General features: G+C 33.2%; 1 protein-coding gene and 1 pseudogene across 3 annotated transcripts; both read left to right on the forward strand.

Annotated features, from left to right (window-relative positions):
- Positions 1-9,630: 9,630 nt before the first annotated feature.
- On the forward strand, positions 9,631-32,779 carry LOC147382913 (uncharacterized). 3 transcript variants are annotated; one of them, XM_086427896.1, is made up of 26 exons: positions 9,631-9,941; positions 10,553-10,761; positions 15,163-15,380; positions 21,198-21,303; positions 21,446-21,547; positions 21,713-21,772; positions 21,888-21,966; positions 22,992-23,139; positions 24,363-24,486; positions 24,735-24,915; positions 25,603-25,631; positions 25,874-26,022; positions 26,128-26,230; positions 27,430-27,522; positions 27,633-27,688; positions 27,793-27,916; positions 28,133-28,195; positions 28,321-28,380; positions 28,476-28,637; positions 28,787-28,860; positions 28,945-29,038; positions 30,475-30,611; positions 30,717-30,797; positions 30,950-31,055; positions 32,225-32,340; positions 32,446-32,779. In XM_086427896.1, the coding sequence occupies exons 2-25, from the start codon at positions 10,588-10,590 to the stop codon at positions 32,294-32,296; spliced, it is 2,595 nt and encodes an 864-aa protein (XP_086284022.1). In that variant the 5' UTR covers positions 9,631-9,941; positions 10,553-10,587; the 3' UTR covers positions 32,297-32,340; positions 32,446-32,779. The 3 variants fall into 3 exon arrangements, with proteins under 3 accessions (XP_086284022.1, XP_086284023.1, XP_086284021.1); XM_086427897.1 differs by having other exon boundaries at positions 10,565-10,761; XM_086427895.1 differs by having other exon boundaries at positions 9,632-9,941; positions 10,568-10,761.
- On the forward strand, positions 32,313-58,186 carry LOC147382914 (uncharacterized; annotated as a pseudogene).
- The last annotated feature ends 2,762 nt before the right edge of the window (positions 58,187-60,948 follow it).

Genomic DNA, 60,948 nt, shown 5'->3' on the forward strand with positions numbered 1-60,948 from the left:
TTCAACAGAAGCTTGTTCGTTACAGAAGCATATAAGCTAAAATTTGATGTTCGTTTGACAGCTTTTATTATTGGATTCTGATAAAATGATCAAAATACCCTTAATGTTGATAATGTACCTAGAATGAACAAAAAATGACTAATATATATATATATATATATATATATATATATTAAAAAATTATAAAAATAATTATTTTTAATTTAAATAAATATATAAATTTTATAATTTTATTGAAATTTCGACAGCATCTCTTCTTAAAAATGAACATATGAAAAATGACATTAACACATTGCCATCATTATCATTGTCATTGTTATTATTGTCTCATCATCATCATAAGTATTATTTTATATAAAATGTTGAAGATGACTAATTTTCGAAAGAAAATTCAAATTTTTTATAAAAAAAAAAAATCTAGGATTTCTATGGTAAATTTTAGTTATTTTCCTTTATCTCAATCATCATTTGATGAACAGTAAACCTCTTATGCTTGTCTTTGAATCCTTAGGCTAAAAACAATAAGCCTAATTTTATTTTATTTTTATCTTAAAACTTGAGATGATATGTTTTTAAGAAAAAATCAAGACTTTTTTAGCTAAGATTAAAGATAAGGGTATTTTCATCATTTTATATCAATATTTCATGAAAGACCAAAGAAAGATTATGTCATCAGTTTAAACTTTGAATTTCAAAACACACGGGACTATCTATAATGAGAACTTTTATTGGCACCCCAACATTTACTTACAACACCCCATCTATATTTTATAGTCGATGGTGGCAATGTGAAAATATTAATTCCTATTTTAAATGTCGTGTGTTAATTTTTTTTGTTGGGAAGTGGTGATAAATAATTTGAAGTAATTGGATTGTAATAAGTAAAAGTTGGGATCCCAATAGAATTTCTTCATAACTTTAATATATAAAAAAAAAAATCAAATTGCTTGGGGTGAAGTCATAATTAATAGTGTAGTAATAACATATTCTTTATTTATTCTCATATCTTTATCACACACACACACACACTCTCTCTCTCTCTCTCTCTCCATTATGTGTGGCGGACCCATCTAGCACAAATTTTTATTTTTTTTCTCAGATCATCACTCTCTCTTTCTTTTCATTGTATGTGGCGGACCCATCTAGCACAATTTTTTTTTTTTAGAGAAGAAGGGTACAAATCATTTGGTGGAATGTTGTTTAAAGAAGAAGGGTATTTAGGTCATTTTAGGTGGAAGAATATTATTTAAAGAAAAAGGGTATTTAGGTCATTTTAGGTGGAGCCGTTTTCCGTTTTTGCTTCGCCCAAAAGCACATTTGCGGAGCACCTTTAAGGCAACTTCAATTTCGGACTTAAATTTGAAGCCCCATCAGCTCTAGAAGCCCAAACGAACGTAATCCAACAAGTTTTATTAACTTAAAGGCAGTAAAAGCTAAAAAAGCTCGGCTTCAAAGCCCAAACGAACATGGCCGAAGATTCTAGGTTGGAGTGATTGTTTGCTCACAAACCAACATTGTTTTGGCATGAGACGTTGATGATGTAAGTAACAAGAAGGGAATTTCTCTCTCCAACCCACATGGATTATCATATTAGCAATTGAACACCACAACCTTCTAGATTTCATGAAAAACTTCAAAGTAAAAAAAACAAATTTTTTCGAACTTGTCAATGGTGTTGAAAATGGACAGCTATCGAGCATCCAAATTTAAATTTAAAATAAAATGATGAAAAATATATTTTTTTTAATTTTTCTTTTTTGAAATTCATAGAATTTTATCCACCACAACACTTTTGTATTGCATCATATTTTTGAATGTGACAAGATGATCTTATTAGAAAATTTCGATTTTTTAGCATGGGTAGAAGAGAAAAATTCTCTTATTATTGCTTATGTCAACAACGCCACATGTCAAAACGGTGTTGGTCTATGAGCAAACAATCACTCCTCTAGGTTCCATTGTTTTTTAAGGTAAGGAGACTATTTCCTGCTCCTGCCTTAGGTCAGTTAAGAAGTTAGGGTTAGGGTATTAGGAAGGCGGCGAAAAAGGCGAAGTGGGCCGGCCTAATTGGTTGGACACTGAGAGGGCTTGATTTCAGTCCGATCTCCATTGATTATGATTTTTGACTTTTGAATTCAACAACTTCAAAGTTAGGTGAAAGGTGACAATTCGTCCATAGAATAATGGATTACAAAAACCTCACATCCAACAAAAGCAGAATGAAGACTAGCAATAAAGAATTAGCAAATGAAGAAAGTTAGCAACACATACACAATGTATGTATGTATTTATGACACAAAGTTAGCTCTTTGGGGACTCGGGTAGCTTAGAATCAAAAGAGAAAATCATAAATGAGAAATTTAAGGGCATGGTTGACAATTGACATTAGCAATATCCCAAATTATTTTACATAAATGAATAATGCTGAAGTGACCTCAAGATTGTACCTCATATCGCACATCATGACGTGAAAGTGCAAGTGTAGGAACCACGGATGCTTTTCATCAAGATATAAGTCGAAAAGCATCTATGGTTCCTATACACTTTCACAATCAGGATTTGCTATGTGAGGCACAATCTTGAGATCACTCCAGATATACACTTGTTTGGAGAAAACCACGCTAGTAAAGTGTTGTTAATGTAAAGGGACAAATAACACCAAGGCAATCAATGTAAAGATGGAAACAACATCAAAACTATTCACGACCAATTATCAAACGTTAACGTATCACAAATTCAAGATGTAAGCTCGAAAAAGAAAGTCGAGTGTGAAAATCGAGCAAATTAGAGCAATCGACCAATGTAGAAATGTAAAACTTAGATGAACTAGGGCACTTGTTGAAAAGCCCAGAGAATTGGCAACATTGATACCCCTACCAAGAATTTCAACAAATCAACCATTAAGGGGGAAAAGAAAGGTCCTTGGGTGTTATCATTGTACCTGCAAAGGAATAGCTTTCTCATAGAGTGAAAGGCCCTAGGTAATCATCTTAGGATCAATGTGAATATGTGATGATAATTATTTCAAATAGTTCGACCATAATATCACGGGAAAATAACGTAAAAAAGATAGGTCCTTGTATTATGTCTGTACCCCAGAGTATAGAGGGTTATTTATGTAAATCTATTTAGTATTTTATAAACAATTAGTCTAGCCTGACTAACGTAGTAAGATTTCGAATCTTATTAAGGGTCGTGAGCTCACATCTTGGCATCCAAGAACATTATCCGATGCCTTAGGCTCGTAGAGGAAGAAATTCTAAGAACTTTGAAGAAAACGAAATCAAAAAAAAAATTTATTTTTTACTTTTGAATTTTAATTTTAAGTTTTGGGAATTTGGTAATTTTTCATTTTCAACATCTTGGATAAAATTCAAAAAATATATATATATTTTTTTTATTTTTTATTTTTAATCTGAGTTAGTCCATGAAATCTAAAACGTTGTGGTGTTGGATTGCCAATGTGGTAATTCATATGGGCCCAACGATCCTGGGTATGATTTCAAATCTTACTGAGCAAAGTGCTTTTTTTTTTTAAATTTATAAATAGGCCCAACCCGAATCTCGTTGTAGCCTTGTAGGGACGGGTCACAGGTCGGTCTTGGGCTCAACCTTTAATATTGTAAAAGTGGCCGGGCCGATTTGAAACCCAACTCATTACTGTTTAGGCCCGATAAACATCCTGAACAAAGGTAGTGCTTGTTTTTTTAGAGAGTTGCTATTGCCACATCAACTTTACTAACGCCACACCAACTGTGTGATTGTATAGGAATTGGTGCGGCAATAGTAGCTTTCTTTTTTTTTTAATAAACGTGGCAAAATTCAAACCACGTTTACGTATTGGTTATTCTCCAGCCACGATGAACGTAGAGTATTCTTCTTCACGAATCCCTGAAAATCCTACTGATCAAACATGGTTTGAGTAAAAGAGTCCATAGCACATTGTCACGTCCAATTAAAAAGTCAAAATGTTGATCTCGACCATCACATCTAAAGCCTTCAATTTGAGAAATTTTTTGCTCACGATATTTTGAAAAAACATAGTAAGATTTTAAGTCTTACTCAAGGTCGATTTGCTCAAAAGGATAGTTGTGGACGATATTTCTTGCTAGAAATCAAGGGGTGACACGTGGTACCTAGGAATTCAAATTTAATATGGATATACGAGGTTAAGCTCGGCAAAGAGTACAAAATATTTACGAGATATGTCCTAAAATTCCCTTCAAAGTTGAAAAAGGGTAAAATTGATAGTGGGATCTAATTAAATCATAAGGTCTCATCTCTATATATATAAATGGACAAATGAGTTAAATAGAATGATTTTCTCTCCCCTCCAAACTTCACTTATTTTTTGTACTAAATTTCTGACTTGGACGTCGGAGTGATGTTGTTGCAAGCGCACCCAAGAAAACGATAAGAGAGGGTCGCAAGGTTGCATCACAGATCTCAAGGTAGAGCGAAAATCTGCATCTACAATTATCACATTGACAATCCGATAGTCCTTTTAGATTTCATGAAAAATCTTAGATCTGAAATATAAATTTTCAAAAATCAATTTTTTTTCAACTTCATCTAAGGTTTTAAAAAAAGATGCACCAAATAAATAAATAAAAGTAAACTCAACGTTAAAGTTTGTTGAATTTTAACTTTTTTCATAGTCTTAAAAGAGTTGCATCAAATTACCATATTTTTCACGATGTGACGACTGTCAAATTTTCACCTAACTTCTGAATTTAAAATTAAAATTCAATGATAAAAAATAACTTATTTTTTAGAAGAAAAAAATTCAAAATTCTCATAATTTTGTCCTCTATATAATTCTCAAGCATCTCATCATGTTTTCAAATGCCACAAGTTGAGCCCAAGGACCCTTGATAAGGTTAGTTGGACGCCACTATTTTTCATCCTTTTGGCTTCCATGCATGTAGGAAAAGTCAATGGTTCAGGGGTTGTGGAAACATTAAATTTTCTAGATTCAAGTTCTTACTGATTTTGATTATGATTTTCAGATTAATTAAATTAAAATCAAATAATAAAAAAAACAAAATTGATTCTCAATTAGTTCGATTCTATAGGTCCAATTCTAATCAATTCCAATAAATAAATAAAAATTAAAATCGAGATTTTTAATTCTAGCTAAATGGATGCCTATTGACACCCTAATTACATGATAGAGCCTTTCAATTGGATCTAATTCTCAATCAATTTGATTTTTTAGGTCTAATTCTAATAAAAAAAATTAAAATAGAGATTTTTGGTTTCGTTTCTAAATAAATGGATACCCATCAATGGGTGATAATCTTCACCACTAAAAAATTACTAGTTAATCATTTTAAATATTTATTTGATCATAATTAGAGGGATATGCTTGTCTCAACCCACGGGTTGAGGCTTTCGATGAACATATCGAACATGACTGTTTGGATGCTAGGGATTCCAAGAAAAATTATCCCTATATTCTCAATCGTCAAAGGCTCACAACTGATGAAAAGAGGGTGGTGGGTGGTATAGGAAATGAATAATTTTTTGAAGATGACTCTAAAATTAGATGCAAACGCATAAGCAAAATAAATAGTTTAGTTACGCCTAATTCTAAAGTTGTTCTAATCAACTAGGGTATTTTAAGAGAGTTGTAATCTTCATTGTGGAAGAATAAAAATTAACTGTCATTTGGACCGTTCATTTACACCAATCAACACACATCTCAAGGTGGACATGTGACAATGTTTATGTGAGATTCTATCTAATTGAGAAATAATCACTAATTCGGGAGGACTCTCTCTTTTTGGATAATTATTAAAGTTTGTATAGGATAAATGTGACAATTATAATCTAATTATGATTAGAATTTCTTTTGAGAGATAATGAATTTTCTATTTAAAAGTGTCAAAACCATTGAAAAAGATGAAATGAGAGAAAGGGAAGGAGAAAGATGAGAGAAATCATGTAATAGTGAGATTTATAGTAGAATGACTCTCTAGGCCCATGGATGTAAGCATGTTTGTCAAACCACGTAAAAAAATCTTTTGATATTCCCTATTTTCTTTATTTATTTATTTTGTGGGTTTAATGGTACGATCTCAATGCAAATCATAATCTCGAGGTGTATCACAAAAAATATCTTTACATTCATTTTTTTGAGAAAGAAATAACTAGTGCCTACCACAGGATCTATGTGTAGTCATAGGCAAGGTTCAAAATATTGTACCATATAGACATGTATCGACCGATACATATTAATATTTTTAAATTTTGATAAGACAATGACAAAGAATTGAAACATTCATTATTTCGATCCCTAACTCTCAATTTTGTTGAGAAACCCATGAGAGAAAGAGAGAGACCTGGATGGGTCAAATGTTGGAGCTTCATTGAAGTTAGAAAATCGAGTTTCGTTTACTCTTCTATGCTTTTTTTCCCCTTCAAAAAGGAGAACTTTCATCCCATGTTTTTAAAATGAGGACATGCCCTTCACCTTGATCTCTTCTTGAAGACTAGGTAATCAGATAAAACCCCTTCATGTTTTAATAAATATTTGAGAAACTCCTGATTTTTCAAATTGATAATATGACCCTTGACCTAGGTCTCCTCTGAAAGATTTATTTTTCAATGTATCGAATATATCATTAAATCGAAATATATTGACAATGTATCGATATCATATCTAATTTTAAAATATCGAAACATCATAAGGATACAAGATTTTAAATGGAAAAAGAACTTTGAAGCGGGCAGCCCGCTTCAAAAATTTGAAGGAACCCTCTTCATTGGACTACACATGGCATTTATAGGAGACATTTCAAATTTTAGTGAAATTGTAAGTGTGAGTTAAATTCAAAACACCACGTATCTTGTATGGAGAGGGGTTTCTTCAAAGTCGAACTCATTTTAAACTTGGTCACAGGTTGACTTTTAGTTGTAGAAGCACTTACTCCATTCCCAAAGCTTGGAGCCAGCCCCTCACCTTCATCAACAGTAGCTTAGGAAAATGGGTAATAATTCTTAGATGATCAAAATTGATCTCTAGGAAATTTTCCTCAAATCTTAACGGTCATTTTAATGGAGAACCTCAACCGTGGGTTGAGAGTATGTTTCTTGTTGAACCACGTGGCCTTGACCAACTTGCAGCTAAAAGCCTAAAACCCAAAATTTGTTGACTCAAGTTTATAAATAAAATAACAAATGCCGGGCCCACCCTTATTTTTTTGACCCCTCAACAATTTAAAAACTAGTATCAACCCCAAATAAAATACTCCATTTATCTGTATCAACACCAAAATAATTGCTCATAGGATGGTTTTAATTTTTGAACCATTTAAACAAAGATTCACTTTATGGATTAAAGATTTCGATATTTTTCTTCTACCCAAGAAAAAATAAATCTAATTTGTTGGATAGATATGATGATCTTGATTTTAGTATATAATACATTTTCTAGGTTGGTTACACAATTGGTTGATGAGATAAAATATCTATTTCATATTAGAGACTATTTAGTGTGTGTTTGATTGCAAATTTCATCTTTAATAGAAATCAAATTCCTTAGGAAAATGATTGTGGAAAATTGGATTTCATCGTTTATTTAACATGAAAAAAATTGATTTCACCGATTATTTGTCGATTGGATGAAATGTGAAGAAGAAGATATTCTATCTATAGAATTGAGTGCAATAAAAGAAGCATTGTCTTATGTGTTAATAAGAAGTCGTTCAAGAGTCATTATAGGTTCTGAATCTCTTTACTCCATTAACACCATAAAAGTCCAAATCTTTCCGAGTTGGAAGTACGAAGAGGTGCAACATTTAAGTTATGTGTTTATCGTGTACACTTTTGAGTTTCTTTGGAGGGAAGTAAATAGAGTTGCAGATTGTCGATAATACAAAAATAGATTTATTGTAATTGAGGATATTTCTCATGAGCTGTCGAGAATTTTGATAGATGATGTAACTATAATTATTCTCGAGAGTAATTAATAAAAAGTGAGGGGCCCTCTAACCCCACCTTACTGGTATAAATAAAAAAGAAAGAGAGATAGAGACAGAAAGATTAGGGTTGATTTCATGGATTGAATTTCATTTTTTATTTATTTATGAGAAAGAACGGGAAATAAAATATTACCATGAATGGATTTTTAGACAAGGGTGAAAAATATTTTCAATGAAAAAAATGAGTAATCTAATAATGAAGAATATAATTTATCATAAAAATGTATTTTCGCCCATTTTTTATTTGTTATTAAAACATACCATGAATGATTAATTGTTGTTTGCAATTACAAATGTCACATGGCATGTTATTTGGACCCACTAATCCCATTCATCAATGATCGTACTTACGTAAATTCAATCCATCTAATTAAAATATATATTTTTATAATGGGTCCATTCGCCACCCTACGCTTTACCAAACGTGTTTTGTCTTATATGGGTTAGAAGTTTTGGAATAGGCTGATTTTTGGTGAGGATGATCTCTATGGTGAGGAGATCATCCTCACCAAAAATCAGCCCATTCCAAAACTTCTAACTCCATAAAAAATGGTTTACAAAAAAAGGACGGTCCACGATTTTTCAACTTGTAAACATGGGGCTAGAAATTTCGGAATGGGTTGATTTTTAGTGAGGAGGATCTTCTAATCATAGAGATCATCCTCACCAAAAATCAGCCCATTCAAAAACTTCTAACCCATGTAGGACAAAACACGTTTGATAAAGCGTAGGGTAAAGTGTAGGGAGTTGAACATTTCCCTTTTATAATAGAGTGAGAGTGAGAGAGTAGTTTCCCTACCCCTTATAAGATGAGATATGGTACACTCTCTAATCTTACGCGTGCAATAGAGTAAGTCATGACATTTTCAAGATTTCCAAGGCCAAAGGAAACTTTCCACCACATGATTGGACAAGGGCGGAGTCAGGATTTTGCTCATGTGGGGGCATTCAAGAGTAGAAAATTTTTTGTAGGCACAATTAAGAGTGGAAATTTTTTTTGTAGGGACAATAGTGACATATTTCTTTATCTGTCACTAAAATCTGTTTCAATAGCACATTAATTCATAGAATTTGAAAATTCTTGTGGGGGCTTGTGCCCCCACAACTCCCACTCTAAATCCACCTCTATAATGGGAGGGAGCAAACTCGTGCGAGGGGTTTCTTTCTAAATAGTGGTAACCTGAGGGACCATTTATGTATACAAATGGATTATCAAACCCAAAAGTTAAGGATTATTTATAAGAAATCCCTCCCTTTCCATCTATTAAGTAATTTACCTTTTTTTTTTTTTTTTTTTTTTTTAAAGTAGGGTCATAGATAATGACAGCAGTGTCTTCATTTATTTGAACCTAAGAATCCATCTATGATTCCATGAGAACCACCCCACCCGATGATCTTATCTTATTCACTTGTCTTAGCTTCTGCTAATACACTAACTTTCACTTATAACACATCAATTTATATTTCAAAAGGTGTGTTATAAATAAGTATCGGTGTTTAATAGAACTTTTCTTTACTTTTTTAACATCTTTAAGAGAATATGATGCATCATGTTATGATGTACGAGATACATTGTATTTTTATTTTATTTTGTTGGTAAGCCTATTAGCTTATATGCGAACATCTCCATTTCATAAGGATTGATGTGTTTAAATAGAAATTTGATGTTCCAATAAAATATCTCTTTCCTTTCTCGTTTACACTTTTCGAGATATTTCACTCATATTTCGTACAGTTCCTTTGGTCCAAATTGGAGAGCGCGCAACCGTACGTATTCGGTTTCTTCTCACATTTTCTCTCTCTCTCGTGTTGTACAGATCTCCATTATTTCTTCGTCCAATCGGTAGTTTGGAACACTTATCCTGAGAATTCACCGAGAGATAAGAGATTTCAGCCAATGCGAGTTGTTTGAAGGATTCGGTGTAAAGATCTGCTTAATTTAATTTGAAATTTCAGGTAATTTGAAGTGTGTTTCTGCTCAATCGAATCTCAATTAGAGTTCTTTTTATTTTCCCTTTTCTACAAATTTAGTTTTTATTCCTTTTCTGGTGACATTTAAGTCTTCAAGAGTTAAATCGAAGTAATTGTAAGGATTTCTCCAAAAAAAATTCGATAATAGACCACAGTGGAAGTTTAATCGACGAAATCTTTCATATTTTCCGTGAATTTAAGTCAAAAACCAAAAACACATTTTGAACCTTCTATTGATGAAGTTTTTCTTACATTCTCTGTTTTCTCTCACAACTAATTTTTTTTTTTTTTTGAAATTTGAGCTTAGATTCAGTGAAGTTCTTAGTAAATTACATCGAAGGATTTCGGTTTTGAGATCTGCTTTAACTTGAAATTAGAGATCTTTAGCATTTTTCTTTTTTAGAAAATTGGTCACAGTAGAGAATTCTATCGAAGAAATCTTTCCTATTTTCTGTGAATTTATGTCAATAATCGAAGAACACATTTTGAACTTTTTGTGGATGAAGTTTTTCTTATGTTAGTCTCCATTTATCTCTCAAAACTGTAAAATTATAATAATAATAAAAAAAAAATGATAAATTTGAGTTTTGATATAGTGAAGTTGTTAGTAGAATATTAGATAGCTTCGAAGATGCGAATAGCAGTGATTGGAGCAGGGATTAGTGGATTGGTGTCGGCTTACGTTCTTGCGAAAACTGGGGTTGATGTGGTGTTATATGAGAAGGAAGATTACTTGGGCGGCCATGCCAAGACTGTGACCGTTGATGGTGTTGATTTAGATCTTGGTTTCATGGTCTTCAATCGAGTAAGTCTTATTTCTTTCTCTCCCATTATTGCTATTTCATTTTAATATAATATGAATCCATTGGTGTTGCTGCATTTGTATGTGATGATATCTCCACCGTCCAATGGTTATCACTAATATTGCTGAACAAAATATCTTTCAATCACAGCCATTTATTGCACACTTAGTGATTGTACGGAAATTACTTTTGGAAAAATATAAATTCCTTGAGAAAATAGGGATTGGAAAATGTACGCTCGAAAAAATAGGGTGTTGGTTTTAGCATACCCCACGTGGTATACTCAATCGATTATGCAGACGTGACAAGTTCAAAAACAGTAGATTTGTGTTCCTCGGGATACACGCTGAGATTAAAAAAAAAAAAAAAACAGGGAAAGAATTTATGTTTTATGGAATTAAAAAAAAAATCCCCTTAACCAAAATATTTTAATTCTCAAAACGGTAATTATTTTCGGTTTTCCCTAAGTTCAATTTGACCCATTATCTAGGCAGATTTGAACGTTGAGTCAATTTTACAAATCTTCTTGTCAACTCGGAAATGTATCTACTCAGATTAGAAAGTTGATTCAATTAAATTTCAATTGTATATAATACTTTTATGGAGAATAAAAATTAAATAATTTGCTTCTTTAAATTATCAAAAGTTATCTTAATATATATATTTTTTGACTCGTTCAAGTTGAAATACAAGTTATTGAGTAGACTCAATGGATACTTTTTTTGCTAGTAAAACTTTTTCTTTTTTGCCAAGAGTAAAGTTGAAAATCACTTTGGACAAGAAATTGAATTTTGGATAAATATGTAATTAAAAATTTAAAGATTATATTGTCAAAGAGATTTCATTTTCTCACCCATTTTTCATGGGCAATCAAACAAACCCTAAAATGTTCATAATGAATTTATATTTTAGGGGTGTTGTTAACATGTATCCTAATGGCATTCATTAAGATGTATTAAATATACCTTCCAAAAAAAATTCCTACCTAAAATACCCTTAAAAAGTTCCTACCAAGAGTATTGTTAGATGCTTATTTCCAAGGTGTATTTTTTTTTTAAGACTCTTTAAAAGCAAATTAAAATAGAGAGTGATGTTTCAGTCACCACACGTACAGAGCCTCCAAGGCTAGTATATATATATATATATATATATATATATATATATATATATAACTTGCGAAGGGTCACTTGGTGCACATAGATTACCACATTGGCAATCCAACTGAACATCCTTCTAAATTTCATGGCAGAACTCATATTTAAAAAAAAAAAGAAAAGAATTGAAGTTGATCCAAGGTGTTGAAAATGGACAACTATCAAACTTCCAAAACTTAAAATTCAATGATAAAAAATATACTAAATTTTTTTTTAAGTTATTAGAATTTTATTTTCTTCAAGCCTGTAGCACCAGATCATGTTTTTGAATGCCAAGATGTGAGTTCACAAACTTTAGTAAGATTTAAGTAGGTTTTAGCATAGAATCGTGATAATTTGACTTACCTACATGGCATACTCAATCGACACCCCTGACTTGACAAACTTGGAAATTGTAGATATGTTTTTCTCACGATACAAAACTGCATCTTTTTATGAGGAACTATAGATCTGTATCCCGAAGAGAGCAGGTCTATAGTTTTTGAACTTGTCACGTCACGTCAGGGGTATCGATTGAGTATGTCATGTGGGTAAGTCAGATTATCACGATTCTTTAACTAATATCTATTTGTAAAATAAAATAATATTAAGAAAGAGAATTGTTTAGTGTATTTGACTTGGGAATAAGATTTACACAAACTGAAATAACTTTTGTTACTTTTTTTTATATTTTATTTTAACCAAAGATGTTATTTACTTTCGGTGGGAGGATGTTGTTCCTTACCCACTCATAAATGACTCACCAACTACATTGCAGGTTTTATTTTCTAAAACTTGGATGTCTGACAAGAAACTAGTTTTTAATGGTCCCACAAAAGAAACGTCTCTAAATAAAAAAATTAGAACCTATATGGTTTATCATCCATAGTGCTTATGTTGAGCACAATATAATTTCTCAAGATTAGTTGGTAGGTTTGAATCACAGTGATCACTTCATGAGTTAAGTACTATATCTTAATTAGTTGTTAACCTGTCAAACTAATTTCCTAGTATTCTTATTTAATATTTAATTAAATAAGCTGAAATATTTGGTACTTAGCAATTAGTATAGTGAAACAGGTCGGTTTAGAACTTACGCAGGTTTGGGTCTGGTGGTGGATTTTGTGGTGTTTGGTTGCTAGATTTTTTCTGATATGCCTTTTGCTGATAATGTCGAGGGAGTGGGACCTGTTCGTCTTTTTATTTCCCTTTGTTCCGTAGGCAAGAGTGGTCTGGTCTGGTGGACATAAGGAATCATTTTATTAAGTGGGCCGATAGCCCGATATCTCCTGAGTCCTCAACCCATGCCACCACAGCGAATTATGGTACAATTACACAGTTGACTCATCCGATTTATCTTGTTTTGGAAGAGTCAAATCATTTAAATTGATTTAAAATTTTAAAAAAATATATCATTTAGTTGCAGATAGAAATGATTATCCTCTATTAATAAAAAGATGTGCAGTTGTGTATCCCAAGGAAGAAAAAACTACGATTCCATGTCTGTGCCACGTCAGTCAACCGATTATTGACCAGTGAGACTTTCTGATTAGAAAATCAGCACGCACGCACACACACATAAAATTCCTAAAACAAAAAAAGAAAAAAAAATTAAAAGAAAAAAGAAAAGAGTGTTGCACTCTTATTTGTTGGTCAAAGTTCCCAACAATGGTGGCCACACTTCTTGTTATTCTTCACCATTATCATTATCTCCAAAAAGCAAAAAGTTTCAACTCATTATCGTGATCTTCTTATTATTCATCATTGCCATCTTCCTCCACTTATTTCTCTTCTTCGATTGATTGTATTTAGAGTCATGTTGGAGTGACTGAAAGTTGGAACCTTATATCGCACTTCTTGAAGTGAAAGTGGATAGGAATCATAGATACTTTTTCACTCATATCTCGATGAAAAGCATTTATGATTTTCTTACACTGTCACGTTAAAAAGTGTGATATGAGAGTCTAGTCTGAAGTCACTTCAGCATTATTCTTGTATTTATAGGTATGATTATGATATCAAAAGAAAATGACGGCTAGCTGTGCATATTGTCGTCAATGACAAGGCAATAAGAACAACATAGGATGAGACAGATTGAAAAAGATCATAAATATTCTTTCTATGGGGAGAACTAGTAGGATAGGATGAGAAGTTAAAAAAAGAAAATCAATATCTTTTTATCGTGTGTTGATAGGAAAACCCTTACCTAAAACTATAGTTGAGATTTTCCATCAAACATATACGGTCGAGTTGCTAGGATTCTCACTAAAATGTAACCCTATAAATATTTGAACTACTTTATCATTAGAAGATTAGTACTAATCTCTTGCTACTAACACCACAAATTTCATAGCAAGAGATTAGTACGTCAAAGGTTTCTATGTCGTAATGTAGTCAAAATTTTCTTGAGATTTTATTATTACAGTTACACAAATAAAAAAGAAGCACGTCACACACTATACCACACATTCAAAAGATAAAGGAGAAAACAATATATAACATTATTTTCTCAAAGGCAAAATTATAATTATTTTAATTTAAATATATGTAAATTAATCCATGTTAATCGAGTTTAATGGATTATCTCATTCGAGACGAGTTGACTTGTTCGAGACAACTTGATCTCGTCCATGGATGAGACGAGACGTCAAACCAAGATTGAAAACCATGGTTGCTGGTGTTAAAGACTAAAACATGGTTATGATCATGCAGTCTAGCATAATCAATCTCCTTGTCCGAATGCATCAGAATGGGGAAGTATGAGTTGGTTTCAAATCTCATCCAAGATTGAGATGAGTCGCCTGAGTCATCTCAGTATCATTTATGAACAAGATGGATTTATGCTGCATCTGGAGTTTTACACCATCCCACAAGATGATTTGGACAATATTTTGAAAATCGTGGCCAAGTTAATAAAATTTATCTAATTAACGAGGTTTTTTAATATTTTTACTAAAACAATTAATTTTTATAATTTAAATATCTATTATTTAAATAATAATAAAAATATCTTGGGACTATTGATCTTATAATCTACCTTATTCTTTTAATTAAATTTTTTTTTTTTTTACAACTATTCATATGTGAAGATATTTTAATAAATAATTGTAAAACAAGTTAAATGGTCTATTTTGAATGAGAAGAGATAACTCGGTCTCGTTCATCAAAGAGACGAGATGTCAAACTGAGATTTGAACCATGAGCATGTGTGCGTGAGTTAAGACAACAAAATGGTGATTCTGAAAATGGTGGGTTTTGATAATTGGACAGGTAACGTATCCCAATATGATGGAATTCTTTGAGAGTCTTGGAGTTGATATAGAGACGTCCGATATGTCATTCTCTGTGAGCTTAGACGAAGGCCAGGGCTGCGAATGGGGAAGCCGAAATGGGTTGTCGAGCTTGTTTGCACAAAAGAAGAACCTTTTGAATCCTTACTTCTATCAAATGATCCGAGAGATATTCAAGTTTAAGGATGATGTTATCAGGTAAGTCACCTCTTTTCGCCTCTCATTTTCATGAATTTATTGTCTTTGTGCAAATTATCAACAAAATATTTGAAAATAGTAGAGATAGAACTGAAATAACGGCCATTCTGTGCTTTAGAAATACTTGTCCGGTCCTGGTGAATATTTGAGATACACCGTGTTTTCAACATTGATGCCAGCACTTTGACTTTGGTCTTAGACTAACAAAATGACTTAAATGCCCTTATTTTCAAGCTCTTGCACAAACCATTGATCTTTCCTCCCCCGTCCCCCCCCCCCCCCCCCCAAAAAAAAAAAAAAAATATATCATCTTCAAACTCTTCAACCCCTAGAGTAAACCATTTTTTATTATCTATTTGACGTAGTCTGAGATCCATTGTCTTCAACCTATGGCTTAAAACGGTTAGGCACCTATTTATTACTTAATAAAGAGTATAATAATAATATTGGTCAACCCCGAAGAGATTGGCTCAATGGAAATTTCAGACCGATAAGTAGTTAATGCCTGTAAATCGTCAGTTCGATACCTAGTATGAGCATTAATTCCTCAGGGGCCACCTGTGAGGGTGCACCTTTACTTATCTGGTGCGTGTGATGTCCAGGTGTTGCATGTGCCCCAGGGACTAGTCCTTGGACAAGACCATGGTCTATGGATTGGGCAAAGCCCAGATATGGGCCTGGTCCCCTGTCTACAGGAATTCCAGCTTATCAAAATAATAATAGTATTCGTCATGATACATAATTTGTAAAGTGAGTTGGTCGAGAATTAGATTAGACATTTTGATTGAGGATGTGATTGATGTGGATTTGAATTTAGATTAGATAGTCTAGGAATTTATCTATGACTATGCATTGTATTTATAATTGAAAATCAATGAAGAATTAATACAATTTGTGTGAAAGTGCTCGGAGGCTTGCTCCCACCTTGAACACATGAGGTCCAATCTACTGAAAATCAGAACATTCTTTTTTCTTCTTCCTATTTTAATCTTTTTTGATATTTGATCATCAAGTTATGAATTAGGTTCATAACATTGGTTATTAGAGCAATGATCAGTGGATCCATTGTCTTTTCTTTTTATTTAAAAAAAAATTGCAACCACCGTAATGTGTTCTATTTCTACTCTACACTAAATGAACATATATCATTTATTCTTTTTCACCACGTATCAGCTCTCATCACTGTTGTTGCTTCCAACATTGACATTGATCATTTTATTGCTACAAGCAATAAGCCTCCAGTTTGACCATATTCTAGATTTATTGCCATGTACTTTTGAAGATATTCCTATTGCAAGTGATGATCAATTTCGCGAGCTTTGACCTCAGATGTCAAAGTAGACATTGTCAAGGTAACGGAAGATGAAAAAAAACCAAGTTAATATTGTTGTCATTGACAACAATTGAGATAGCTCAATTGAGAGTATCTTATGGAGATTGTTGATGATGTTAGCAACTCTTGAAAGGCGTGTGGGAACTGAATTAATATTCCCTATTGAATTTGAGGTATATGTTATCAAGTCAGATATTTGACTACGGTTTTTGTGACAGCATCATTCTTAATTACAAGGGGCAAGTAGCTTGCAAAACACATGCTAAAATGGATGCATTTACCTCCAATGTATTTGGAATTTGAGTGGTTCGACTTTGACGACAGGGTCATTATCAAAGAGATTGAATGTTAAGATAACTAAATATTATTCGTAAGGATTATAATAATGTTATAGGTCACACCCCATATTAGTAGGGTTAATTGCTCAATTGAAATCCACTATCCCCTAGCATGATGAGTTGCTCAATTTAAAGTGTAAATCAGATTTGGAAAAGGCATAAGATCAGCTAAGTTGGGTGTTTTTGAATTACTTGATGAGTAGATTGGTTTTAGAGAGAGATGGTCGAATTGGGTGACGAAATGTGTCTCTTTTGTATCATTTTTCATTCTAATCAATGGGAAATATGCTAGATCTTTAAAGATTTCTAGGGGTTAGGGAAAGGTGATCCACTATCTCTATTCCTATTCGTCATTGTTGCAAAAATCCAGGTTGCCCAATGTCTAAGGCTGTTTCCATCGGTTCCTTGTCAGGTTTCGAGGCAAAGTTGATCTGCGGATGTCACATATTTAATTTCTCAATGATGCATTGTTGTTTCTGGATAATAAATATACTATTCTTTAGGGGTCTGCTATGCTGTTTTGAGGGAGTCTCAGGGCTGCCAATCAACATACATAAGAGTAAAATCTTTGGGTTGGGTCAATTTCCAATCTTTTGGTTCTTGTAGGGTGTATGGGCTGCTAACCGGTTTGTTTCCCATCCTTATACTTGAAATAGAGATTTTTTATATTTACAAATGAAGAGCTAAGCTGTTAAATCAATCACAAGATGATACGTGTCCAATAAAAATCAGGATATTTGGGACTTGTTCATCGAAAGAATTAATAAAAAAATATAGGGTTCTTGGAAGTCCAAATAAGCTTCCAAAGGAGGGAAGATGAGATGACATTGATCGAAAGTACGCTTGAAAGTGCTCTAATATACCTCCTAGCTCTATTTGCATTACTCAACCGTGCAAAAGCACTTCTAGCTACGTTTGTCAGCAAGTTTATGTGGAATGATAAGAGAACTGAAAATTTCATCTAATAAAGTGGAAATTGATTTGTGTGGCCAAAAAAGAATGGAGGCTTAGGCATTAGGAGGTTTATATCAATGGATTTTTCTCAACTAGTTAAGTTATAGAGGTTGGAACGGAAAATTGGAAATTTGTGAATAAAATCAAAATGGGGTGAAAATGCTTTTGGGTGGTAAAGCCTTGAGGTTAAATCTCCTTATGGATTTAGTGTGTGGAAAGGTATATTAAATTTTTTCAGAATTCACTTTAGTTGCGTGTTCGAAATTGGATGGCCTTTTGATTTACTCTGTTGCATGTCGAGAAATTTCCATGGGGTTGGGGCGTACAACCATAGGGATTAGTCTACATCCCAAAACGATGTTGGGATACCCTACGTTATCAAAAAAATTCTTGGAATTTCATAGCCTACCTTTGAGATTGGTAGAGGGATTATGGTTAGATTTTAGGAGAATCTCTGGTGTGGGAACTCACCCCTACATCTACAATTTCCGTCATTGTTTTTTTTATCATCAAAAAAGAATTTGCTTATCAAAGGCTTCTTGGGAGGGATTAGGCTCTTCAAATTCAGGTGGGATTTCAATGATTGGTAAATCCAAGACATTGCTAATCTCATCAATCAAATCTCCTACATACAGATTGCTCTTATGGAAGAGGATAGAAGAGTGTGGATAGGTAGAAGGGACAAGACTATTTTGGTAAAATCTTTCTTCAAATTCTTTGTTGCAGTTTCTTTTGTCGAGTTTCCAACCACCTTGATTTGGAGCTTGAAGGTTCCATTGAAGGTGGTATTCTTCATTTGGGCTGACCACTTTGGATAGTATTCTTACCATTGATCAGTTAATCAAGTGGGCCTTTTCCATGGGCTACCTTTTGGGAGGTTTGCTCGCATTTTCTATCTTTATTTAAAGCTTTACTGCTTTCATGATAGATATGTTCCAAAGTTGGCAGATTCAGGTGCCTTCTCGAGTAGAGAAAGAATCTTGTGGTTATTAATTTCCTTTTATGTTGGGGGATTTGGAAGGAAAGGAACAATAAGGTTATATCTATAAAAGAAGACATTATCATCCAGCTATGCACAAGAATATCTCAAGTTATGCTAGAAGTTACCCATAATGCTATCTAGTTGGATTTGCAACTCTTTCTTATCCATCTTTTGAGTATATGCATCGAACATCTCTACCGTGAAGACACCCATTTTTTCCTAGGTCGAGCCTGAGAAAGCCAAAAACCTTCTGAGAAGGGGCTTGACCCAAGGTAATTTTCAAGAGGGTTCAAAAATCCCATTTTCGAACAACCACAAGGCTTGAAGGTCATTTTTCAGATTTTGGATACCTAACCCTTGGCCAAACTTAATTTTAAGTCTAGCCGTACCTCAACGTTGGCCAAGCTTAGTTTTGGCCTAGCTAAGAGTAACCTATGGCCAGGAGTAATTTTTGCTTGGTCCAAGGGTAACCCACGACCGGACTTATTTTTGTTCTGGCCTTGGTTCACCCAAGGCCAATTCTGTTAGGTAGTTACAAGCCCATTTGAGCTCGAATTTGGTTAGGGATAATTATCCTTTAACTCACTCCTTAATGACTTTTCCCCCAAGAAAACCGCTTCCTTTTACTCTTTTACCCTTTCTCTAACTCTTCAATAATTCCACCATCATGGTCTTCTTGTAATTTCTCTATTCTTCAATCAAAGACCCTTGGTTCAATTGGTTCCCACATGAGAGTAATTACTACCCTAACCTCATATTGTTATAACCAAAGTTAGGTAGTTTACTCTTATGCTCCCCAAGTCGATCCTCAATCTTAGAAGGGTCAATGTAATTAGACTAAGTTCTAGAGGTTTTGACAACTTTGCCCAACCTATAGATTTCTCTAAAACTTATGAGCGAAGACATTTTTAACCCTAAGTTGTCAGAGAGTTAGTTGGGCTAGATGACCTTAATGTCCAAAATCTCTGTCCATATTTACATGCCACCTAGCCTAGTTCTCTAGGATTTGACCCAAAGCCAATGACCTAGGATCCTTATACCCTCCTCAAAGAATTCTCTAGAAACTATGACCTTTTACAATCCTATCATCATGATTGGTAAGGCTTATAGGTGAGTGAAAGACCATCAAGTCTAAGGAGAGGAGAGGTAATTTGGGCTTTCTCTAGAGGTTTTATTGAAAATATTGGGAACCCTATGATTTAGGACAAGTTTATCCCCAAGAGTCTCCCAAAATCCTATAAATAAGACCTCCATCCAAGGCAAATAGGGGAGAAGGAGCTCAAGTGATCTAAAATTCTATCGAAGTTTCTCCTCAAAATCCTCTAGCTTATCAAAACTCTGTCCAAATCCCTTCTCAAACACCAAAGAAGCTCTAACCAAGAAGAAGAAGAATAAGAGACCAAGGTGGGGTGTTGTTATAATTTTTAGATTTTTCCTATGTAATCCCCCTCTAAACCTCTCCCGTTTACCTATTCCCCACTTTACATTAAGCAAGTTTATTTCATATTTTCTTTGCTAGTAACAATATAGATCTTCATTTGTTTTAGTCAGGCTAGGAGGTAAAGAGTAAAACCTCTTAGAGGTAATCTTTTCCTGTAAGCCCTCAATAAGTTCTATGAGAGTATTAGAGTAGATTAGATGTTTATTTACTTTCTTGCAAGTTTTAAATTCCTAGATTAGTTGCCTTTTACTTCCTCGCAAATAGCGACTCACATATCCTCGCAAGTGGTCTTAATTTGTTCGTTTTTTAAAATTAGACTATAGTTCTTTTACCCTCTAATTTTCTCTATAATTTCTTTTATTTTCAAAACCCAAAAAGAGTTTTCTAATCACACCTATGGTCATATATTAGTAACTATCTTAGGATGGGAGGGACAAAGTGCCTAACACCTTCCTTGTCCCTCAATCGAACCTTCTTACCTTAGATTTCTAGGTAGACCATTTCCCTTAGTCTTTTTGATATGTGAGTCACTACATGCCAAAAAACAGATTTCAAAAAATATTTTTATAGTGTCTATTCACACTTTAATTGAATGGTGGCGACTCCTAAATCCGTGCAGATGAGCTCAAACCTTTCCAAAGGTTTCGAAGCCCGTGTATCTACATACTGTTTATCAATTTTGAAACCCTTGAAATAACTTTCATTTCTTTGGTAAATTTTGTCAGTAAAGCCTCTTCTATTAAAAATGAGACTTTTCTGTTCTGAGCAGATACCTTGAAGATCTTGAGAGCAACACTGACATTAATCGCAATGAAACCTTGGGGAATTTCATCACGAGACATGGTTATTCTGAATTATTTCAGAAGGCTTATATTGTGAGATTACTGATGCTTTGTATCTTATTTGATTGTTAAGCATTCATTAATTAATAAACTATGCACACTGTTGTTACAAGTAGTTTTATACTTTAGTCTTCTGCTTGAACATATTGGTGGCTTTACAACGAAACCTCCATAGGTTCCAATCTGTGGTTCGATCTGGTCGTGCCCTTCAGAAGGAGTAATGAGCTTTTCAGCTTTTTCTGTACTTTCATTCTGCCGCAACCACCATCTACTTCAGGTATATTTTCCTTATATCTACCTTCAAATGTTTTCTTCACTGCAAAGTAGCATAGAGTATCTTCATATCTTTGCAGTTTTCATGTAGACACTATATATCATGTCTTCCAAGCATTTCAAAATAATATTGTTTTTTGCTTAAATTTAATTATCATGTATTGAACAGCTCTTGGGCCGTCCTCAGTGGCTTACTGTTAGATGGCGTTCACATTCTTACGTCAATAAGGTACTTTTTTTTTCCATTTTACATCACGGGTGGAGTGGCTGTGTGCTTAGCTATAATTTTAAGCTTTGCGGTTCTATAATTATCATCCACAAAATTGGTTGTAATAATTGTTAAGGTCAGAGAAGAGCTGGAGAGCAGAGGTTGCCAAATAAGAACGGGTTGTGCGGTACAGTCTGTTTCAACAGATGATTGGGGTAAGCAGTTTTTCTTGGATAATAATCTTTTAGAATGCCAACCTGGCTTTCTTCAAATGAATCTTGAAAGTCTTGGCATGAATGTAGCTATCGTTAAGAAATTACATGCATGGATTCACAGTTTGGATACATGCATATGACTTTATCTTTACTGTTATAATGAGAGAAGGCGAAGTTGAAGTGCTTCGACACCAAAATTTGAGTGGTCATAAATGCCCCCACTTTTCATTTTGGTTAAAAACCAAGAAGATTGAAACCACAAGTTGCTTAGTTTTCAAAATTACAAAAATATCCTTTTTACCGTGTAATCTTCAACCCTTTAATCTATATTTTAAATAACAAATAAGCCCTTTTGATAAATGTGCATTTGCACATTTAGCTTCTTGTTAATAAAAAAAGAGAGCACCTGTCAATCATGCCTCAAGTTCCATCAATTTAAATTTTGATTATGTTCCTTCATAAATGATGCGAAAGCTGGCTTTCACGCTAGACTAAAAGACCGCTACACTAATCCTAATGCTTTCCTAATTAATGCTGGTGGCTTTACTTCAGTTATGACATTTCTAGTCCCTGATAAAAAATTGTGAAAACAATGTTCCATGTTTTGTTTATATTAATAATTTCAAGAATAGTTTCACATAAAGGATTTTAAATTGTTTTAATAAAATCAACTTTATGCAATAAATTTTAATCAGCCTTTACACTCTTAGGTGGATTTTAGATTTCCTCTCAGCTTTGAATCTAGTGTGCAGTCCTGCTAGATTATATTTTGATCATCAATTATTTTGGGAAGACTTTATATCAGTTGTCATAGATAATATACCAGCTAATTGAAAGTAATTCATCAGTTTTTTGTTTTGTTTTGAAGACTTGGTAGACTATAATAAACATATTTTATGGAAGGGTGGTTATTTAATCCTTAAAAATAATAGTTGTATTATATCATGGTATTTCGTATTAAAATATCTAAATAACTATATGAAGATTGATACATTTGGATTTTAAACTGAAAAGATATTTTGCAGGTTGCACAGTATTGTGTGTAGATAGTACAAAAGAAATTTTTGATGGGTGTATAATGGCCGTTCATGCACCTGATGCTTTGAGTATATTAGGAAAACAAGCCACATTTGAGGAAACAAGAGTACTTGGTGCTTTCCAATATGTCTACAGGTAACTTCTTTTCTTTTCTTTGAATTAAGTATGTTTCGAACACTTAAATATTAATGCAATTGATAAGAAATGTCCAGCCAACTAGAACTCAGGCCTAGTGTATTTTTTTGATATATATCAATATATAGATAGATAGAATACTGTCATTTTTACAGGTTCTAGTTAGCTTAGTTGGTAAAGTCTTTTGGTGATGATATCAGAGACCTGGGTTCAAATCCCGCCAACACTGAGCTACTGAACTCATCAAAAACAGGCTTACTGATAAATTAAAATAAAAAAGAATACTGTCCAGTAGCTTAAAATGCTGTAGAGCAGTCGAAGATGTTATCTATGACAGTTACGCAAGGCTATACTTGCCTTTGATGAACCCATTGGTTAAATATGATGTAGAAAAATTATTCATTACCATAACTGTTAGCCACTTTAGGTAGAATTAATTCATACCAATAATATTTTCTAGACTGCAATGGGAGGAGATACTAAATGAGCTGTTTTAACCTTGAGTCTAGACTCAAATAAATTTTAATTCCACAAAAAAACTTGAATTTATTGGAAGTCCTAAGGTAGCTCAGTGTTCTTTTCTGAGGAAAAGAAAGGAGCAATGCTAGCGACTGTGATTGGGTACCTTTCACTGTGTAAGGTATGTTTGCATGTGTATGGCACTCCTCAAAGAAAAGAAAGATAACTGAAGGTCTTGAAAATAGACATGTTATCATCCAAGAATGATGTAGTGACCGTACCGTACATCCAGTTATCCTTTGGTTTGCATCATTTCTGGAGGCTCCTTAAGTGTTCTCATGACATCTAATTCTCCCTTCGCCCACTCTTTCTTTTTCTCTCTTTTCCTTTTTTCCCCATTTGATAGTCTTATACGTCCCCCTTTTCTATTCACAAACAATATCAGTAGGAAATTATTTTAAAATTTATATCTGTGAGCACACAGATTTCCAACACTATTACCCGTATACTTATAATGCAGTAATTCTTAGATGTTCAGAAGTATTAAACATGTAAGCACTGCCTACTGTGATTTGGGTGGATATCTTAGAAATTTGTTATTGCTATCTTTTACTTGAACTTATAAGATTTGATGCCTTTCCTATAATTTTTTTTTTCTTTTTGTTGCTTTATAAAACTGAGCTGACCAGAAATGAACAAACGACTCTATCCTGTTATTATTTCAAGTCTAAATGCACAATCATTCTATAATACTTTATTGGCAGTGATATTTACCTCCATCGTGACAAAAACCTAATGCCTCAAAACCCAACAGCATGGAGTGCCTGGAATTTTCTTGGAGCCACAGACAACAAAGTATGCTTAACATATTGGCTCAATGTACTTCAGGTTTGTAATGAAACTTCTTCCGTGGGTTCAAAAGTTATTTGCGTTCTGAAGTTATTTTATGTTTGATATAAAATTGATCTAACATTAGTAGGTGTAGGCGAATAATATTCCCTTCAACAAGCCTTGTAATTTATTTGTTTGTTGGTAAACCTCATCATGTTGATATATATGAACTTTAAGAGGGTTGTCATAATAACTTCTGCTTGTAATTGAAGTGCTCTAATACTATCAAGCTTGTAAACTTGCAGAATATTGCTGAAACCGAACTACCTTTCCTTGTGACTCTCAATCCACCTCATACACCAGAATATACCTTGCTTAAATGGTCAACAAGTCATCCCGTTCCATCAGTTTCTGCCTCAAAAGCTTCTCTCGAGCTTGACGGAATCCAAGGGAACAGAGGAATATGGTTTTGTGGAGCATACCAGGGTGAGTTCTATTTTCTTAATTAATGCTTAAAATATTTAGATGATTGCCCAAACCAATGAAGCAGTAAACAAATTCTTGAAATTTAATCAGTGCAAAGTAAAGTGGGAATTCCTACAATCTTCCCTCAATTTTTACTAGTCTCATCCCTTTGCATAGTATTACTAAATTTGTATGCCAATAGCATATCTTAGTCCAACCTCTACTTTTAAGGTGTCCATTCATAATTCTAGTTCTATTTTCTTAATTAATGCTTAAAATATTTAGATGATTGCCCAAACCAATGAAGCAGTAAACAAATTCTTGAAATTTAATCAGTGCAAAGTAAAGTGGGAATTCCTACAATCTTCCCTCAATTTTTACTAGTCTCATCCCTTTGCATAGTATTACTAAATTTGTATGCCAATAGCATATCTTAGTCCAACCTCTACTTTTAAGGTGTCCGTTCATAATTCTAGTTTGCATTTGGTCCCTCTATAGTCATCATTTGCAAATAATAGAACACCAAGGACCACTCCTTGAATATGAGTTGCTACTATACCTTAATTAACAAGAAGCTTCATCCTTAAAAGCTCGTAGCACTTGGCATTGCTTTGTTCTAAAAAGTTGTGTTTTTATTAATTGTTTATTTTTTTTTTCGTTTTGTCTATCAGCCACACTGGTTTACTTACTAAGGTACTCTTTTTACAGGCTATGGTTTCCATGAAGATGGATTGAAGGTAATGGTTATTGCTCTGGCTTTATCAGTGTGACTATAAAAGTTAATACTATTACTTGAATATATCCTTGATGTCTTGTTTCTATTGGAACAATCTATATTACTGTGTCCTATTCTTGGAATCATTGTCAAATGAGATGTCCTTGAGGAAATCATGCTGATTCCTAAATACTTGTTAGACCTAAAGCTATCATTACTTTGAGACTCCTCTTATCTGCCCCAACTCATGTGGTTCTGTTGCAGGCAGGCATGGTTGCTTCACATAGTGTTCTTGGGAAAAACTGTGTTGTTTTGAGAGACAGAATACATATGGTTCCTTCTCTAATGGAAACAGGAGCACGCCTTTTCGTTACTAGGTTCCTTAAAAATTTTATCACTACTGGTTGTTTAAAGTAAGTTTTTCCGTGGTCTCCGGGAATATACCTTCCACTGGCCAGTCTTTATTGTATTCAAAGATTGTGAGATATTTGATTTTGGGTGCTTTTGGATATCCGCAGTTTGTTGGAGGATGGAGGAACAGTTTTCTGTTTTGAAGGAACCAACAAAAGATGTAGTCGAAAATCTGTCCTGAAAGTTCACAATCCTCAGTTCTATTGGAAGGTAGTCCCCTCAAAAACATTCGATGTTTCTTCAAAGATTGGTATGCTGCAAATCATTTGCAAATGCAAATAATTTAGTCAAATCAGTTTTATTGGTGCTTGGTTACACAATGCAAATGATTTCCGGTGCTAAAAGTCTCAAATCATTCGCAAAATTATTTGACTCCAACCTATGCATTTCCAAATTAGTAACTTATCAAGGAAATTAATCAAATTATAAAAATACCATTAGATCGTGGTACAACAATATGCACATAAATTTTCTAAAATAACCCTACTCCTAGATACATTAAATTGCACATTGAAATTACAAAAATACCTCTTATCAAATGAAAATTTAAATTATAAAAATATCTCTCAATACTTACTGCAATAAAACACCTACGGATTTACAAAAATACACATCTTCATAACATTTACTTGCATATAACATTACAAAAATACCCTTCATCAATTTTATTACAAAATATCCCTCGTCATGAAGGTATTTTTGTTAATTCATGTGTATGTTATTGTAACAAGTACTAAAGGTATTTTTGTAATTTGATGATGGGTATTTTTATAATTCCAATATGTAGGTTACCATGCATTTTGATAGGGATATTTTTTGTAAATTCATATGTATGTTAATGTAACAAGTCCTAAGGGTATAGTTGTAATTTGAATAATTTCTTTGATGAGGTTGAACCATGTTTTTAAATCTCGTCCGAGACCGGGACAACTTGTCCGAGTTGTCTCGGTGTCATCCACCAATGAGACGAGTTGACAAGTTGTCTCAAAGACATGGTTTGTTCTAATTCTAATGCTTTTTTTTTTTAAAATCACGTCTTAGACGACTCGGTCTCGTTCATGAATGAGACAAGACATCTAAACGAGTTTTAAAACCATGGGTTGAACAAGTTAAAATTGTTTCCATGTTTTATTTTAACAAGAAATCACAATGAATTTTTTTAATAAAATACCAACCACAAAAACAGAATCTTAAGAGATTTCACCATGGTTGCCAAGCAATAGTAAATCTTTCACTGCAAACCATTTGCATTGCAAAACATTTGTATTGCAAATGCAAATGATTTGTAGTGTCCAAGCGGGGCCTGGGTGTCAAACTGGGACAGAGTAGCTGACTTATTTATAAATCACATTTTCAATACGCATTGGAATACACCATGTTACTGAGAAGCACCAAAATTTGTTTGACAGATTGCTATGCAGGCTGATTTAGGCCTTGCTGATGCGTACATCAATGGAGATTTTTCTTTTGTAGATAAGGAAGGTCTTCTAAATTTATTTATGGTAAAACAATTTATTGTTCATGCACATATTTGCCATAGAGCTTCAATTGTCAAAATAACTTTGGTAAATGTTTACTTCCACAAATTTCCCTTGCTAATTATTTTCTGCAGATTTTTATTGCTAACAGGGACTTGAATATTTCCGTTAGAAAGCATAATAATAAAAGGTATTTTTCGATTAGTAGTTAACTGCAAAATCTACCTATAACAATCAAACCTATGTCTCTTGAGATTTAGAACATGTGGATTTATCAATTTTGTTTGGTTTCAGGGGTTGGTGGACACCATTATTTTTTACAGCTGGAATTGCATCTGCAAAATACTTCTTTCAACATGTTTCAAGAAAAAATACTCTCACACAGGCTCGCAGAAACATATCCCGTCATTATGATCTGGTCTGCTTTTCTTCATATGGTTCTTTCATCCTTGTACTTAACTTCTCTTCATATAGTTCATGTTGCAAGTGATGGTTTCTTTAGTACTTCAATTTATGTGTACTGTTCTCTTCTCCATGCACTTGTCCTTATCTTATTCATTATGATATTATTGCATTTAATTTGATTTCTTTTCAAGTAATTTGATTGTTTGTCTTTAAATTTTTGTCTTTCTAGAGTAATGATCTATTTGCTCTGTTTTTGGACGAAACAATGACGTATTCCTCTGCAATATTTAAGGTTCGTCTCATGTCCTGATGAGTTTATCTTTTAAATACATTAATGCAGTTCGAATCTTCCATTTTATATATATAGTAGACCCAAGTTTTATGATGCTAACTTTCACGTGTAAAATCATTTGCTAGTCAGAAAATGAAGACTTAAAGGAAGCACAACTAAGGAAATTGTCTCTTCTGATTGAAAAAGTGAGATCTTGAATAACAATAGCATCAAATGGTGTTTAGATGCAATTCATGCATGGAATTTCTGATTTTGTGTGTGTGTGTGTGTGTGTATCTAGGCTAGAATTGATGACAAGCATGAAATTCTTGAGATTGGTTGTGGTTGGGGAAGCCTAGCTATAGAAGTTGTCAGACAAACAGGATGCAAATACACAGGCATCACCCTATCTGAAGAGCAGTTGAATTATGCAGAGATGAAAGTGAAAGAAGCTGGCTTTCAGGTGTTTCTCTTCTGAACCTTAGGGTGCTTCTCTTGCAATACTGCATTCAGAAGTACAAAATCAGTGTAGTTTGTGATGATTATGTCCAAAATGTTCTCTTCTTATATTCCTGGTCATGCATGTCTAACCCGAATCACCTCTTCTTTCAGGACCGCATAAAGTTCCTTCTATGCGACTATCGCCAATTGCCTAAATCTCTCAAATATGACAGGATTATATCTTGGTGAATTCTTGACTGCCATAAAAAATGAGATTTTTTAGAGAGTTGAATTAAATGTTGTTGGAAAACTGACTTCTTTTTTTTCAGTGAGATGATAGAAGGTGTAGGTCATGAGTACTTGGAAGAGTTCTTTGGCTGTTGCGAATCAGTGTTGGCTGAAAATGGTCTTCTAGTTCTACAGGTAACATTATTTTGCTAGGAAGTTTTTTAATTATGGTTGCTCTTAATGGCATGCTACTTCATAGTTGGTGATGAATAGTTGTTGCAAGATAACTTTGTTCTTGATATCTTGAAGCCCAGCTGACATGGGACCTGCTTGTCAACTAGTTGTTCAGTTATCAGACATATTCTTCAAGCAGTCACTAATGAGTTTTCATCAGAGAACCACCAATGTTTTAGAAAGGGTGATGTGTATACATGCAATTTGTATTTGAAACGCAAGGAGTAAGCCATGGGGAATGCTTTGAAAAATCCATAAAAGATAAAATAAAAATAAAAATCAGTAAGTGATTACAGATATGAAAAACTATTTAGCTCTTTTTTTAAGACAATTTAGCTTAAAAAATCGTACATATGTGGTAAGATTTTAAAACCCTAGCTAATTACTGTGTGATGTTTCAAGGCTTCTATTACTTTTGATTTGTGACCCAACCAATGACGAGGCATATTTTTAACAAACGTAGTGGTGTGACAATCATGGTGGTTTGCAAACTTATTTGAGGGCCCATTGGTTTGAAGCTTAGGAATATTTCATGCATCAAGCTCATGTTATTAAAATTTTGGTACCTATCATTTTTTTTTATATTAGGAATATTTCGCTAATAAAGCTCAAGTTTTTAAAAAAATTGTTCTATATCAATTTTTTGTTTCTCAATGACTAAATAGACCTAGGTAGTTGGAAACACTTTTAGATGAAATTATCCCAAGTCTAACAGCATGTACACATAATTTACTAGTATACATGAGAAGGTGTCATAAAGATACGTAGAAAGTGTATCTTGTCAATTAATGAGATTTTTAGAAAGAATACTATTTGTATATGTGATTGACCCATGTATGTGCCTACAGAGTTTTAAGCTTCTCTGATGCCTCAAACCTCGGCAAAGTGAGATGTAACTAGTGGCTTTATCCTCAAGGCTAGGACCCTACACCGCACCTTGGGGCATAAGCATGATGCACCTCCTGTTGGAAGTTCAAAACATTTGAGTCATTGAGAACCACATTCATCTGTTTTTTTTTTTTTTTTTGGACTGATCACACCTAGATATATGCAACCAAAATAAATTTTTATTTATTTTCAGAAGGGATTAGTTATGGTACTATAGTGATTATGAATTATAATTATTTGGTTTGAATAATACAAGCATTGATTCTACTGGTGTTTGCTTAGAACTTTATTTTCATTCAAAATGTAAAGCCTGTCTCTTCTGCACCAATATACTTCTGTTGAAGGAACACCCTTTGAATTTTTTTTAAGCTAATCAAGGAACATTCTTTGATGCATCTTTATTTTGGTTCTAAACTGTTTATTAAGAAGTTCTTCATAATAGTTCGATGCCCTTCATTATTTTTACTTTCCAAGTGTTGCTAATGGCTGGCTGTTGTGGATTTCTACAGTTCATATCGATACCAGATGAAAGATATGATGAATACAGGCAAAGCTCAGATTTTATAAAAGAATACATTTTCCCTGGTGGGTGCCTTCCGTCATTGAGTAGACTAACATCCTCTATGGCTGCTGCGTCTAGACTTTGGTAAAAATTTGAAGGATCACCACTATTATTACATTTATATCATCTTCTTTTTATTTTTTTTTAATTTTGGAAATTCAACATTATGTGAAAGTATCGTTAATGCAGTGTGGAGCATCTGGAAAATATAGGAATACATTACTACCAAACGCTGAGGTATTGGAGGAATAATTTCATGGCAAAACAGAGGTACAAAGAATACAAATAGTTTAATTTGAGGACACAAGGTCTACACATAAAGAAATTTCCATATTCTTTTTAGATTCAAATATTGCATGTCATCTCATAAAAATCTATGTTTATCCTTGGATTCTGATATTGTGTTACTTCTTGGATTCCAGTAAAATACTTGCACTGGGATTCGATGAGAAGTTCATCAGGACATGGGAATATTATTTTGTCTATTGTGCAGCTGGTTTTAAAACACGTACTCTCGGAAATTATCAGGTATTATCTGGATTAGCATAATTGCTTTCTTGGAATTTCTGTTGCCTCTTGGTTGAAAACTACTGGATTGTGTGTTCTCTCTCTTGTGCTAAAAGAAATGCATGTTATTGAAATTAGTGTATAGTTGAAATTCGACAATGCAAACCAGCCCTGAATTTAAGAAGTGATAGAACTAGACTATACCGCAGCTCTCAATAAATGGGAAATAGAATTTATGCTAATTCTTATCATTTGATACATTACTAGTTAGAGTGGGATTTTTTGGAATTCATGTTACATAAGACTAGATTACATTTGCAATTGCATACTGCATAAAAAATATTCTAATTATACATGTAAACGATTTAAAACCCTATAAAAAATTTAGTGTTTGAACACTGGGAGCATAAGTGATCACATAGTGCATATAAATCACATTAGTATGCCATGGTATAAAGACCAAGGGTTATTAAATTGAATATGTCATGGTAGCATATGCGATTTAATGATTGAAAAACACATATGTGACCTATGACCATGGTTTAAAATATCATATCGATTGAAAGTTTCGGTTAATGAAAAAACTGATACGGTATTGGCCGATACCTTCGATACAAACTGATACATTCTGATACGAACCTGATACATTCCTGAAACATTCAATGTTTCGTATTGGTCTTGGCCAATACCAATACTTATCGATTGATACATTCCGATATTTTAAATCATGCCCATGGAAACTATGTACATACCCCCATAAGAACAATAAAAAAAAAATGCATGACCATTCTCGTAAGTTAACAATGAAGTAATGCAGCTGCCGTGGAATGGATCCTACTAATTCTTTCTTTCTTCTTCCTTCGTAGACTGATTGAGCAACGATGTATGATTTTGATATTTTTTTTTAAAGAAATATTTTTTAAAAGATTTTTTTAATGATTTTATATAGGAAGATACATTAGGATATAGTTCTGAATTAATTGAGTTTAAGAACTCACTCTATTTGCAGGATACAGATGAGTAATGTGGCATTCACTTCTTTTAACATATTTCTCGTCAAAAAATTTCTCGATCACTTTCACATCTTAGTTGAATCAAATCCAACTTACATTTTAAGATCCATTTGTATATTAGTTTTGCAGTACGTGCCTGAACTTCACACAAATATTTGACTTCTCATCATGGTGTAGATTGTATTCTCACGTCCTGGCAATCTTTCTGCATTCGGCGATCCATACAAAGGTGTCCCTTCAGCATATTGATTTTTTTCCTCTGAAGATGGAGGAAGCCTTATCATTTGAGCAAGGTAACAGTATTTATTCTTGTTTATCTATAGCATTGTTTTATCTCCACTAATTTAAAAAAAAAAAAAATTGTTCTCTTTTAATTGTATGGTTTGACTGTATTGTAGCAATGTTTTCTGCTTCATTTGTTGCAAGGGAAATTGGATATGTGAAACATTCATCGACTGTGTTTGCTGCGGTCGGTTCCTTTAACAATGTTACATTTAAATTTATTTAGTCGTTCGACAAGGATCAAAGCTTGTTATTTGTGTCTTTTATCCCAGCTGTAAGATGAGTTTAACTCTATTTTTGTGGGAATTCTTTCTCTAGGGCTTGAGAGAGGCAGAGAGAGTGATGTACTAGGGTGGGTTTCAAGGTTTGGGTTTGAAATTTAAACACCGAGTGTTCTTTCTTGTACTATTCTTCTTTGATCCAAGTAAGCGCATAAGCAGACTTGCCTTAGGTTTATGTGTCAAATGCAAAGCGATACTGCCGGATGGAATGGTTTTTTCATTTTCAAAGATGACGCTATTTCTGATATTCCAAAGAACCGACATTGCAACATGTGGGACAGCTTTAGCCAATAACCCAACTTTATTTATTTATTTTCTTTTAGATTTCACTCGTTTGGAAAATGTTTGACATAGATAAAGCCATTTGGATGACACAATCAAAGATACTCAAGACATCACCACAAACCAGCATATAGAGAAATTGCTAGAAAAAAAAAAACAAGTGCTTCAAGGTTTCATTCTCAATCCCACATGAGACACATTTTTTAGGCTAATTGGATGTTTCTTTGCTTTCGGATCTCGTCAATGGGACATTCTCTAAGCAAAATCTTCCAAACTAGTTTCCATTTTTTCTCATCCAATCCTCTAGGTTGAATCTTATACCATGTTGATTTTGAGGAAATATTAGCCAAACATGAGGTTCTTGCACCCTAAACTGAGGGTTGTATAGATCGATCATAGCAACCACATCATCTCCAATTGAATTTTGTCTGAAATCAATTTTATGGGTGTTTGGTTTCAAAATACAAATGATTTGCATTTTGAAAAACTTGCATAGATTACATAAATTCTTAAGAAATTTCAGCAAATGATTTTACAGCATAAAAAGTACCCAAAATCATGTGCAAAATAATTCGACTCCAACCTATGCATATCAAAATTACTAAAATTGCCATTTTCCAAGAAATGAATCAAATTGCAAACATACCTTCAAATACAATAATTTGCACTCAAAATCACAAAGATACATTAGATTGCATGTTGAAATTACAAAATAACCTTCATCAAAGAAAATTTCAAATTACAAAATTAGCCCTCCAGTTCTTGTTGCAATGTGAATTCACAAAAATACATCTCATCAAATATATATTTACTTATATATTACAATTACAAAAATACCCCTCATCAATGTTATTAAAAAATATCCCTCATCACAAGGGTAATTTTATTTTATAAATTTGTATGCATGTTATTGTAACAAGAAATGAAGATATATTTGTAATTTAAATTATTTATTTGATGATGGGTATTTTTTGTAAGTTCAATATGTAGGTTATTATACCTTTGATAAGGATTTTTTTTTTTTGTTTTTTTGTTTTTTTGTTTCTATTTTTTATTTTATGTGTATTTTAATGCAACAAGTGTTCAAATTATTTTTGTAATTTGAATAAATTCTTCGATGAGGTCCAATAAATTGAAATTGTTTTCATGTTTATTTTAATAAGAAATCATTGCATTGCAATCTCTACCCAAAACAAAAACGATCTCGCAAGATATTTTCCCATGGCTACCAAGCGATGGTAAAATTTTCATTTCAAATGAAAATGAATATATATATTTTTTTTTTCCTTTTTTTGTCCTTTATGTTAAAAGAAAAATACTTCCTTACTTAGTAAGGGAAATTTCTGACCGCATCACATTGTGACATTCGGAAACATGATATGATACCACATGGATATAGAGGACAAAATTCTATGAACTTTGTATCTGTCATTTCTCAACACCTTGGATCAAGTTAAAAATAGTCTTTATTTTTAATTTTTTAATCTGAATTTTCGATGAAATCTAGATAGCTGTGGCGTTGGATTGCCAATGTGATCATCCATGCGGGCACAACAGCACTTAGTAAGATTTCAAATCTTACTAAGCTACTAAGGCTAGTCTGATTGATGTTAATATACCTATATGGGCCCACACTTAGTCATTCTCATATTTTTTTTCTCTCTCAACTATTTTATAAGATTCCTTATCTAACATTTATTTTATTTCACTTTTAATTTAATAATTATTTTTATTATTTTTTACGGTTAATTAATATTAAATAACCGAGAATGTTTTTTTTTCATAGACTTTTGAAAAGCACTTTCTTTACTAATTTAGTAAGATTTTAACTCTTACTAAGGTCCTTGAGCTCAAATAGATTATTACATTAGCAATTCAACACCACAGCCCTCTCATACAAAAATTCAGATAAAAAAGAAAAATAAATCAATCAATCAAAAAGACAATTTATTTTTGGACTTGATCTAAGGTTTTGAAAATGGATAGCTATTGAACTTTCAAGGGATTATCAAATTTAAAATTAAAATTCAACAATGAAAAATTATTAAATTTTTTTTTTTTTCGAAGTTCATAGAATTTTGTCCTCTACTACCCTGTGGCATCATATTCTGTTTTTTGATTCCACACAAGGTGTGCTCAACGAGTTAGAATTGAAATCTTACTAAGTCTAGTATGACTCAGGACTCTTTTTATTTTTTCTCACAAACTGTTCACTGCGTGACACGTACGCCCCAACAAGGGCAATTTTGTAAATTCAAGGATACTCAATACACGCGGCTAATGAAATTGGTCAATCGCGAATCCTGGTAGTGCTAGGAGCAAAAGATTTTTTAAACTACTCGTCTCCCACTCAACTTTCATACCCTCTAAACTTATAGAAATAAGTATTTTAACTCATATTATTGTTTAATTAAACTTAGATTCTTATTTTGTAAATTAATTGTTGTAGAAGTCCTTTTAGTAATTACTTTATTTTAATTTAGAAAAAAAACATTTTTTCTCAAATTACTCTGACACATTAGACAAATCATTTCTCCCTATTTCAGAATTCAAAATTCTCTCTTCAATTTTCAATATTTAAATCTAAACATTTTCAAACTTCCAAATATTTTAAATTATGTATTTTTAGATTAAAATATTTTCTATAGACATATTTTATAATTTTAAGTATAATTAAACCATTAAATTCTATAATTTTGAAATTGGATTATTATCATTTATAGTATGCAAATATTATTCGGAGGCCCTAAAGAGAGCCAAACATTGTGCCAAATAGGGATTAGACATTTTAGAATGGGTTGATTTTTTGTGAGGATGATCTATATAGTAAAGAGATCATCCTCACTAAAATTCAGCTTATTTTATTCTAAAATTTCTAACCTTAGTTTATAAGTTGAAGAATCGTGGATTGTTCGATTTTTGTAAACCACTTTTAATGGGGTTAAAAGTTTTGGAATGCACTGATTTTTTGTGAGGATAATCTCCTCATCACAGAGATCATCCTCACAACAAATCAGTCCAATTTGAAATTTATAACCTATACATTGAAAAAATGTTTGGCTCTCTAATCACGACCTAGAAAGTTGTTTTTATAACCCTATTTACAAAGACTTTAAGGTTGAATAATACATAAAATTCCGTAAATATACATAATATGTTGATAGTCCATAATTATTATTTTTTTTGAGTAAATTGTGAATTTTCGGATTAATTATGACTATTTATGTGTAATAGGTCAAAGTCATGAGATTTAAAAGGATGAACCAAAATTATTGAATATGCACATTACAATCCAAGACTAAAGATAAAAGCACGGACCAAAGACCAAAGTCAACGGGCCCACAAGCACAACTGTGCAGTGACTTCATCAAGCTTTCTCTCAGGATTCGTGCAATATTGAGATGCCATGTTTTGCAACGTAACACATTAGGTTTTCAAGTCCTTGTAAAATATGAAAGTATTATGAATTCTAAAGAAACCCTAATCTAGCCTCGATAAATAAAAGGCCAGACAATAACTTGAAAAAAAAAGATCATCTATTATATCTCTTTTCTTAGTTATCTTATATTTTTCTAGTTTTTAGGTTCACTTTCTGTTTAAATTTTGTAAATAGAAGGAGTATTCTACCAGATTTTATTCAAAATTAATAAATGATCATTACTTTCTTCCCTATTCTATTCTTTTTCTATTTATATTATTCTTGCAATGATCTGTGGCTAGGCCTCCGTTAGAGAGATAAATGAAGCCCAAATAAAATCATCTAAGATAATTATTTATTTTAATCATATTTTAATATTTTATTGTGATTTCGATTTCTTAAGTAGTGATCATTGAATAGAATGTTTATTCTTGTGATTTTGATAGTTTAATCTTAAATACGTTCAAGTTAAACTATGCTTTGTTAGAAATTTGATATTTGACCTTTGATTTCGTCTTATTAAATATCATCATATGATTTAGGACTATTATTTAGATTAACAGATTTCATCTTTCGATCCAATAACATTAGTTTTGTTAATTTGATCAAGATAGAAAGTAAACAAATAAATTGATAAAATAACTTGTTTTGGTGGAGTTGACTGATCTAATTCCTTATATTGTAATTTCTACTATTGTTTATCTTAAAATAGTTTTAATTTAGTTTCCTCTAATATTTCAAACTGTGATTGTTTATCCTCAACTTTATTTTCATTCCTCTAACTTTATTATATTTCCTATTTTATACCTTTTAAACTATTTTATTATTTTCCATCTTTTACCCTTTTAACCTCAATTTTTTTTAATAATATTTTTTCAACTTTATTTTTTTACTTTTATTTCCTTAACCCTCTTATCAAGTAATAGTTTTGTAGGATGCACTTTATTTCTTTTATATTTCAGCTCCTATAATTTTACTATAATTCATCTTTTACCTCTTTTATTATTTTTCATCTTTTATCCTTTTAACTTTAAAAAAATTCAATAATATCCAAAATTTAATTAGACTTGACTTAAATCCACTAATTTCGTGTCGTGTTCGTAAATCATGTTAAAATTGTCACTGCCTACTTCAATTTTATTTATTTTTGCTTTTACCCCATGAACTAATGAGACAGGTGAACTATAGTATATATATCTATATATATATATATATATATATATATATATATATATATATATATCTATATATATATATATATATATATATATATATATATATATATATATAGATATATATATATATAATACATTAGACAATTATTCTAAGTTTCCAATAAATTTTAGTAAAAAAAAAACTAATTGAATATCTATATTATAAGGTGTTTCCAAATTATATATTATAAGGTGTTTCCAAATTATATATTGTATGATACTAAAAGAAAGTTTGACTATCAACATATTTTTTGAGAGGAATAAGGCATTAATATTAGCATTAAAACATTTTCTTCAAATCTCACATTAAATAATATTTATGAAATAAATTACAAACAATCACAAGGATACAAATATGAACAATGATTTTTTGAGGCCTCCTTTGACATATGCCCTCATCACAAAATTATAGATCATTTTCTTGAGATACGCATAATCATAAATCTTTTTCCTGTATCTGAGGCAAATGATCTACGGTTCTATGATGGGTGTGTATTTTTACCATAGACTTATCAAAATGTATAATGATTTTTTGATGCTCTCCTCTGACACACACCCTTAATGTCCCCATCTCATAACCATAGATCATTTGCCTTGATATATGCATAATCACGTAATTTTTCTTTATTCAAATTGTTTTAATCGTTATAGGTTAGAACCCTTGAAAAAATAAAAAGAAAACCATCATTAACGATAATATTTCACACAAAAAGTAGTCGTTGGTCTCCCTGTTGCTCTAACCTCCGAAACATGCAATTTGACCAGTAATCTTGTCCTCTCTTCTTGTGTCTCTTGCAAGTACCATGTCTTGATTCCTCTTCCAGTAGGCTTGGTTCTTCTTATTGTTCTCGTGCTTGCCATATTTCTTGCCCTAGACCATCAAATCCTCCATACTATTCAGCCTGCTTTTGATCAACCACTCATATAACATGAGTTTGGCTGCACAACTTCCCTAAACCTCCTTATGAAATTCTGACTCAACTTTCCAGGAGCCTATCAATCTTGAACATGGAATCAATATTTGTGCCTCAACTTTTGTTACACACATATTGTGTTACAATTACAAAAGTAGTACACAATCCTAGAATCCTCTGCTTTGCACAATCTGCCTCCATCAACCCTTGTTTTTTGCTTCCTCCATTGTCGTGTCATCTCCACTCTCATCTTTGCATCACTTCAGTCCATGGAACTTTCTTCAATCAATTGGGGTTGATTGCTCCTTGCTTTACCAATGCAGATTTGTTATTGCATTCTGATGATCAAGTCAGTCAAAATTCAAACAAAGTAAAGACGTAAGAATAAAAAGATTGCGTACTTTTATTTTTCAAATGACTTCTTACTTATAGAATTTGAGATAACTAGATGTGTATAATTCTGAAATGTGTCAAATGGGGAAGCATGATGTTTTTGCAATGAGTCCAACCGGCCCCCTATTAGGGTGACAGGAGCATTTGTCAGCATGTCAGGGTGACGTTGTTGCACGTCAGCATGTCAGGGCGTGTGCTTGGTGATGCTGACACTATTTATTGGCGAGTTCATCCGTCATTCTCTCGGGATAGAATCATAGGTTTCAATCTAAATTGTGTTACAAGAAATGTTAACTATCTAAATGGTTCATAGCTTACCCCAGTAAAGCTAATTGCAAGACTTTTGCATACTAGAAATACTATGTTACCATCAGAGGTTTCAATCCACTACACCATGGTGAATACATAATCATCCATCCAACCATGAGAATATCTCACGTTATGTTAGTTAGCCATATATTAGCTATGTTGTAATGGATTTGTAACTCTTCCTCGTCTCTCCATTGAATTAACTTTCATTTCTTTGGTAAATTTTTTCATTGGAGTCTCTTTGACTATATTTCTATAATAATCAGGTACCTTGAATATCTTGAGAGCAACCCTGACATTGATCGCAATGAAACCTTGGGGCATTTCATCAAGTCACATGGTTATTCTGAATTATTTCAAGAGGCTTATATTGTAAGATTTCTGATGTGTCATATCTTATTAGATTCTTAAGCATTCATTAATGGACTATACATACTGTTACAAGTGGTTTTATACTTTATTCTTTTACTTACCATATCGGTGTCTTGATAATGAAATCCTATAGATTCCAATTTGTGCTTCAAGCTGGTCGTGTCCTTTGGAAGGAGTAATGAGCTTTTCGGCTTTTTCTGTACTTTCATTCTGCCGTAACCACCATCTACTTCAGGTATATTTCCCTTTTATCTACCTTCCGATGTGATGAGGTTGGGAACAAGAACTTACAGAAATAAAGAGAAATTTAAGGAAGAGAGTTTTCATTTCACCACAAAAAGGTGGTTTACATGAGCCTAAGTCTAAACAAAATTCTCAAAATCCAAATTTTCTGCCTAGATATCCCCTACTTGGTACTATTTATAGTATTTTTCTCGACCTTCATCTATATGTTGGTTTATGGCCCTAAATTGTGTTATTTTTTGGCTGTATCTTGAGCCGGGGGTGCGGGGGTTTGGGGGCATTTTCGTCTTTAGAAAATGGGTGTTTCGCCCTAGGACGCCATATATATTCCAAGTTCAGAAACCCTAAAATTTGTATTGTATTTTTGCAATTGTCATCAAGAGAGAATTATTATCGCTGCCCATGGACGTAGGCAATCTTGCCAAACCACGTAGATCTCTTGTGTTTTGTTTTCTCTGCTTTGAATCTTCGTAGTTTATCAATCTTGATCGATCTAAGGGAGTTTTTCTGCAACACTACCCACATTTGAGGACTGGCACATAATGTCTCTCCTATCCCTTACAAATTACAACCACTTAAGTGATCCCCAAAAGTCCAAAGAAATCCTTCCCCAAGTGAAGATATGTACTTCAAAGACTTGTCTAAGAAATGCAAGAAACTTCTCCCAAGATTTAACTATGAAATGCAAGAAACTTAATTGGTCCTATCGATCTCTCAAATCTTGTTCTCATCTAGGCTGATGGCTTATGTCCTCCAAGCATTTTAAAATGATAGTGTCCAAATTTAGTTCTTCTACCGTTAAACGACATTCACATACTTACATCAATAAGGTACAGCTTTATCTTTTCATTTTACACCATTAGTGGAGTGGCTGTTCTATAATCACCCACAAAATAATTGTGATAATTGGTAATTAAACAAACAGGTTAGAGAAGAGCTGGAGACCAGAGGTTGTCAAATAAGAACTGGTTGTGCAGTACAGTCTGTTTCAACATATGATGAAGGTAATTAAGCAATTTTTTTCTAGGAGAAATATATAAGGATACATTCATGGAAACACATTATGGTATTGGGTTCTTCTTGGTGATACATGGCTTCCCATTGTAAAACTGGCTTTCTTCAAGTGTGTCTTACAAGGAATCAAGATTAAGTTTTGAAAATTGTCACAATTTGTCTTTACTTTTAAATCTTGTCATGGATGGAGCTATTAAAAAAATCGAATGCATGGATTTCAGGATTTGGATACATAAATAGACTTTATCATCTCAAAAAGGGATCACCACTCAATTGTGCTTTATAGTTCCTGGCTTCCAGCAATATATATTATTTTGATTATGTTCATGCCTACCAAAAATAAAATTGATTATGTTTTTTGTAAAGATATGAAAGCTGAATACCACACTACACTAAAAGATTGTCACAATAATCATTTTAATGCTTTTCTAATTAATGCTCGAGGCTTTAAGTTTTGAATCGGAGTTATGACATTGTAATTCATAGACAAAAAATTTAGAAAACAATGTTGCATGATTTGTCAAAATGGTTTCACATAGGGGCAGGGCATAGCCAGGAAGGGATGGAGATGGGTTGGGGGAGCAGTTGGCCCCCACATTTTCAAAAAGTTTTTGGGTGATTTAGGCACCCCTATATGGATATTTGGCTAATGGAATGCCCCCCATATGATCTTGTTCCTCTTTTCTAGATTAACAAATAAACCTAGACATCCTTATTTTCAACTTGTAACAAAAAATTGAAAATTTTCATACCCTTTACCTTGTTCTTGATTTTAATTAATTTAACTTCACTTGCTATCCATCGTTTTGAACATCACCTAAATCTCTTGTAGAAAACCCTAGAATTTACCATCAAAATTAAAAATCTCATCATCTTCTACTAAAAAAAATCCTACTTTGTTCTTATATTTTAAAAGTAGATTATTCTTAAAGTTGAAAACTAAATTTTACCCAAAGAGGTTGAAGAGGCCTGATTTTGTGAATAGAAGCCAAAGGGTTTTTGGTTTCATGTTGAAGATGAGGGTAATGAGGTCAGTTTGCATTAGTTTGTTGTAGAAAACTAAGGTCAAGAGGGCCGCTGGCATTTTGATGAATATGAGATGTCTATATATTTTTAAACAGAAGACATTGTCATTTTGACTTGGATCTTCTCTCGTATAGTAGTCAAAAGTGAATAAATGCCATTTTCTTCACGATCTAATAAAAAACCTTTGAAGTTTCTCCCCAAAACAAGTCATCTTCAATCTCTAGAACCCCCACAAGAAAATCCCGACCCCACCCCTGTTTCCACACATAGGATTTTAAAATGTTCTCATAAAACCTACTTTATGCAAAAAAATTAATTTTTCGTTGCACTCTATGGTATATTCTCTCAATCAAGTGCGCATTGATGCTAGATTGTGTATTAATATCATAATAGTTTCCTATTGATGTTTTGATCATCAGTTATATTGGGTAGATTTGTGAGAGTCTCTGGGATCAAGAAAGGCCAAAACAGTTTGGTGAAGGAACTAAAAGGGCAAGACTCCATAGGGTGGAAAGAGTTGGGTCAGGGATTACTGAGAATGATTATTAGGAGTGTTGTGGATGATTCACTGCAAGCCAAGGCAAGCAATTGAGTCAATCATAAATGGATTCCCTAAATAGAAAGGGAATTGGGGTGGGTCATAATGAGTTCAAAATCCCATCCTAATCGTGTAGACACCCCCATTTTGTACTAACTTGACTTGACAACTTCTCACACCTCATGTTGCTTCTAGTGGTGTAGAATATTCGAAGATCTTCTTAAGTATTTTCAGAAGCAATCCTGTAACATTGAAGGTGTTTTCACACCTAACAGCCCATTTCCATGTAGAAAAAACATCATACTAGACCCAAAACACAATTTTCCACAAAATTCCACATTTTTAGCCAAAATGATCAAAATACCCCTATCAAACCAAAACCTACCTCAAAATACCTTTAGCATTCCCAAAACCATATAGAGAACCTTTTCTGGAGTCTTTTGGGACTTTTTAGAGCCAAAACGGATTTCTAGACCCAAAACACCCAAAATCACTCGAGATAGCCTAAGGACGGGGTGCATTCAGCAACCTTAAACTCTTTCAGTCCCTTGAATTACACTGCCAGTTGCCACCCAACTTGTTTCATGAGTTGAACTCGCTAAAATCAATTGAAAATCTTCCCAAGACATATTTAAACATTACCTGATATTAAAAACATAAAATTCGCACCTTTTACTAAAAGAATATCAGTTTCCCATCCCAAACTAATATAAAAACTTTACCTTTGGAGCAGTTATAAATACCCCATACCCCCTAAAGCCTAAATCACTTATAATAAACATACATTTTATTGAAGGATCATTTGGGAAGCCCTTGAAAATGGAGGTTGTATCTTCATAAAATTGTATTTCATAATAAAATATCTAAATAACTAGAGAATGAATTTAATTTGGCAGGTTGCACTGTATCGGGCATAGATGGTACACAAGAAATGTGATGGGTGTATAATTTCTGTTCATGCACCTGATTCTTTGAGTATATTAGGAAATCAAGCCACGTCTAAGGAAACAAGAGTACTTGATGCTTTTCAATACATCTACAGGTACATTCTTTTCTTTTCCTTGAGTTGTCTAGTTTTTTTTTTTGTGTCAATATCTTCAATGGTGAGATTACATAAATGTATAAAACTTTTGGTCAAGTTAAGTAATTAGATGCAATTTTGAAATATTTATGTACCCAAATAAATTTTATTGTATGTGTAAACAAGCTTTTGTAATGAATTTAAATTTATACCCCTTTAGTTTTAAAATATCAGTTATATAATAAAATGTCAAAGGGGTATAAAGTCAAATTCATTAGAATTTTTTTTACACGTACTGATGGTAAATTTATCCGAGTACGTAAATATTTCAAAACCGAATCTGGTTATAAAATTTGATCAAAACTTTTATCTGACTGCATAAAATACCCCACTTTAGCCTTTCATAGGAAATTTCTAGTCATAATTTGTAGGAACCTGAAATCAGGGATACTGTATTTGTTCATTAGGGTATCTAATTTATGAAAGTAGGACATGGGGGCATGGTCAGCAAGTTGGGGTTCGGGAATATGTTGCCAAGGGAAAAATTCAAAATTATGGTAAAATCCGGAAAATTTCGGAAAAAATCAAGCTAGAGTTAGGATTGTATAATTGTTCCTACTACTAGGTCCTATTTCTTTTTTTTTTTTTTTTCTTATTTCTTTTACTTGTTTGATACCTCTTACATTCCCTCATTTTTTAAAACAATTAATCACAAAAAATATCAATAGGAAATTCTGTTTACATATGTGTCTAAGGACAACAACAAAGCCTTATCTCAAAGATTTGAGATCAGCTATAGGAATCTCATTCTTACATTCTACTCTATCCAAATCCAAGTCTTATGTTATTGACAGTGAGTTTGTATATGCTTGTATTATCTTCATTCACGTTCTTTTGGCCTTCCTCTTACTTTTTTAGGACCTTCAACTTGAATTTTGTTTTGATAGGTATAAATTTTATTTAAGACGCAAAAGAGAAAGATAGTAGGCCAATATGACCACTTGCAATGAATGCTCTTTCCCTTGAAAATCCCCATTGTTCTGCTCTACTTAGATTCCCCAACAAACGATGAAAGGGGTCAAGGACCAAATAATTCTTTTCCTGTGAGAGATTCTTTTGAACATCCAATTTTGAATAAAGTTAATGGTAAAGATGGAGCACACCACACAATTCTGAATAACTCTATGAATAAGGTTATCCGAGGTTAGAATTTTTTCAAGCACAACTAACCAAATGAAAAAAAATGTCATGGAGGGGCTTTTGGGCTCCAAACAACAATGACTGGAAATGATGAGAGATGATTGAGAACCATGGAGTTGAAAAGTTTTTACAGAAAAAGAATGTTCCTACACCGAATGTCCTCCACCGAAGAGTCAATATGTATCTTAGATACACATTCAATTAGACTAGCTACCCCTTGAAGCTCCTAATCATTAAACCTTCTTCTAAACTCTAGAGCTCATGAAGTTTGATCTTCAAATTGAATCATGGGGTCCTTAAGTATATCCTCTTTCTTATGAAATATTGTGAATGGTTTGGGAACTGTGATCTAAGGTTAAAACTCCATAACAACGATCCTCCCAAAATCTTATTCTAGTTTCCTTCCCAACCTTAAGTGCAATTCTTCTTTGACACTCCCATATAGTCTTGTAATTATCTTTCCACATCCTACACCCATAGGCTCTTTCAACTTGAATATTTATTATAACCTTGTTTGTAATTAGCCTTTGTTGAACATGCCCAAACCATCTCAGTCAACTTTCTCTAAATTTATTGTCTATTAGAACTACTTTTACATTTTCTAATTCATTTATTTTTAATTTATCTTTCGTAGACTTTCCACTCGTCCATATCAACATCTTCATCATTGCTATGCTCAATTTATTAACATGATGCCCTTTTGACTGCCTAACATTTATCTCCATAAAGCATAGCTGGCTTACTACAATCTTATAAAATTTTCCTTTTAATAATTCTATGTATACTTTTAGTGCAGAAATTTTTTGATGATTGGAAGTTCTTAACATACCAGTCTGGATATCTTAGAAAATTGTGATTGCCATCCTTTACTTGAGGAATTGGACCATCATAAAAGATCTAATGTTTTTTCTTTCTTTTTTGTTTGTTGCTTTATAAAACTGAGTTAACAAGACATGAAGGACAGTTCTATCCTGTTATTATTTCCAGTCTAAATGCATAATCATTCTATAATGCTCTATTGGCAGTGATATTTACCTCCATCGTGACAAAAACCTAATGCCCCAAAACCTAACAGTATGGAGTGCATGGAATTATCTGGGAACCACATCCAACAGAGTATGTTTGACATATTGGCTCAATGTACTTCAGGTTTGTAACATATCTTGTTTTGTGTGTTCTGAAGTTATTGTACGTGTAATTCCCTTAAACAGGCTTTTGTAATTTCCTTTTCTTAGCCCTTTATGTGCTAATAAAGAATGTTAACGTTTATGCTGTGAATTTGCAACTCTCAAACTATTTCCATTAAAGCCATCTTATACTTGACCTTCAAGAGAGTTAGAAGAATCACTCTTGCCTGTAACTGAAGTGCTCTAATAATATTGAATTGTAAACTTGCAGAATATTACAGAAACCAGACTACCCTTCTTTGTGACTCTCAATCCACCTTATACACCAGAACATACCTTGCTTAAATGGTCAACAAGTCATCCTATTCCATCAGTTGGTGCCTCAAATGCTTCTCTCGAGCTTGATGGAATCCAAGGGAAGAGAGGAATATGGTTTTGTGGAGCATACCATGGTGAGTTCTTGTTCTTAATTGCTATTTAAAATATTTAGAACATTGAACTAGCCATAGAGGTAGTAAATAAATTCGTCAAAATTTACTTGGTGCAAAGAAAAGTGGTTACATTTGCTTTGCCTTCCATTTGTGAAAGATGTACCGAACCACATAAAGGTCAGTGTAATGTGTAGGAAATGAACCCAGAAACTAACACTTTATGACAAGTCATGTGGCTATCAATCCTTTCTTAGTGCCTCAGTTCACTGTTCTTTTGGCCTTTATATCTACTAATTACAATGGAAGTCTAAACCCATTCTCTGTTTACGGAGATGGATATAGAAATAAGACAGTTATTTACACTAGACGTAAAAGTTCTCTAGTGGTCCACACTATGAAAAATTTCAGATCAACACTTCTAAGTTCTAAACTCATGGCACTTGAAATTGCTTTGTTCTAAACACATTTTCATTGTTTACTTTTTCTTTTTGTCTCAGACAGTGGCTTACTTAGTAAGATACTTTGTTTACGGGCTATGGCTTCCATGAAGATGGATTGAAAGTAATGATTATTGGATAGATACTTCTTTACTATTATAATGAGAGAAGGCAGAGAAGAAGTGGTTCGACACCAAAATTTGAGTTGCCATAAATGCCTCCACTTTATATTTAAATTTAATATAACCAGGGTCATTTTGATAAAAAACTAAGACAATCACAATTCATTGCTTAGTTTTCAAAATTACAATAAGTATCCTTTTTTTTTACTATGTAATCTTCAAAAACCCTTTAATCAGTATTTTAAATTATAAATAAAACCCCTTTGATGCATGTGCGTTTGCCCATGCCACGTTCTAGTAATGTATAGTTACGATTGTACCAATTATACTATGTCCTACTCATGGCCAATGATATGGTCTTGAGCAAATCACGGTGATTTCTAGTTACTTGTTTGATCTGAATCTATTATTAAAATGAGACATCATATATGTAGCAGCTCATAAATAAAGTGTGGTTCTGTTGCAGGCAGGCATGATTGCTGCAAATAGTATTCTTGGAAAGAACTGTGTCCTTTAGAGAGCAGAAAACATATGGTTCCTTCTCTGATGGAAATAGGAGCACGCATTTTCGTTACTAGGTTCCTTGAGAATTTTATCACCACAGGTTGTTTAATGTAAGTTTGTTTCCTGGTTTCAGGAATATAGCTTCGATTCATGTATTTTGCGAATAGTGACAGGGACTAACCAGTGTTATTGCCAGATCTAAGCCAAGTATAGAGCTATGTCACACATGACCTGTTTCATACACTTTCTTCAAGAGATATGCTTTACAATAGAAATACCTATAGATTCTTTTGTGGTAACCAGACAGCCACATACATAGCTTCTAATCTTGTGTTTCACAAAAGTACGAAACATATTGAAGTTCATTGCTACTTTGTTCATGACAAGCTTCTCAGTGGTGAAATTGTAACTCCCTATATGAAATCGGAAGATCAACTTACTGATTTGTTTATCAAATCATTGAGTTGTAGTAGGCTGGATTATATTTGTAACAAACTACGATTATATAATATATATTCTCCACCTTGATGGGGAGTATTAGGAGTAAGAAGTTATTTTTAGTAGGGGTAGTATCATCTTCTTCCCTTTATTATTTGATTATTGTATATAACAGATAGTGCTGTTAGAGTTCAAGTGAGTTTCGACTCCTCCCTTCTGTTCTCCACGTTCTTGCCTCATCTTTTCTCCTCTAAAACTCTAGTTTACCAAGAGAAATTGAGTAATGGGTGATAAACAAAGTCTCAACTTCCAATTTCTGATGTGTTTTCCATCAATCTTTAATTTAATTTATAGATCCTTTCATATTCCTTCCGTGATTATTTCAGATCCTTGCCAATTTTGATTCACTACTTACTTGAGATATTTAATGCTGGATGCTTTGTGATACCCGCAGTTTGTTGGAGGAAGGAGGAACAATTTTCTGTTTTGAAGGAACCAACAAAACATGTGGTCTAAAATCTGTCCTTAAAGTTCACAATCCCCAGTTTTACTGGAAGGTAAGTCCCCTCAAATATATTCCATTTTTCTTCTAATGTTGACATGCCACTAGGTGTGAAAGTAGGAAAAAGTAGGTTTTTATTTAAGTCACATTTACATTACATATTGAAATACACCATATATGTTACTGAGAAGCACCAGCATTTGTTTGATAGGTTGCTATAGAAGCTGATTTAGGCCTCGCCGATGCATACATCAATGGAGATTTCTCTTTTGTAGATGAAGAAGAAGGTCTTCTGAATTTGTTCATGGTAAAATAGTTTATTTTTTTTTCCACATTTTCAATATAGAATCTGTTGTCCAAATAACTTTTCTAATTTTTTGTTTCCACAAATTTCCGTTTGTCTAATTATGTTCTACAGATTTTTATTGCGAACAGGGATTTGAATAGTTCTGTTAAAAAACATAATAATAAAAGGTATTTTCTAAGTAGTATGTTAGCTGTAAAATCTACCTTTAATAATTATGTATATCAATTGACAAATTGTTGCCTTCAGGGGTTGGTGGATACCATTGTTTATTACAACTGGAATTGCTTCTGCAAAGTACTTCTTTCAACACATGTCAAGGAAAAACACTCTCACGCAAGCTCACAGAAATATCTCCCTACATTATGATCTGGTTTACTTTTCTTCTCATAGATATAGTAATCCTTGTACTTAATCTTGCTTCTGTTTGGTTCTTATTGTCAAATCTCTACATTTGCAATTCCCCGTGAATTCTCTTGTTTGGGAAAGATTCAAAATACTCATATTATCCAAGTAAAACTTAGTGGAGGAAAATCAAATCATATTTCTTAGATATATCTGAAGTAATTAATGATCCTCTTGGAAGGTTGATGGTAGAAGTACATGAGTACCTCCAACTCGTTGCAGGTCTGCAACTATAAGGAACTATTTAGAATTCGTATACCTCAATGGATGCATGTTCTTCCTGTCCAAGGTTTTGTTACCTCACTGAATCACTAGGCTTTGGTGATGGCGGATGAGTTACCAAAAGAATAAAGAAAAAAGAATTGAGAGATGAGGAAGGAAGATAGGTAAGGTTTTAGGATGAAAACTAAGAAACTAGTCAAGGTTTTAGACAAAAAAATTCGGGTTTAGAAAGAAACCTCCAACTTCGGGTTTAGAATGAAACCTCAAACTTCATGTTTTTTGTGAAAAATCTCAAACAATAAAATTTCATTCACTCAAAGATGCCTCTAAGGATGCCAATGTCCCACCATTATACAGGCTTACAAAAACTCCATAAATGCTAATCCCCAATTACATTTGTAAATAAAACACTACATCAGCTTAGAGAATGAAAAAAATGCTTCTCTAAACTTTCAAAAGTATTAAATCTAAAACAACCTTTACCAAATACTTAACATAAGTTCTAAAAGGTTGTTGGAAAACCATTCTCCAGCCCAAATTCTTCCTTGCCCCTGGGGCCCACATTAAGTTTGAAAAATATTCAATTTTGGTCCATGGGAGCTTGCATTTCACCCCACCGAAGGGCCCACATTTGATTCATGGAAAATTTCAATCTTGCCCAAAAATGCATGCAATTTTGATCCATTCTTAAATAAAAGTCCAGCTTGGATGGTTTTGTTGAGTACTCCATTTTGAGCTTACTGTTTAGTTATACTTCTCATCTTCCTGATTATGTTATTGTTGCATTTAATTTGATTACTTTTTGATAAATCTGACAGTTTGTCTTTACCTTTTTGCCTTTCTATAGCAATGATCTATTTGCCCAGTTTTTGGATGAAACAATGATGTATTCCTCTGCAATATTTAAGATTCATCTCACATCCTTCTAATGAATTTATCTTTAGAAATACATTAATTCAGTTCGAGTATTCTATTTTACATATTATACATTATACACAATTTATATGATACTAACTTTCATGTTTGTGAATCATTTGATAGATGGAGAATGAAGACTTAAAAGATGCACAACTAAGGAAATTATCTCTTCTGATTGAAAAAGTGAGACCTTCTAGAATAATTTTTTCAAATTGCTTCGGATGCGATTAATTGATGAGATTTCTGATTTTTTGTGTATCTAGGCAAGAATTGACGACAACCATGAAATTCTTGAGATTAGCTGTGGTTGGGGAGGCCAATTGGTAAACAAACTGGATGCAAATATACCGGTATCACCCTATCGGAAGAACAACTGAAATTTGCAGAGATAAAAGTGAAAGAAGCTGGTCTTCAGGTGTTTGTCTATCTGTATATCACATAGATTTTTTATTTTTTTTGGCTAATCAAGCGAGAAATTTAATAAATAGGTAAAAGAAAATTACAACCATCTAGAGTTCGGGAGCGCTAACTTGTCTCCAACAAACTCTTTACGGACCAATAAAGGAAGAATTCTACATAAGGAAGAAATGTGTATCACCTATATTAGTTTGTATAGTAGTATAGTCTTTGTATTTCGCTAATGATATTTTTTGAGAAATCCCGCTTGGAGTGGTGGATCTTTTTAGAAATGTTTAATGTTATATCAAGCAAAAAAAGAAAAATCTTAGAGCATTACACTGAAACTTAGGATGCTTCCCTTGCTGTTCAATACTTCAGAAGTGAAAAAATTAATTTATTATGAGAGAATTATGTCCAAAATTTAATTTTCCTACATTTCAGGTCATTCATGTCTAACCTGAATCACCTCTACTTTCAGGACCGCATAAAATTCCTTCCATGTGACTATCGTCTGTTGCCTAAATCTCACAAATATGACAGGATTATAGCATGGTGAATTTGGGATCACCGCTATGTCTCCATCGGTATTTAACATTCTGAATTAAATTTTGTGGCAAACTGACATTTTTTATTTTATTTATGGTGAGATGATAGAAAACATTGGCCATGAGTTCGTGGAAGAGTTCTTTGGATGTTGCGAATCAGTATTAGCTGAAAATGGTCTTCTAGTGCTACAGGTAACAATATTCCACTAGATATAAAATTTGTAATTATGGTATGGTCTTAATGAAATCTGCTCTGAGTCATGCATGGATGCCTTTTTCTCTTCAACAGATGGCTATTATAACTCTTGGGTTTGTTTTGTATACAAGATAACTTTATCCATGATAACTTGAAGCTTGTTAACATGGGAGCCATGCTATCAGCCAATGTTGTTGCATGGCATATGCGACCATGTGCAATCAGCACATGCTGTTTGCATATCGCATATGCGGTGGTATATGTTGCAAGAGAAAAAAAAAATGAAAAATTGCAGAAAATGTTTAAATCTCGATTCTTGAGTAGTTTTCTTTTTCTTTTAAGTCTTGAGAGTTGAGAGTGAGAGAGTGACTAGAGTTAAGACTTGAACTTTAAGAGTAATAGTGTAGAGTAGAGATTAGGGAATATTTATAATTATGTGAGAATAATGTAGAAAATGTCATGAGATTTAAGAGTTGGAGGCTTTGTGAGATTAATAAAAAGATTAAAAGGTAGAAGAGATGTTGTAAATGGAGTATGGGGGGTAGAAGTGGATATTTATCAGAGAAAAGTGGGTTTAAGCTAAAAAAAAAAATGGAAAATCTGTGCTATCATTGCTATTAGCTTTGTCTTACCCCTGGTACATGAGAGTACCACTTTATATGTTTGAATTAGACATAAGCTTAACTGCACTGAGAATGGATTTTGATGAAAACCAACGTCAAACACATCTGACAAGCCACATGTTGAAGTATCGGGATTAAGCTAAAGTCAATAGCAAGCAAACCCTCATGTCAGCTAGTTGTTGGGTTATCACATACATATTGTTCAAGCAATTTTACTACTGAGTTTTGATCATATGAACCCCCAATTTTATAGAAAATGTGAAGCGTATACAATGCAACTTATGTCCATAAGACCTTAACACGAGTATGCCCTGAGGAAAATTTAAAAAATACATAAACAATTATAAAATTTAGAGAAATAAAAAAAATTAAGAAAAACTAATCAGGAAATCATCTTTTTATCTAAAAAAATATCATTCATCTTGCGGTATGATTTTTAAAACACTAGGTAATTACTACGTGTTGTTTTAAGGTCTTTACAATTTTTCTGGTATGATTTTCTATTTATTCACTTCCATCTAGTAATGTGTGTGTTTCAATTGATTTACCCAACAGATGTCATGGTATTCTTTCAACATTGTGTTGTGACATTTTATGCTGCTTTGATAACTTATTTGGGAGTTTGTTGGTCTCAACCTTAGGAGCATTTTTCATACAATGCTCATGTTTGAAATTTTGCTCTGTCGTCTTTTTGAAATTTGGAATATTTCTCACATAAAGCTCAACTTTTTAAAAGTTTGGCACCTATCATTTTTGTTTTTATTGGTTTCTTGATCACTAAGCAAATGTGGGCAGTTGGAACTTGGAAACACTTCTAGCTGAAGCTACCAAGAGTCTAAAACCATGTACGCCATATTTGCTAGTATAAATGATACGAAGATGATTCCCTAAAGATAGATAGAAGGGGTATCTTGTGACACAGTAGGATTTTTTCTAAAAGATAAGTATATTTTATATGTTCAACCCTAGTTTTTGCCTGCAGAATTGAGACTTAAGCCTCATTGGTGCCTCATGCCTTGAGCCTTCATTATACATTAGTGAAGGGCGCTTAAACCTCAAGGCTAGGACCCTACACCTGACCTTGTGGCATAAGCCTCATGGACCTTGAGATGGGATTTCTAAAACATTGAAAACCACATACCTCTATATATATATTTTTTTGGACTACTTTTGGTACTAAAGTACATATGCAAGATAATTTTTTTGGTTAGGAAATTATCTAAGCAGTTACAAACAAGCATATTGTTTCTAGTGAAGTTTGCTTAAAAAATTCTTTTTTGTTTAAAATTTAAAGCCTGTTTGGATCTCCTTTTTTCAAACCAAAAAATTTATTTAAGTTGAAGTAGCTTTATTTTGGCGCTAAATTGGTTATTCAACAAGTCAATAATAATTCTGCTCCCAATATTTTGGATTTTAGCAAATTGTAGGGCCTCAGAGGCCCTCGATTTAATGGTCTGGTGTGGTGGATCTCTACAGTTTTCAGCAATGCCAGATGAACGATATGAGGAAAATCGGCGAAGCTCAGATTTTATAAAAGAATACATTTTCCCTGGTGGGAGCCTTCTGTCCTTGAGTAGAGTAACATCCGCTATGGCTGCTGCATCTAAACTATCGTAAAAATTTACAGTACCATCACTATTATTAGATTCATATATCTTCCCATCTTTTTTCTCTTTTGGAAAAATTTACCATTGTGTGAATGTATCACAAATGCAGTGTGGAGCACCTGAAAAACATAGGAATACAGAACTACCAAACACTTTGGTGCTGGAGGAATAATTTCATGGAAAAGCAGAGGCATGAACGATACCGAATTATACTTCCCCGAACAATAAGAATATAAGATTAGCTAAATATGAGATTTGGAATTTAGCTTCATTTTAAGGTCACAAGGTCTTTAGGTGAAGAAGTATCCTTACCTTAAAACTATCAATTGAACTCACGAAGATTCTATACTTGGGTATTGATTTTACTAAGCCAGAGATCCATATATATCTTAGATAAAGAAATTATCTACTGATCTCATCCTCGTGAAGCATGTATGGGGTATAATTTAATCAAAGTTTTCCATTAATCCCAAAATTTGTATTGCCAGAATTTTGCCCATGCGGGGCAACTAAGAGTAGAAATTTTTTTGTGGGGACAATAGTGGCAGATTTTTTTATCCACTGCTAAAATCTGTCGCAATAGCTCACTAATCCATAGACTTTGAAAATTCTTGTGGGGGCAAGTGTCCCACAGCCCCCAATGTAAATCCGCCGTTGGTGTGCACTGTGTATTTGCTTTCACTCTTTTTCATAGGATGGTCTTCTTGACCTCCTTATCTTGCATCTCTTTTTCTTTTTCTTTTAATGCATCTCTTCACCTATAAAAAAAGTTGTACATTGAGACTAGTTGAGTATCTCTCCGGAAAGTAATAGGACTCTCATCTTTTAATTTTTGTCTCCATCTGTGGTGTTTTGAACAACACTGTTCCAATTTTCTCCATGTTAGTTGTTAGGCAATTAGGCTTGTTTGATATTTCATTTGGTGCAGGATCATATGTGGAACAAATCATTCCTAATTCTAATATTGCAAATTATGCCACAAAATGCTGACTTTGACATCTCAGATAATTCTTAGACTGATATTTTGTAAATTCTTGGATTCCAGTAACATTCTGGTGTTGGGGTTCGATGAGAAGTTCATCAGGACATGGGAATATTATTTGGTATATTGTGCAGCTGGTTTTAAAACGCGTGCACTCGGGAATTATCAGGTATTTATCTAGATTAGTATAATTGCTTTCTAGGCATTTCTCTTGGGTAAAAAACTACTAGCTTTGGTGTTCTTTGTTTTATGAAAAAAAAAAAAAAAAGAGTCGTGCTGGAGTGACCTCAGCGGGGGACACCTTGACGTGGTGGCACACGCATGTCCGTGGATGCGTTTTACTCGTATCTCGGAGAAAGCACATCCACAGGCATGCGCGCGCCACCATGTCAAGGTGTCCCCCATGTGTCCCCCACTGAGGTCACTCCAGCATTAATAAAAAAAAAAAATGCACATAAAACTACGTTAAAAGAATGGTCACCCAAAATTATATTTTCATTCAAAACTATTAACATGAAAAGTGACGCATGTATGGACTAAATTGAAAGATTGGTAAGGGTCAATTTCATTCTCTCCACGTTTCAGTGGTTACCTTCTGAAGTTTACCATTTTCAAGGAAACTTAATAATAGAAAAGAAATAGACTATTAAATGAAATGATAAAAAAAAAAAATTGAAGACCCAAGTTAGAATTACTTGATTTTGAAGTTGTATCTTAGGTTGGCCCAATTATTATTATGGGTAACCTTGGGAGCTCTCTTTATTTTTTGGAAAAGTGAATTCAAGAGTAGGAGAAGATGGGTGTTCTAAGGAGGCTAGGCAATTCATAGTTTCCAGGGAAAAATTTCTGGGTCCTTAAAACTTGAGGGCATTTCAGTCAAATTTCATTTCTTTTTTATAAAGAATTCTGTTAACATTTAAGTCTGAAACTTGGATGAAATCCTTCATATAGATGAGGATGGTGAATTACCTCTCTATACTAATAGTATTGATTGCAAATATCATGAGGGCATTTCAAGGACAACTTGGAGGGCGTGTCAGTCAAATTTCAGTTTTGTAAAGAATTTCGTAAAATTAAGTCTAAAACTTGGATAAAATTCTTCATTTAAATGAGGATGGTGAATTACCTCCCCATATGGTATTTATTGCAAATATCATTTCATTTGCGAAGGGTAATTTCCTTCTCAGATATTTTTTAATAGAGTCGTGCTGGGGTGACACAGGATTTACTGTGATTCTCACAATTCTGACGTGGACATGCATACATAACCGTAGATGGTTTTTACTCGTATCACGAGGAAACACATCTATGGTTATGTGCACATCCCACGTCAGATTTGTGAGAATCACAGTAAATACTGTGTCATTTCAGCATTTTCCTTTTTAATATTTTGAGATGGGCAACCATTTGAAACTCCTCTAGCCCGTTCTTAGAGAATGGGCATAGAGATCCTGCATTGAGATTTGCTCTGCCACATGACCAAAAACAATCAGGGGTTCGTTCTATGACCTCGGACCTGAATGCCTTCGTGATTGTCTATACTTGATTGTGAGCTCACTAGAATCCAATACAATCATTTTTTTTCCCATGTCATGTGGGGACTACTATTTTGCATATGGGACAATGAATTCTCTTATGAGTAAATTGTGCAAGAATGGACTAATGCTTATTTAGGTCCACTTTATAAAATTAGAGAACTTAATTTTCAGCTGGTCTGTTGTAATTGAATGGGCCCAAGGCAACTATTTTATGGATTTTGCAGAAAATTCCTGTGTTGTGTCTGGATAATAATCTCTACTAACCTCTTGAGATCTGTGACTCTTCATCCCTTCAGGTTTATTTTTCTCTATGAATGAGACATTGTTGCACAACCATGCTTTGATACCATGTTATGTACTATGGTTGTAAGTTGTAACCAAAAGAACAAAGTAAGAAGATTAGATTACGAATAACATGAGGACAAGAGAGAAGAGAAGAGAAGCAATGGGGAAGGGTGAAATTGATGAGAGCTTGTAAGAGTGCTCTAATTGATTTCACCATTTACATTAATATTAAAAATACTTAAATGTAATTACATAGAGGCCTCTTTAGAATTGAAAAATTATAAATAATTCCCTGGTCACAATGACATGGTATAGAAATAAAAGACATGCCACAATTGATTGATAACATGAAGAGAAAGAATGCTTGGACACAAAATTAAAAATAGGACGTTGAGTGCAAGAACGTTTGACTTTGCAAACAACGATGGGCAGATGAGAATCATCCACTATGGATGCAACAAAAGATTGAGGAACAAGAGGCTCATTACCTAGTTTGATGAAGGAGACAACACTAGTTGATTAGCTATGGTTTTATTCTTCCTCGCATAAACTTGTAGTTTTCCTCATTGTTGTTCAGCAGTGTCTTGTGCAATAGTAGGGTTAGTTGTAGTGTTATTGAAGCAGGACGTAATTCCAGGTTGGGAAGTTTTACAATAGCTAATTGGGTAATGTGAAATACGAAGTTTTGCAATTATGATATTGTAAATAACTTTAGGGGTATAAAAATAAGATGATAAAATAGATTATAGGGTAGATTTGGTGAAGAGATTAATGGTACAGGTGTTTATGGTTTAGGAAGTTGATGGGTTCTGAACATGACCATGGCAAACACAGTCAAAGACCTTGTAGGGAATGGAAAGAAATGGACGATTTGGACCTAGAAGGGTGAGAGGTCATCTGAAACTCAAGATTCTAGATGGCATTTGATTAGTAAGGTATAAAACAGTGAGGAAAGTTTTAGACCAAAAAGTTTTTGGAACATTCATCCCAAATGAAATGGCACGAGCAACTTCAAGAAGGTGACAGTTTTTCTTTCAACTACATTTTTTTGTGGTATATTTACACATATGCGTTGATGCTCAATTCCATTTCTAGAAAATATGACTTAAGACCAGACTACATATATCCTCCCCACCAAATTGTCAGAACGAAGAGCTTTGATATTCTTATCAAATTGAGTGTTGACCATTTTATTAAATTTTTTGAAGATAGAGTATACCTCATCCTTTGATTTCATGAGATATACCCTTGAACTTTTTGTGCAATCATCAACATAAGATAATGCCACTGCATTAACAGGTCTTTATTATGAACAAATACTACTACTACGAGGATGGTGAGCTTCCAATGTAACAGGTGCTTTATTTAGAAAGCATAGTCTGATTTTTATGACGATCGCCAATTATTCTCCTTGAAATCAGGTCTTGAAAAACACTGAGTAGGAAAAAAGTAACACTACAATTCGAGGATCTAGTAATGCTGTTAATGACAATAAATTGGTAGCCGATTACTTAGCATAGCCTAACACGAATGATAAAAAATGCGTGTTTCTTCACATAATTCGAGCAATGTGAACTAAGACTATTGATTAGATATGAAGCTTGTTTAATTTAACAATAAAGTAATGCAACCAAGGACACGGATCGTCCTACTTATTTTTTTTTTACTTCTTGCTTCCTAGGCTTTTGAAGCAATGATACATGATTTTGAATTTTTTTTTTTTTTTTTGAAAAATAAGTATTTGTTGTGTAACAATGAGTTCAAAACATTGTCTCCAAAGTGCACATTGTAATTGCCAGGTAGATTTTCTTGTTATTATCTGCAAGTGTTTGTGTAAAACCTTTTCATTATTTAGTTGAGTTATGGAGTAGTTAGGCTTAACTCTTAAAGAAAAATCCATATTGTATCTTGTAGTACAATGATCTGAAAAAATCCTCCTTACATTTTACAATCCATTATGCAGATTGTATTCTTGCATCCTGGCAACCTTTCTTTATTCAGCGATCCATACAAAAGCATGCCTTCAGCGTATCAATTCTTCCACTGAAGATGGAGGGAGAGCCTTCTTATCATTAAAGCAAAGGTGATATTATCCCCACTTGTTCATCTGTTGCATTGCTATCTCTTGAAAATTTTAAGGGATAACTATGTAGTCTACGGATGTTTTCTGCTTCATTGTTGCAAGAGGAATTGGATTCCATATAGGAAAACTTTCTGCAGTTGTAAACAGTGTTTACTAGTTTATTCCAATCTTTTGATGCAATTTGATATTGTTTTTGCTGGAATGCTGGTTTTATTCCAACCAAGTTTACCCTAAAACATTGTGTAAGACACATAACAGATATAGCTGATGTAATTACAAGTACTTTGTGTTATTATGATGGGTTTAGTGATCATTATGATGTATACCCAATTTGCAGCTTCACTCCTTCAATAATGGCCCAAAATTTTGCTCAGTGTAATTAAGGGTGAAAGGTGCACTTAAGGTGCAAAGGCCTCCTGGTGCCTAAGGCGCAAGCCTAAGTGAGGCAAATCACGATAAAATTATAGAAATTAAAAAATTAATTAATGAAAGATGGATTCTAGATATATTATAATCTGTATAAATATGAGTTTTATAAACTACTGAAATATTGAACACTTCGACAAGAGGAAAAAATGATCAACAATAGCAAAAAAAAAATAGAGATGAAGAAGAACAAGAATATGGAAAGAAATCCAAGTAGTAGGTCAACAAGTGTAGTTGGTGCTATGACCCAACAAAGACTAGGGTTAATATTTAAAATGTTGTATTGGAGGAATGTTTTTGTCAAGGAAAATTCAAAATATTGTATCAGTCAACAAATTTTGATACATTCTCGAAACATGCAAAGTTTTGGGGTTTAAGGTTTGTTTCGATCTTGGCCATAGTGTCAACGGATACATTCCGATATTTTGAGCCATTACTAGGTCGGTGTGTTCGGGCCAAGCTTCGCTCGGCTCTAAAGAGGTTCTAACTTAGACCAATCTTATACCCCTATTGGGCCTAAGTCAAGTAAGTCTAAGTGCAGTCCTGTTTTTAGTCGCAGAATCTGATAGTAAAAGTTGACAGCATTATCAAACGAGGCCTTAATATTTTATACTTGACTGATTTCATTTATATCACTAGTCCAATATATGTGTTGGTGTAGGCCTCTATTTGTAGATGGCGATGACATGTAAACAATAGTTCTGCTAGTCGATATCCTAACTTATCAGTATCCCTTATTAAGTCTAAGTGTATTTTTTTTAATATATAAAAATGCCTTTCTTGGATCGAGCGAATTTTATATCTAGAAAATACTTCAGATTTCCTTCATCTCTAATCTCGAATTCCTTGTCAAAAATTGTTCAACATTTATATCTCTTGAGAGACATTTTCTATCACTATAATGTCACCCATGTAAACAAGCAAGGTTGTAGTCCCTAAATACTTCAGATTTCAAATCTAGTTTGGAACTCGAGACTTTCTATGAGTCGGATTTATCCAAGCACATTGTACAACTCATTTGGTTAGAGATTGAAGAGAAGGGCATTTAGGTAATTTCTCATTAGTCTATAAAAGAAGGCCTAAGTCAAGGGGACATTGCCGTTATATTAAAAACATTGGGTGTTTCGCTGGTTCATCAAAACGTCTGCATGCCATCTGACTTCGGTCTGCTCTAATAGATTAATACAAAATGACCTGAACATGCTCATCTTTAACATGATGAAACAAAAAAAAACCCTACACCGAGCGCAAAAAAAAAAAAAAACAAAAACCAAAAACCCTTAGATTTCTCTTGTGTAAATTTGTCTAGTCTAGACCTTAACCTTAAAATTAATCCACTTTGACTGTCAAATCAAAATAATAAGATATGATTTTTGAAGTAGAAGATGATGAAATTTTTTTAATAAAAAATTCTAGAATTTTCTACAAGGCATTAAGGTGAGATTAAAAATAATAGATTAAAAATGAGATTAAATATATTATAATTAATTTATTATAGAGGTTGAAGAACTTGAAGATGTTTGATTTTAAAAAGAAAAAATAAGGATTTTTTTAATGTAAATTGAAAATAAGATATTGTGATTATTTACTGTTAGTTTAGAAAAGAACAAAGTCAAAGGGAACATAAGTTTTAAAACATAGATGTATTTCAAATAAAAAAAAAAAAAATGTAGGGGAGTGGCTCCGCAATGGATCTTTGGTGGACTTAGCGAGAACATAAACAATTTATCTATCCCAGGTGTGCAACAAGTAGGAAATCAAGATTTTTGCGACTAATTATTGAGCCAACATATTGGTTTTATGTTTCAAAATCTCAAGTTTAATACGACTAATTGGTGACCCAAAGTTTTTTATTTAATTTTTATTTTTGGATTGGATGATTTGGGAATATCATGCATATAGCTGAATTAATACATTGAATTGGATTGGGTCTGGCTACACACGTATTAGCATTTTGACCGTAATCTCACTTGCTTGACTTTTAGTATAATAAATGGATCATATTAGGGATCGGCTTTGAATTGGGTGAAATCTATGTTTAACACCTTCTGAATTCCGTAATCAAATCTTTCACTGATGATTTCTCTCCCGGATTGACTTAAATCCATATTCAGAATCAAAATTTGGTTCTTAAACTTAGAACTAAGCGGTGACTCCAAAATATAAGAGTTTCCATGATCGATAACACGGGCCCTTTAAGAAAGCTCATAATAAACATGTTTCATGGAATGATAGCAAGAAATCTTCTTGATTAGAGCAACGGTGTCCAATCTACTCGCTTAACCATAAGTGAGTAGTGT

Source organism: Akebia trifoliata, chromosome 16 (genome assembly GCF_017979445.1).
Source record: "Akebia trifoliata isolate Shusen 1 chromosome 16, ASM1797944v1, whole genome shotgun sequence".
Taxonomy (NCBI): domain Eukaryota; kingdom Viridiplantae; phylum Streptophyta; class Magnoliopsida; order Ranunculales; family Lardizabalaceae; genus Akebia; species Akebia trifoliata.

What these genes read in the sequence shown, in the direction of transcription:
- LOC147382913 (XM_086427896.1), top strand. Translation starts at nt 10,588, where the DNA reads ATGCGAATAGCAGTGATTGGAGCAGGGATTAGTGGATTGGTGTCGGCT. An exon ending in ATTGGCTCAATGTACTTCAG is followed by an intron (nt 24,487 to 24,734) that starts GTTTGTAATGAA and finishes GTAAACTTGCAG; the next exon opens with AATATTGCTGAAACCGAACT. An exon ending in GTTTTGTGGAGCATACCAGG is followed by an intron (nt 24,916 to 25,602) that starts GTGAGTTCTATT and finishes CTCTTTTTACAG; the next exon opens with GCTATGGTTTCCATGAAGAT.